Genomic DNA, 72,089 nt, shown 5'->3' with positions numbered 1-72,089 from the left:
TTAAGCCTTGTACGGTCGATGGAAAAAGGACTTTCTTTTATCTAGCATGACTAACGAAGGAAAGAGCGCATACGTAACACTTCCGATTCGATGATATCAGCGTCCTGTTCTGCCTCGCGACCTATCATTCAGATCGTGCGAATCTCAGGTATTAGACCGACTCATTCGCGCATCATATTAGCTGCAAACGTGTGTAACGAGAGTTGGAGAAAGGGCTCCCGCGTGCCTCTCTTTCTCCTGATCTACCAATGAACAGATCACAAGAGGAGGAGCACGGGATCGCGAATCAAAAGTGAAATCGTGCACGATCTCGGCACGCGGCTACGCAGAATTGTTCGTAACGGGATTATTCGCTTCGGGCGTATTGGAAACTACATATGAAAGTACGTAGCAGGTGTTCTTTTATTGCCAAATCAGCAAGACTAGACTTGTTGAAATAACAACGTACCCCGCAGAACGTAAATGCTATGCAATTTATCAGATAATATTATTATTGCAAGAGATAATATTATTGTGACTTTTACTGTACGATTTTTCCCGTTATTACAATGCCTCAATTTTCACACGTGTTTTACATTATATTTTAATTGCCGCTGTCGCAATTACAAAAATCGTCGGAAGAGTTAAAAATATACTGACCTTATAATTTTTATATCTACGCGAGATCGATCGTAATGAATTAAGATAATGTTTGAAGTATGAGAAGTACTCACCGTATGTAGGGAATATTGGCTGGGATGTGATACTTCGCTCCTGGATCGAAATCGTCCTCGGATCGCAGAACCGGTGGTTTCGTACCCGTGTATTGCTCCTTCAATCTGTGCCAATGACAATTATACTCCTCCTTATTGACGTAGCCGCGAAAGACGTCCCATCGCCACCTATCCATCGCGATGCTGAAGGGCAACAGCACCAGTTTATCCATCGCCAAGGCGAAGAGGTAGTTTATGTCCGCGGAGCGTTCATCAATGAACGTGTTCGCCAGGCCCAGAGTTTGTAGATGTTGCGGCGTCGTGACGCTCAAGGCAACGGCTTCGCCGACCGCCTCGTGAAATCCTGATGATTATAGTAATAAGTTTTGGCATAATGGTATGTAATAACTGGATAAAGAGTCGCGAAAATCATCACAGTCGTTTTCTTCGACAGTTGTTATTGGAAAATGTTTTGCTTGTAATAGATTTTATAATAGTAGTTATCAGTGAGTCAATATGGATTTATCTTTCTTTTACGTTGTGGTTAGATATTATATGTTTATGATTACGATAAGTTATTTTTATAGTCCAATAATGAAAGGTCTTTAATCTATTTCAAACACTATAACCACGAATAAATTCTCAATTTCAGATTTCGAGTTTCGTGGTGGACGTTTTAAAGGAGTTTGGCTGTTTGATAATCGAACGGTGAAAGTCGACGTCAGACTAAACAGATGGCTTGTCGTTGAGTTCCGTCTACAATTATCGCAAAGTTTCTCGAGGTTCTCTGCGAATAACCCGGTGACTTTTTGCGTTTGATGCGATTTAGCATTAACCAGGATGTAATTACGTTTAGCGCGGATTAGTCGAGCGTGGCAGATGATGCTGATTATTTCCCTTTTCTTGAATCACATTTCCCCATGCAAACCGCACACACGCCTTGAACGCATAATTAATAATAGTGTGATTTCGTAACTTGAAATTAACTTTAATTGGGCGTTACAAATACACGAAGGTGCGGAAGAATGCAGATGAAAATCTGCGATAAAAATTATTGGAGAATGCAGACAAAATTTGTTGCCGAAGTGATTCTGAAATAATTTTGAATTGTATAACGACACGGATTTCAACAGGAACGATAGATCGTCTTCGTGACGAAGACTGAGTCAAGGTATATTTGACCATAATGTAAAAAGACCAGGTCTAACTAATTTCAGGGATGTGCAGTTGTTCAAAATAATAACATTTGTGATTAACCAAAAATTGATCAGAAATATTATAAGTCGATATGAAGTTTCTGTTAGAAATTTGCCATTAATCAGAAATTTGTTTCAAATTATATTTAGTTGTTATTATACGCAATATTACACCTGGTCTTTTTACATGGATTTGACGTTCGCAGATTTTACGCGAAGTCAGTATCAAACGATCGACAAGGCCACCCCAACGCGAAGCTGTTCTCGTTGATTCAAAACAATTCCGTGTTCTAGTGTGAGGCGAACGACCGGGCCGTTGCTACGGTGAAAGCGCGATTATACCGTAATAAAAATATTTTAACGTGCGCCCGACGCCAATGTACGAGAGTAACATCCACTCGCCTATTCGCAAGTACCGTAGCACGCGGCGTACACCTCGAGCGTGTCGTACTCGCTCTCGCTTTCGCGCTATTAGCTGTAAGACGCATGTCGGCTGTGCCTTCCGGAAGTCGGCCGAGAGTCGGACCCGTCGCTCTTATGCAACGCGATGTCGTTTATCCGGCACGCATACCATCACCGGCGGTTTTATAGCCTTTTGTTTGCGTTTTTCTTCCCGGCATGACGCAATTTCCAATTAATGCACTTACGCATCACACAAAATATCAGCATCATTAAGAGCGGATGTTGATGTCCCGCAGTTTTTTAAAACTGTCCTTATACTTTTATAATAAGCATCATTTTGTATTCCTTTGTATATTGAGAAAGATAGAGACAAAGAAAAAATACTATATAATTTTATATTGATAATTAAAAATTTGTTTCGTATTTTGCGATTTGTTTTACTGTTTTATTCTTGACTTCTATCTTGCTCGATTTTTTGTTACTTTTTGAGTTTCGTGAAATTTATAATGATAATTATACAAAATTTGAAATTTATAAATTAATCCAGTAAATTTGATCTTCAATGAACAATCGCACGCAGATTGATCACGTTATAATTTTAAATTTTTTGTGTGTTTATTTAATATGCTAATTATAGAAAATATGTGTTTACTAATTGAATATATATATATAAATTGAAGATTTCAAACGTATTTACCTGGATTAGCGCCGTCACGAAATTTGCGAGGTAGACCACTGTACCTCAAGAAATACTGAATATGTGCCATTTCGTGATGCAAAGTTATCAAATCCTTCATCGTCACTTTTGTACACATTTTGATCCTATAGCATAAAAATAACAAATTAAAAACTCTTATTCTTATTTTATAATCTTAACAGCACGAGTTTAATAAGTAAAAATTTTTAATGTCTGCAAAATGCTTTTGCTGAGTAAAATTATAAATGTATTAACCTGTAATCTATGCGATTACAAAAGTCCCATGCGGACGCCTGACAGATTAATGAGCGGTCGCCAGGATCAGCGATTATGCTTCCGGCCCAGAATTCCGCCGGCATTGCGCTCAAATTCAAGGATAGATAGAATTCTTCGGCCACCCGAATCATGTCAATAGGTGTGTAGCCCTAATAATATACAATGTAATATTAGTTCTATGTAGTATTTATCAACTGATTATATTTTCTAAAACCACACAAGAAGAATGGTTGAAGTATCTAAAAATCGAGCTGGATACAAATCTGAAAATAATTTTGTTAAACAATCAAAATTATAAAGACGCTCAAGATGGTTCTTAGAATGTCGAAATTTTTTGCAACATTATTCATGATACTTAAGCGTCATAATTATTTTGATGGTCCAACAAAGTTGTTTTCAGTTCTAATCTACCTAAATATTTATACATTTGAACAAAATTTTCTTTTTTTCTCTAAATTATTATATAATATATATATATACAATATATATTAATTATAAAATAAAAAAGACAAAGGGAGAAAGCTTACTTGAGCCCGCATTTCCTGCGTGACGTCAGGGTATGTTTTACCGGGATACGGCAAAGTAACATCCAAAAGATTAGTCCAAGACTGTCCCCATATGTTACCTAATGAGTAAAAAGCAGTATAGTTACATAAAAACGAATAATTATATATATATAGAAAGAACAACTTTGCTAAAGTACCTAAAAATGAGCTAGATATAGATGTGAAAATAATTTTTTGTTGGCCCATCAAAATAATTATGACGCTTAAATATCATGAGCAAGTTGCAAAAAATGTTGACATTCTAAGAATCGCCTTGAACGTCTTATATAATTATTTTAATTATCCAACAAAAAATTATTTTTAGATCTAAATTTAGTTATTTATTTTTATATACTCTATTTTTATATTTTTTTATATACTTTTAGATACTTTAACAAAATCGTTCTTTCCGTGTAAGTAATTAATTGATAGTTAATATTTAACGATATATTCATGGAATAAAATATTTAAAAAATACTGAAATAAGTATATTTTATGACGTTTATTTTTACCGAGAACGTGAGACGGAAGAGGCGTGTGTGCGCCAATTTTTTCAGGACCGTAGAGATCTCTCAGCTTTCTGCGAATATAAGCATGCAATTCTTCGTAAAGCGGACGTATCGATTCCCAAGCTTCATCAATGTCTTGTTGGAAATTAGGAGATTCGTAAGGGAACATCCAATATTCGGCGGCATCAGTAAAGTCTATAAAAAGAAATAAGAGTGTAATATATTAATCTTCAACATCTGAAGTAACTTTTAATACAATTTAATTATTTCCATATCATATTCTATACGTATCTATTAATTAATCCGAATGAAATAATCTTGTCACTCCCTGTAGATTAAAAATGTGAAAGATTCCTGACGATAAAAATTAAGTTCAACACTAGGATCTTTTTGCAATCTTGCATGAAACGAAATTATACGCTGACCGACTTCATCAGCATTGAGGATTCCATTTGACATGTCATACTTCCGGCATAGAATTAAAATTAGACGTACTATTCATTCTTGCAGCATCATTGGTCAGCGCAGTAAGTTGATGATATAGATCCCTAATCGGCCTGCCACTTCGTCTTCTCCATTCGATCCAGACGTACTGCAGTTCGTCCCAGTCCCGACTTTTCGCCATGATTTGCGATATATCTGTAATAAAAAAAATGCGGTGAGGAAGTATATGTGTAACTTTTAGTATATGCGTCATGTATCGTTATGTATCCGTACAAGATATTTATCAAATATCTCACGAGTGACTTTTGTGCTAATCATGCAAATTTTTTAGGAAAACGATGGCATAATGTGGATCCTTTTTCCTCATTTTTAAAAAAGCAAACAAAATTTATTGAACAAAAATAAGTACTAAACTCCAAGAGACAGTAAACTTTTGTCAAAATTATTGGCATAAACCGTAAATTTCTTCATTGATTCGCGTAAATTGAATTCCTTCGCTTTCGGAGTTCGGGCGTAGCCAATTATCACTTTGTGGCACACGCTAGACACGAACGAGTAATTATGTTCTTAGTTATTAAACTATACTATAACTGCGTAGTGTCTTCGCTCAATTAATTAAATGTTTGCTTTCTATTTGTGCATGTTCTGTGATGCTTTGGATTGTGTTCGCTAAATAGGGGTGTAGGGAGATTTACATTAAACATAAGAATAACAGACAATTAGAGGCGCATACAGCGCGGCGCAGAGGTTCTCATAAATTAACGGAAAAGAAGAAGAAGGAGCTTCCTTTCCACTTGGGGGGTATATACGCACGCTCGCGTGACGTATCCTATTTTCTTCACACTTTCATGCGCATTTTGGACTTACGTAAATCCGTGGAATTTCGCCGCGACGAACCGTGAACGATGCCGACGCGACGGCATCGTACCGATCTGATCGTTATTCAGCGTAATTCGTGATGTATTACCTGGATATAAACGCAGTCCACACCGGAACGGATCGTTGTAAGCGCATATGGTCGCTGCGTTATAAACCGCAAGCATGTCGTTGATTAAGCGATTATACTGTAAAAAAAATAATGTCATTATTGCTAAAACTGTCACAATTTTATTACTACTATATTTACTGTATATACTCCCGTATATTATCTGTTAAACAATGATTTAAGTGCTATAATTGCTTGTACAAACAAAGCGTTTACCCTGTCTAATTGATCAGGTGGTAGCGCCGAAGGGCCCACCACGGACAAATAACGGAGTCGTCGCCTGATGATGGGGTCTCGAACAGAATTTATGTCGAGTCTCGAGATTAAAAGCCATGCTTGATATTGGAAATCAGCATACAAGCGTTGGGCATCCAACTGAAAGCGTAAAGCAAAATATTGAAAGCAATTCTCATATGAAACGAAACGAATGTTTTTTTTATTGCGCTGACGAAGAGATAGATAAATCGTCCTATTTATTTTCAAATCACAAAAATTTATAACAAAAACTTATTGTCTTGTATTGAATTTTAATTGTATTGATTGTGAAATTGCTTTAATTAATGTAACATGTGCAATTGTATTAATTAACGTAACATGTTAACTACATGACGTAAGAGAACTAATCTCTTGGCGACTGATTAGGAAACGCAGTTGCAGTCAAACACGAATAGGCGAACGTCGCGACGATTTTACCGTTAGAGATAAAACCGTCGTATCTATGCTTTTCCTGACAGTAACCTGCATTCAAAGAAAAGTGGTTAAGAAAGTGAAATTGTATTTTAGGACTTGTATATTTAAATGTAATCTTTATTTATTAAAGTTTAATTATGCAATTATCGCATAACGTATTATGCTTATAGATAACTTAAAATGTATAATAATATTTATGTACATTGAAATTCATAGCAACTCATACAGCGCAGACCTCCAAGAGATGTTCTAAAGATGTCCAGAGGACGACTACGTCTCTAGAACGGTCCCTGGACGTCCCTCAGATAAACTGTGCTGTGTAGAATACATTACGTATCATACATTTATCATTATATGAAAAACCGCATGACATATCCTGATAATACGCAAATGTAAATTCCAGTGGTATATTTCCACGTACAATGACAGCATATGAAATCAAATCGGAGCAATATTACGTATATATATATGTATATATGCAACATAACTTTTGTCATCTGATTACTATGAGATTATTACAGCTGTGTTCAGGCTGCCAAAGAATTAAAAAAAATATATGTGTATGTGTATAATTAACTACTTTACAATCATTTGTTACTAATACAAAAATCTATTGACTCATAAATCATTTCAATGATTAATCATTAATCTTTATAAAACGGAAAAGTCACTATAATGATGCTGAAACAGTGTCACGTTTTGAAGCAAAAAATACAATGAAATAATAAATTATAATAAATCTCATTCAAGGAAAAGCTGTAAAATTTAAAAAATAGACCTCGGCTTTTTAAAGATTAATATATAAATGAATTAAAAAGAAATCGAGTCAGGCTATAAAAATTTGAATATTTATTTAATTCTTCGATACTCTCAAGGACATCTAGGCTGATCGCATAAGATACTTAAATCTATTTAGATAAAAATTTCTAGAGAGGTATGGTAGAAGCGGTAGGATCACTGTATAAATGTAGAAGAGAATTACTTTGAAGGGAATAGAGGCGAAATTTGAATTATAGATACATATTCAAGTTTGTATAGGTCTAGACCAGTTTCTTTTTGATCGATTCATGTACAGCTCCCATGCGATAATGAGGCAAGGCGGTGGTTCGACGTACGTCGACGTTCTTCGCAAAAAAGGGAAACGGTGATCGTCTTAATTATCATTAACATCACGCGATGCGAGTCTCGCTAGGTTTCGCATTGAAAAGTACAAAACTCCTGTTTCCCGGCGATACGGGGCGGCTAACCGTATTGCACAATCGTTCAGGATGATTATCACGACAATGCCATCGCCTGGGAAGATTTCCCGCGGAGGCGTTCGGCCTTTCGCGGACAATGCGAGCACATCTCGTGTCAGGGAAAATTGTCAGCAGCGAGGTAACGTCGGTGCACAGGCGGTTTGTCAGCCGATTGACAAGTCAATGTGTGCGGATGCCACAAAGAGTCTCGCGGGAAGATACCGAGAGGAGGTCGAGGTCTCCTTGAAGACGTTTCGTACAGGGTGGATGAGAAATATACGATTGTACGTGACTCGTTTTCCACGGTTGTCACTGTACTTTGTTACAACGTTGTGGGTGAAAAAACCCAGCCTTTCTAAATTATTGCCTTCAGAATTGCACACTCTCTTCGGTAATTTCTTTAATCTCTTCATCTAATATTTTTTTAATTTCAACAGTTATTACCGCACTGATATGCGTAAAAGATTTTTTATTGTAATGTTTGAAAGATATGTTCGTATACTTTTGAGCTTTAATTTTTAATTTCACATGGATTATATGATAAAGTCAGTTTCTGTTATTTTTCAATTAAGTATTTTTCTTTTAAATTTTGATTAAATCTTATTCCTAAGTTATCATCTAGATTATAAACAAAATGAAATTTTTCCAATACTCGTGAATTTGCTACATCATCGACACGTTCCTACGAAAACATCGTATTTCATAAGATAGCCTAAATTGCAAGTAGAGGGACAGACCATGCGGGTTGTGCGTTTTAAAGTTTCGAAATTTGTCAGTCTGGTTAACGAGAAAGTTCTGAATCAGTTTAGTGGGTTAGATAAAGTATCATGATAAAATATTTTTAGATAAAATATTTGACAAAATTTGTTTAGTGTGTTTAGATAAAGTATAATGATAAAATTCTTATTTAGCAAAATTTTAAAAATTCTTCTTTAAAATAGAATTTTTATTTAATGATACTTTACCGCTTGTAGCTGCGTGTATTCATTGACATTGGTTTCGTATGCCCATTGAGCTATCACATTAGCGCTACATCTCTCTGCGCCGAGGAAATCTATTCTAGCTAGGATGTTCTGGTAATTTATTTCATTGGGTGGTAGTTGTCGGGCAGGATCTTCGTCTCTGTAAGGTGGTAGGTCCAATTGACCGGAAACTGCCGATAATAGACAGAGTACAAGCACTATCCATCTTACCTAAATAAAAAACATTCGTTATAATATAGTTTTATACAGATTTCCCACCTTTATTTTAAGCAAATACACACGCAAAAACGCTTGTGTGATTTACACATATTAAAAATGGTGACAGATTTAAATCGTAATCTTATTATTAATTTCCGATTAAGTAGTAAAGGAAGTATTAAATTACGAATATTTAAAATGCACACAATAAATATATCTTCTTCTTCAATGGATCTCTTTGACAATCATTTTAGAGAGAGTAGTTTTGTGATTAATTGATTTGTCTACTCAAGGATTGTCTTGAGGGGACGCTGGAGTGACCAAATTATCACATTACGGTCGTATAAAAATCTTCGAATTAACTGAACGGAATAAAAAATCCTTTTATAGGATTAAAGTAGACGCAAAATTAGAAGGTGATGCAGTGAACCTTTTTCGATTTTAGTACAACGTCCACTGCACCTTTTAATTTTACGTCTACTTTAATCCTATAAAAGGATTTTTTATTCCGTTCGGTCAATTCGAAGATTTTTATACGACTATAATGTGATAATTTGGTCACTCTAGCATTCCTTTAAGAGCAGAGGCAACTTTTTGTTTTAGATTCAATTTACATATGCTGGAAGGCGATGACCAGAGTAGTTTCTTTTTCTTTCGATAAAATATTTTTTTTCTAAAATAACATTTATCATTTCAAGTAAAATTTTCATAAAATTTAAATCTAACTTTACATTAATCAGTTTTTATTTATTACTTTATTTTAATTTATGTGTTGTTCAATACTTGGCATACTTTTGGCGTATCTCTGATATTTCGGTAAATGGAGTAAGGTCGATAAGGTTGATGAACTTGGCCGCATGCGTATGCCGATTGATTTATTTCGTCTCCATAAGAGTAGACTTAAATTTCACTTATATCTCTCATGTTTGGCCTTCGTCTAATCATTTGAAATATGGATTGGTCACATAATAATTTATGTGGTCATGTCCTTTATTTCTATTTGTTTTGTATTGCTATATGAATAGAAGGTGAACATTTTCGAGCTTTTTAGCAACATATCGATCAAGAAAATAAAGTGACATAGTTGTCAAAGAAATGAATGACCTGGACTGGGTAATGACCCTTCGGTAATAAATCACTATTGATTTTCGTACTTTTCTTACAACGTTATTTTCAACAACCATCACCGAACTATAATATAATGCAAAAATAAAACGTTAAATAATTTTTATATTGTTGAAAACAATATGTTATTTGCACTTATAAATTATTAATATCAAGAAAAAAAGATGATGTCGATATGATATTGATATAAAAATATTTCAAGATTTCATATCAAGTAAAATATATAGTAACGTGTACGCGAAGTAAAGATAGATTAGGGTTGAAAATAACAGAAAGAATGTAACATTGCAAGTATATCCAAAACAATTTTTTCAGGTGGACAATTTGATGGTTAAAAATTGATGGTTGTAAGTCAATTAGTGCGCGTATACTTCAAAATTATAGGCGGCCAGGTGAGAATATCAAAGAAGCCTAATCTAAAGCCAGATTGGATCACCTCTCAATTGTTTACAGCAAAGCTCTTAAATAATTTAAGTCGAATTTGGAGTATAGACCACAGCTTAAATGCACGATACAAACGTAGCCGTTTGTGTTACTTTCATCTTTTCCTTAACTTGCTCTCGCAAAAAAATAATTATAGTTAATTCATGAAGCGATGGGGCCTTCACGTAAGTTAAGTGCGATTACCGTGCCAGAAATTACCGCACGCAAATTATTATTATGGGACCTCTGACTCTCTTACAAATTAATATAGAAATTTCATTGTTTCTCTAAATCACGTCATGACATTATGAGCGGAGCATTTACGCGCAATTCATTTGTTGGTCTCACGGTCACGTGTTACGTCTTCGCGTTACGTACTTCCTCCCAGCATGAAAGGTATCTGCTTATGCACAGTAGTAGGTCACTGTGGTTGATTGAGATGCGATGACCTTGATTTGGTACAATTGTGCTTATTGAAAAATATCTTTTCTATTTTTAATGTGCAACTGTGTGAGATTTAGTATTTCACGGTATTCTGACTAAAGTAATTGCTTCTGCTAAAATAAGCGCATTTTAATAATATTCTTTATAAATCGACGATATATTGTAACAATCAATAATGAGATGTCACGTAGATTTATGGAAAATAATCTAAGTGTACTTGATCATACAAACGAGGTCATCGTTACATGTAATTGTTATACTGTAGTATCATGCATTATGATCTAACGAATGGAGATGATTCATAAAAGCCAAGAAACCTTGTCTCTATTTTCTAATTTGATTTTTCTTACACAAAACCCATATTAATTTGAAAATTATAGGATGTTACATAATATATGGAACTATTTGGGAGATAATTTTAACACTGAAACAATAAAAAAATTAATTCATTCGGATACAATATATAAACAATATCCCTCTTCTTCTTCCTGGAATTTCACATATTATTATTCGTTATATTAGGACACCGGTAATGTCTCGGTATTACATCTTGTATAACCGAAATAATCATTTCTAATCTATACTGTGATTACTGAAAATTATAGCATATTAAAATTATTTAAATAATATTTACTAGTTTGCATTTATCAGACAAATCCAAAAGAATTTTAAGCAGATTATTATGATTTGCATTTATAAAGAAATATCGAAATTTTGGATAAGAAGAATTATCGAGATAATCTGGTATTAATTATACAAACAGCTATTAGGCGAAAAAAAAGCTTTTTGTAAGCAAAAGAATGATTAAAGAATAAATTGTTTGTTTTTATATGACTAATACCTGAACATTTTGATATATCCGGGATATATTACCGTATGAAAAATGTTGACACACACAATTTTAACACTTTCAGATTCATGCTTATCCCCTCTCGATATTTAAATTTCTAATTTAATTTATTAAACACATACATTGGAGATATTCACGATGTTTAACACTAGAAGGAGTGCACTTATTATATATATATATATATATATATATATTTCGACAGATGCAGTGTCTTCTCTTAGTTAATCGTAGCTCTCACTTAATTTTTATTAGTTCTCAAATTTTGCAATGTTTCACTGAATAGAATTACGCGATGTATGAAGATCACGCAATTTGCGATATTCGTAAAAATAATGACGAACGATTTTCATCCTTCTAGCGTTAAAATCACTGCAGAAGATAGCCACACCATCAGCTACGACGAAGACTTACGAAGTTGTTGCTGACGCGGTCCAACATCCCGCCAGGTCCACCGAAGGCGAACTTCATGAAAATTGAAAATCCTTTCAATCCTCGATAATGGTCATTTACTATCAATTGATCGGGTACACGCAACAAAACTCTTCGTTGTCGTACGAAATTCCGTTCCACCAATCGAGCACGACTAACACGAGCGACAGTCTTGTTCTGCCGACGCTAAAAGCCTCGTGGACGACGCCAAGTGTACATTTATCCCTGCGAAACTGTTCGAACGCGACCACGAGGAGGTCATCCGTAGCGAAAAAGGTGGGGGATTCGCGCACACCTCGTTCGTGTCGTTGTCGCTGTTGTTTAGACGGATTGTCGTGGGAGTAGGTGGAAGTAGCCGAGGACGAGAATAAGAAGACGAATAGCTTTTCTTCTATCGCATTTAACCCTTTGAAGCGTGGTGGTAACTCACGTTACCACCTAAACTTCTTCAGTATTTGGTCGTTTATTTTCTAATTGACGCATCCTAGGTTTTTTATGTTTTCCTGGTGTCTTAGAAGTAGAAAACTATTAAAAAAATAGTTTAGTAGTCCTTATTATTTATTGTAACAGTTTTATAAATAAACAAAGATTAAAAGACCCTTTTTTTCAGAAAAATGTATGCTTCATAGGGTTAAGGGTCGAACTCCCTTTGAGAAAACCAACTTAAAAACTATACGGATATGGACCAGGGTTAAAAAAATTTATGAAAATAGATGGCGAAAACTTTTTGTTGTCTAAAAATTTCTTCGGTGACATGACAGCAAAAAACGATAGGAAATTTCGTGAAAAGCTTATATTTATTTATTAATTATAATTATTTATAGATTGAGAGGAATGGAGGAATTAAGGGTAAATAAATTAGCGGTAAACAGAAATATAGGATTACCAAGTAATGACGACAGACAGGATGATAGGTCGAGGGTCAATCGTGGATTGCGACAACTTGAGGCTCTCACGTTGACAAGAGTCATTCGCCGACTCCTCTCAATGAGGCCCATTGTCTATCGAAGCGCATGTTTGTTCCTTGCAACTCTGTAAACATTAAAAATTTATTTTTGAAATTACAAATAGAAAAGAATACCGGCAAAGCGTAGAAATCACTTGAAATAAAAATTATTCTTGGTGATAAGATTTAAATAAACGACACATTAAGAATAATAATTTAATTCACGGTAATGATGAGTAAGCGGAAGTTGCATTATGATTTATTCTCGAATACTTGCATCTGCGATGTCCATTTAATTCATACCGATGGGAGAAGAAATCGATGAATCTTTATAGCAGAAATGAAGACGTTACTCGATCGTTTATTACTAAGGTGATAAAAAAGTTCATGCTTTATCATTACTAGATAAGAATAGAAAGCCGTCCTCGCGTCTTGTCTTTCCAGTTTTTATCGATCAGTTTTATGGAGTGACACAATCTACACTAAAAAAAATTTATTATATCTTAATAATTATTTGTTTGAATATTTGTAAATAAACATTTACTTATAGTAAATAAGTATTTATTCAATGAAAAAAATAATAGTTAAGTCTATTTAATGGTTCTTTTATCAAATAAATATATGTTAATATTCAGTAAATGTTTACTTATAATACGGGGTCTATATACGATAGAAGTCATAGCCGTCGTAAGGTCTTAAGTCGTAGAAAATTAATCAATTATAGTCGATTGTTCTTTTCATATTGAACTGTAATTGTTTAATTTTCTACGATTTAAGACCCTATGACCGCTACGACTTCTATTGCAGACCACGCGTTATATACTATTTAAAAAAATATTTATTAAGATATAATAATCTTTTTTTCAATGTACGCTATATTCTTTGGTTTAAACGTTTAATTATTTCATAGCGACATATTGATTGGCGCGCGGCGTTCTTTCTTTATTTGTCCAACGGAACGAAATTGTGTCGAGTAGTAACCTCGTCAATCTTCATTTGTGAGGTGAGACTTGTGGGTAGATACCGTTTGGCAGATGTCACTTTATATACACCTCGACCAGAATAAACCCAGCAAACACAAAATTACATGTAATGTATCTGTTAGAAATTAGTGTTCTAATTTCCTACGCAACAATATAACACACGTGTTACATTACAGTTATATTGTTGAGTGGGAAATTACAACAGGTACGTTACATGTAATAAAAGTAATTAAAAAAGTGATTAATATATCATATAATATATCATATAATTAATATATCAATCAATTCTTTCGATTAAGGAGGTTCGCGCTACTTCCTAGTCAATAGATGGTTTATTCATAATAATATGTAAAACAATTAAAATAATGGATTAAAAAGATTACTAACAATATTTTATGCCATATACATAATTATTGTTAATTTTATATGTCACTAAACATTTTCAAAATGACAAAATAAAAATTGTAAGATGCTCATTTGATGTATACCCATCGTCCATTTGACATATAGATATTCTAGCTTTTTTCATTGAAGAATATAAATTTCTTGTAAACTGTACGGTCAATTTAAATGAAACTTTACGAGAGAACAAGCTGTTTATTTTATAATTATAACGATTTTTAAATTGCTGTCTTATACGCAAGTGTCTCAATTTAAAAAAGAATAATTACAGAATAAGGTTATACCTTCAACTTATAATATAAAATTCTATAAATTTAGAATTAAATATCTTCAAAATGATACGGTAAAAGTTAATGGATTTTTTTCTAGATATTATTGATATTATTAACTTTTGTATTACATGTATGTATATTATAGACTTGTCTTTTATATTTTATCAAACGTGAGAACCTCCTTAATCGATTCTCGAATCTGGACGCAAGCTTGTTAACGCGATAATTGTCTCTTGAAATAGATATATCTCGTCTGGTTCACCTAAAAGTCTCATAAATTATTTAATTACTCCATCAGGCTATTCGTGTAATTGTTATTTCTTTGAATATATCACGCATTGCACGTTTCAATTTCTTTTTCTCTCTCTTTTGTATATTTTGTACATTTACTCTCCAATTTCGAGTCGAAAACGCAAAATACAAGTCACATCAGTGTTTTAAACAACAGAAAGCTGTAATTTGCATTCTTCCTCAATAATATGTGGAATTTATGCACTCGAAGTATATTGCGCGCGTGTAGTATGATACTGAATTACTGATATTGCGCCACATTTTCGGTTTAGTTTAATTAACCCGACTTCATTACTTGAAATGTATCGTAGAGCGAAATTGCGCGAACGCGGCTTTCGAATTTTTAGGATTATTAACGGAACATATCACGAATGCGCAGATCGACGTTGAGTGTCGCGCGTGTCGCGACACGCTTTAATTAGCAAGTGGAGTTGTGATTTTATGTTTAAATATCTGTCAAGACTGCATAGTGCGTAAATTCGATGTTCGCGTACCTACATCGGCGAAAACTCTTTATCATTCAAGGTTTATTTATCGCGTTAGTTTGCGAGATGCCGCGGGTATCGAGCGAATATAGCTTTGTGCGCGATCGTGTCTTTTTCACGTTTTGTTTTTCTAGCATAATGAAGTCAAATGAAGTGCGCGCCTCGAGTGATTAACGATATTGTGCAAAGTATCGTCGTATTTCGGTTGATCGTAATCAGTTACGTTTTCGCGAGTGAATAACGAGAGATGAAGAAGGATAAGTGTGAAGAAGAGGCCCAGGAGGACTCAGGAATCAATCATAAGGTGAGTGAAAATGACGATAGAATAATTTTTGCAAAAGAGAGGTTAGGTTAAGTTATTTTCAATCGTTATCGTAATCCAATTTAATACTGATCAATGTTATCTACTGCAAATTATTATTATTTTGAGTATTAAAAACAATAATGCTTTTAATACTCAAAACAAGTAATTAATCACTGTCTTCTTTCAATTTCTATGAGGAAAGTCTGGCGGAGATTTTATTACTCGTTCTGCCAAGTGCTCTTCATTACAATTTATAAAAAAAGAATATGCCTTCAAAACATCGAAATTTTTCAATAAAAGTGATAGAATGATTTTTTGAGAGAGTAGGTTATGTCCAATTCTTACAAAAATTAAATTTAACACTGATCGATTTAACAGGTACTTTTAGATACAGGAATATTACTTATTTGGAGCATTAAAGGCAATGCTTTTAATATCAAAAACAAGTAATTAATTATTACCTTCTACTTTCGAAATAATATTCACGACTTTGAAGAAAATCTTGTAATTCAAAGTAATAATTTGAAATTGATATTTTCGAGATTTCTTTTATATATTTAAATTTTAATAATTTGAAGCTTATTTTTGAACCTATTATTATACAACAATTAAGAAATTAAAATTAGTAATATGAATCAATTATTTTAACTTTTACTAACTAAATTAAGAATCAATAAGTGATCAATAGTGATCACTTATTGATTCTTAATTTAGGTGAAAAAGAGATTGATATCTAGAAATGTAGTACATAAAGTGGATTCTAATCTTCTATAAACAATTCGCTTCGATAATTGTGACCGGTGTCGTCGCTCATTGAAACACGATGCTCATTCGTGTTTGTTCGCGCTCGCTTGCCAGCTTAATGATCGCAATTTTAAACTTAAACACAACTCTATACGATATTATTCGCCAACTTTGATCACTCGAGTGTAATTGCGACTTCCATATTTATTATACAAGGATCTTCGACTCTAATTTCTAAAATATGCTGTTGAAGTCTTACATGATAATTGCATGACACTGAACAGACATAAAAGTTGCAGAAATCACGAGTGTGATGCGTCTGCGCATACGATTCGTATAAATGAATCGCCGAAGGGCGTGTCAGATGAAACATCGATGAATGGGTTTCGTGAAGCATCGACATAAAAAAATGATTCCTATGCAATTTCCAGCATTATGAGATGATTCATGTCTCGCGTAATTACGCTCGGTCTCATCGAGACGGCACGACACGTATCTTTTCCCGATTCCAATCGACTTCTCTTTTTCTTGTGGCGCCATTGTTTAAAATCCGAGAGAATAAATTATGATGTAAAAAAAACCGTTCAAAATCGTTAACTCAATTTACTTCAAATTTATCAAGGAGTCTACACGGAAAAAATAATTTTGCTATTTAAAAATTTTGATAGATACAAATCTAAAAATAATTTCGTTGGACCGTCAAAATAAATAATTGTGTTGAAAAACTCAAACATGATGAGCAAACAAATTTGACATTCTTGCAATCCGCTCCATTCCGGATCATCTTGTCCGAATCACAGCTAATAAAAAAAAAGAAGAAAAGCATGTAAATTGCGGATAATACACGTATAATGTGCGCGCGCAACATTATATATACAAGTGTTACAACTCGTAAAGTTACACAGATATAAATCGGCCCGCGTGTATTGTACACGAGCGTTTCTCGCGAAGCGCGTTCGCGCGGTAGCTGATCTTGAACTACATGTTCCACTTAGCTTTCATGATCGACACTCTCTTTGACAGCCCAGGCGACCGCGCAGGGTTATTCGCAACGATCGCGATTAATACGATGGTAGCTCGCAGTAAAGCAGCGTAAACAACCGCGCCCAAGCAGACTAGGAGGATAGTCCCACGACGATCTGGAATGTACGTAGCTGCGAATGGTCTAGGCCATTTTATGAGACCTTGGAGCCGTTATGGCGAAGTTCTTACGTGCATACTTATATCTACATATTCCGTACTGTATGATGCCGGCTCGCATGTATACATAGTCCGATATACTTGTTTACATAATCCACTCTTACATCGTGGATATTGTATAATATAAGAAAATATGGCTCATATATTTATCTTAAGTTTTACTGCATCGAACGTTATTTGTAACTCGCTGTTTTTACTTCACATCGAACTACGAGCTAGAAAAAAAAGATTAGCATCTTTAACGGTTTACAGCTACCATTTGATCAAGTATGGCTACATTATTTTTAAAATTGTAGATAATTATCTCAAACTACTGTTATTATAGTTTATGATGCCAATTGTATCGGAAAACAGTCGAGATTTCTTCTTTAGTTAATTTCTCTTTATAATTATTTTTATCTGTGCATTTAGAGAAAAGTATTTGATTTAAAGTTAATAAATATTGTAAATCAGAGCGCAAAAGTTTTATTTAAAATTTATATTAGAGAAAATTTAAACTTTGGTTAATTTTTTTTTTTTGGTTAACGCCAAGTTTTTTAAATAATATATTTAAATATATAATAAATGATAATAAATAATAAATAATGAATAATAAATAATAATATCATTTAAATATAATACATGATGATATCACATAATGATATCACATGATTTTTTTACTACGTACAATGATTAAGCCAACGTGGAACAAAAAAGTTTTGCTTTATAAAATTAAATCAACATGTATACTCAGTTAAGACCCCAATGCTATTGGTGTCATGCTCGTACAGGTATCTCTTAGAAGCACCAGTTCCCTGCGTGCCTAGACTTGTTGGACAATGCTAATCTCATTGGCAGATAATGCGTGCACCGGTCTCACGTACCGACCGCATTTTTAGTTTCAAGTACGCATACACGAATGTGTTCATCATACGTTTATACGATGTGCTTCTCGCGATTTTTTTATCGCTTTCGGGCGAGTCTTAATCGACTTTGTCCACGTCGTAGAATAATATCTTTGGATGGACAAAAAAAGCGAGATGACGTGATACATTGATACTTTTGCGCAATTCGTCGTAGTCCAATGCTAGTATAAGTGGCACAAGCCGCAAGGAATTCAAAATTGCCGGAAATGCATTGTCGTTGCCGGTATTTTCGATCATTGTTATTCATAAGTATACAGTTATAGCCAATTCTCTGATTTCCTTTCCTCAGAGTGGGTAACGTCTTTGATGGTCCTGTAAATACGATGCTTTCTATTTCATTGTCACTATTTGACGTCATTCTTTCTGAGAGTTATTGTATCACTTTTCTATTTTAACATCATTCACATCTGTTATTTAATCATTTGACTTTTAAAAGATTCAAAAAGAAATATTCAGGTATTAATTATAACATGTGAGAAGAATATATGCAAAGTTATTAAAAATTATGAAAAATTAAATTTTAAAAAATTTATCTGTCGTTACCAACATACATGTTTTTAAAATATTCTATATAGTGTTCTTATATTTTTTTGCAGATTTTGTTACGTGTTTATTGAATATAATTTTACAAAATGTTTCTTAATTTCTAAGAATCCAATTTATAAAGTTTGATTACTTTGCTAAATGTAAAAAAAACGCATTCAGTTTAAAATAAGACATTGGCAGTATTATTATATATATTTGATTATATTCGTTAATATACATAATAACTTAATTAGAGTAAAATATATATATGTATAAAGATAAAAATTAAAAAGACAGGAAAAACTTTTCATCGTTTTTTCGCGATGAAGATTTTCCTATCGTTTCCTTCTTCGAATCCTTGAAATTAATAAGATGTGTACTTTTCTGAACTATGAATTTTCTATGCATGCATTATCACGCGATAACAATGCGATCATAATGAGTACCGATAATTATTTATCTCTTGACTTAGAGTCGAGGAAACGTGGGAAAGTGTCGAGATGAGTAACCGGTATTACGCTGTTAAGAATTATGCAAAGCAGAACGCGACAATGTGTGCGCGGATGCAAGAATTATTCGAACGGTCGATGAAATCTTTTACATAGACTTTAAAAGATCACGTATCTCTTTGGGAAAATGCAAAAAGATAACTCGATACTCATTCTAGACAATCTATAATTTGCATCAGATTTCACGATAGAATTTTATTTATAGTATCTTATTTATGTTTATATGTTTATTTATATTGATATATATATATATATTTATTTATATTTATATTATTTATTTTATTGTATAAAGTTTATATACATACATTCCAATTTTTAAATATATATATTTTTTGTATTATTTTTCAATGTTTTTTTTACTACACGGCGCACAAAGTTAGTAACCAGAATTCTATTCTGATTTCTGATAAATAGACAGATCTGCTCTAACTTAACTAGCGAGACTAACGAGCAAGCCAAGCGGAGAAACAAATCTCCGTGATGCGGTAAAATTGATTTCATGAACTCAATCGCAAACAACAGCAAAAAACAGGCCTGATTGCTGGTCGGTCTTCAAGGTTATCTGTCCACCGGCAAGGAAATAAAGCGGAAATACGTAATGCAGATAGCATATTACATAAAATGCCTTACGTTACTTAAATAAATCGGCGAAACGAGACGCGGATAATCGCGAACGCACGCGGCACGTGTTATACTAAACGCTGCCGACAAAGCGTTCGCGCGCTTAACTGCAGTTGAAGTAAGACCGTAAAAGGAGCAATTTTATGTGCGTGCCATTTTTATCCCGCCCCATTTAGAATACAAATGAAGGAGAGTATGATATTCTTTGGTGCAACTCTGGTTACGGTGGACTGCGAGTCTCTCGGTTTTGGTCTCACTTGCACTTTTAATTTCACGTGCGAGTGGTATCGGGGGCAATCTGTAACTCCGTGTAATTGCCGTGTAATTACGAGACATACGACGGTAAGCATAGATTAAAAAATACACTCGGTTTTTTCTTAATCAAAAAAAGAAGCTCGCAATTAGAAATCTCACCGTTTGTAAATAGCGTAGAAACGTGATTGCTGGAGCTATCATGTCTCTTCTTGCGTTTTTCTATTCTAATTCGATGAAATATATGCGCAATCACCTTCCCAATCGCGCACGAAACTTTTCGTGCGCCGCTGTTTAGTCAGCGATTAAGACGGTTTCCTCGCGGTATTACATAGTCATTAACGGAGATTGTGTTGCTTGTCGCTCGTCGTACTCACGACCCTGCGTACTCTCTGAATCACGTCGATTGAGTAAGAGCCAGCCTTCTTTTTTCCACACACGTACCGCGATATGTGTGTCGTGTGACTCGATGCGACGAACTGCGGGATCACGTATAAAATGTAAAAAAAATTTTATTTGACGAGAAAGACATGTCGATTACGTAACATCGTAGGATCATAGAAATTTGCATAGGGCAGTTCGCAACGTTCTTTATTGCGATCTTCTTTGTGAATTTTAATGCAACGCTTCTCATAAATTCCTTCATTTGACGTTAGCTTTAAATGCCAGCCGCAATACACAAAGTCTCTGACATAAATCTTGTCACGCGTTCGTGTTTTCCTACATTAATTTAATTTCCGCATATTCTTTAGCAACGCAGCAAGTGTAACTTCGTCTAGCACGTGCTATTTATTTTACATATAAATTACGTATATGTTTCTCAAGAATCTTTTTTTGAAGTACACGTGTCGTAGAAGGAAGTTATAAATAATTCTTTTTTGCTTGAATGTTTGAAGAAATCTGCTCATACATTAATATTAAACGATAGCAAATGTTTATCAACTTTTTCTGTAAAGAGTTAATGTTCGGAACAGTTTTATTGTGTAGATATTCTTGTATAAATTCAAGGTAGCAAGCGATAATTATGCTTGTGTCAGAGTGTTAAGTTATTCCGATAATAAAGATTGACGTAAAGTAAATTAAAATATATAGTATTTTAATTATTTAGTACTAAATATTAAAATATATAATATATTCAGGGGTGGCAAGTAACGCGTTATACTTGTAACGCCGTTACTTTGTTGATCGTTACCTTGTTATAATAACGATTTGGTAATGACATTGTGAATTTTTTATGATGGTAATGCTAACATCAGAGTTAGAAAAGTCAATCGTTACTTGTAATGAATTGAAAAAGTCATTCGTTACTGAAAAAAATAACTCCGAATTTGTAACACGTTACGCGTTACTCGTTAACTTATAACTTTTTCAGTGTAACGCGTAATAGTGACAAGTTATTTTTCAAAGTGACTTTTCTAACCTTAGTACAACCTTAGCGTTTAGTTAGTTAGTGTTACCGTCATAAAAAATTGCAACATCATCATCAAATTGTTTACTATAAAAAGTAACGACAAAGTAACTGAAAAGTGACGTTTACCAACCCTGAATATATTGAATTAAATTATAAAAATACAAAAGAGACTTATACATAATTCAATAATCTTTATGCTGAATTATATAAAAATGAATTTTTTATGTATATATAGAAATGTAATCCGATTAGCTAACAAAATGGGCAATTCCGGTTATTAAGTGAAACATGTAGACAATTAGGCGGCCTTATGGAGGTCAAGATCAGCATAAGACACAGAATTCGTATGTGTGATATGTCTGCTGGTCAAATTACCATTAATTATGGTAAGGAAGCTTAACTTCAGTGTCAGTCAATGCAAAGTGCGACGAACAGCCAAGCTTATTTATGACGACGAAAAATCGACTCATGTATTAGATATGCTTTTAAACTTAGGGAGATAATCAATTAATCGCGGTAATATTTAATATTATTTAGATTGAAATTAATAATGCAGTTATGATACAGTTTATTATTAAAATACATAAAGCATTTCCAAGAATAAAATCTTTGCGCGACATTGACCGAGTTTACGCTTTCTTTCTTTTAAAATGCGACTAATTCTTTTGTATGTAAAATGATGTCGTGAGATCGCAAAATTCCACTATGCGCGGTAATTAATTTTGTCTCTGAAAGACAGGAAGATGCTTGATGAATGTGATGGCATAAAATGCATTATTATGTACACAGATTATACTATCTCAATATATCGGTGAGATCGACAATTAATTGTACGCAAGTTTAATTATGTAACGTAAATCGATGGAATTAAGCGGCGCACGTCGAGATTTTCTTCAACGTCCCTCATGATTCTGAAAGAAACCGCAAAACATTTTATAACGCTCATTGTATAGTCAATGCGATGCAATGTCCGATCTTAAAAAAAGATTTTATTAGTTTATTATATATATTAAAAGATTTTATTAACTCCCTTTTAAATTAAATTTTTTCTCGATATCTGTTTGGTTTATATTGTTTATTTTATTTAAAAAGGAAAATACAAAAAAAATCGCTTTTTAAATATAAATATTAACTTTCATGAAAATTATTATCAAAAGAGTTATTAATATTTTTTTTACTAAAAGGAGCCTCCTTGCAGTAATTTTTATTCAATAAATATGTCTGTAAAAATTTACGCCTCAGAGAGTTCAGTAATGACTTTTGGGCGCGTCGTTGATATGATACACCGGAAGTGGCGATGATGATTACCGCAAGATAGATTCGTTTTGCGATCTCCCGTATGGGAGAAACTGCAGTCGCGATTTTGTGAATCATTGAAAACGTCATATTATAATAATTACCTGGTGCGCGATGATGCTGCAGGTAAATGAGGAATTATTTCCTGGAGATAAATGACGTAGTGAAAGATTGTTTCTAATCGACATTTCGTCATCTTCCAGATATATTTCAGTAATGTACAAATATAAAAAAATAAATATGTTCTAGCGCGAAAACTACATTTTATAATTGTTTATTAATTAACATTTTCATTGGATATTGTATTTTAATTCCCAGTTTCGATGTTTTCTTTAATTATAGTAACATTTTTACGATTAAGTTATATCTATTGAATTGTAAAGTAGTTGAATTTGTAAAAACTGTTTTCAATAGAAACATACACGGATTATCATGAAAAAAAAATTTCTGATAAAAAATAAAAAATTTATGAATTAAAATATTATATAAAATTTATCAAATATGTAACTATAGTGACTAAAGAATAAAAATTAAATTACCTACAGCGATGAATTTCAAAGTGTCGCCATCGACGAAGAAACTTGCAAGGTGCTAGAAAGAAAAACGATAGCGGCACTGTACTGATAACTTCTCAGCCTACCGTATGATGGTAAAGAATAACCATCAAACGATGCTAACAGACAAAAGCTACTACGAAGATAATATTATACAAATCATGTATAGTTATTTATTTTATTATGTCTAGATATGAAGAAATGATTTTATCGAAATATTACAAAATTAGAGGACCAAAATTGATTTTACTAAATATAGATCTTTTTAGCTTAGAAAAATAGAAGATATTATCATGTAAAAGGTAACTAGATGAGAATTTTACCTTCTTATCTTTGAACGAATCATTCGAGATTCCGTACTGTTCATTAAAAATTAACTAGTTTCTCGCAAGATGATTAAATTATTTTTTTTGTGAAATTATTTTTGTCAAAGCTTCATGACATGGTTGGCGTCTGTTTTTCTAGAATCCACTACTGTTGGGAACTTGGGAGTGATTCATCCTAAACAGATCGTCGAACCAATATGTGTGAATTATTTGTAACTTTGCTGAAGAAGACTCCAAAGAGAGTTGAAACGTTCGTAATTTATTACTTATTATTTATGAAGAATTCGTAATAAATTTACATCATTTATTATTATGAACTAATGTATATGAATTAATATTTGTGCGCACCCATTTTCGCGCTGACTCTCATTAGCCTCAATTTTACTGTTTTTTGTTATTTGAACAGAATATTATTTTCATTTCTGAATTTTTCATATCTCTCGGTAAGTTCAATTCCTGTACGTAAAAATCCTGATTTCTTATCCCATTTGCATTAAACTAAACTGTCGCATTCAATCCACTATAATCTATAATTATCAACATTTAATACGCAACGTGAGCTGTCAATATATCTTGCCGCAATAATCCAGTCAAATTGTTAGCGATCTAAAGGAATTTTGCTCTTACGCAAATTTTAGCGGATCGCGTTTGGCACGAATCGACTTACTCAATCGAACCGTTTCAATCAAAATACGTGCGTATAGCATATGAAAGAACGGAATCTTAATTAGTTAACTTGTGTCAGGGTTGGTAAAAAAACATGTTTTAAACACAGTTTAAAATATGCTTAATTGTTGTTTTTAATATATTTTAAACATATTTTTTTATATTTAATACTGTTTAAAGCATATTTGAAGCATTAAAAATATATTTAAGAAGAAACAATGTTTTATTCTTAAAAAAAAAACATTAGTCTTTGCCAACCCTGATTTGTGTATTAATTTTTCTTGGTCACACTGGGTCAAAATGAGCATTTTATGAAAAATTTAATTTAAAAAATAAAAAAAATCGTAAACATGTATTAAAATTTAGCATGAAAGACGATGTATATTTAACTTTCACGTTAAATTCTAATACATGTTTATGATTTTTTTTATTGTTAAAATTAAATTTTTTACAAAAACGCTACTGTTCCATTTTCTTAAAGGATGAACTTATATACTGTATTTTTTTAAATCATTGCAACTAATACTATTGATTTGGTTAAAGATGGTTCAGGTCATTTTAATCCAGAGTAACCATCGTGTGGCTTTTTAGAAATGTGACCATGAAGGGTTAAGTTGCTTTTGCGTTACATAACTATAAGCATGTACATACGTATATTATAATTTTATAGAAAAATTATAAAAGTATAATAAAAATTATTTCTTGATTTTCTTAAATTTATTGAAACAATAATATTATGATTCTCGTCAATTTTCTAATCTACTCTCAAGATCGCTTTTTTTGGTTTGTTCATATTATGCGTTATATGTACGCATGTAAATGTCATAATCTTTGACGGACGTGCCAGTTAATGGAATGCTAAGAATTTATACACAAGTGGACGTCTTTATTGGAGCGTAACGTCGTTGCCAGAACTGCTTTTCTAATTAAAATGTTTCGTAATATAATAAATTCTGTACGTGCGATAAGAGGAGTTAAAAAAATAGCAGCACCGCATTAGAAATAAATTGCAAATAGATGAAAATTAATAAGGCTTACCATTCAACACAAATATATATTCTTCTATATTATTTTCTTTAATTTGTCTTCTTTTTTTGTGCTTTTATCTTTGTTTTATGATTTAATATTTATTATATTATTATTATTTAATGTTGTCTTAATATTTTTCAGATATTTTTATACTTGATATAAAAACTATTTAGAAAAATTTCAATAAATTTGTTGCGATGTTAAATTTTCAGAATAACTGCAAATTACAGTTTTTGTGAACGTTATTTTATTTATTGCAACACAATACAATAAAATTAATTTCTAAATATTCTCCAGCATTTAAATTTTAAGATCATTAAAAATTAACTGATTTTCAGCATACAAAAATTATTTGATTTTAATCAGAAACTCAATTTAAATAATTTAATTTGAAAAAATTAAGTTGTTTTAATTTAAAATTACATATATAATATTTTATACGCATTAATAAGAGAGTATTGATGAGTTTGTCATTAGCGACTAAATATGATCTATAAAGTATAATTTTAAAATTAGAAAAGTGTGATTGAAATATCGTATTATGTAACATTGTAGCAGAAATATTGCAATTGTGGAGCGTTATATTACAGCTGTTTTCTTGGAGGAGTTTATTGCGATTAATCGGAATTTATCTAGTAACACCCGCTTAGACCCGCATTTACCGTAGAAAATAGCGGAAAATGAGAGCGCTCAACGCACACGAGAAGTGGCCTAATTTTGCCAGTCTGCTTGTAAGCCGTATAGACGTAGTTACGACACACAATCCCTCGTTTACGTGTTTCTTGCTGCAGGTACCGTTCGATTCCAGATCGGTCGCAGTAATTCTCTAACAATCGAATACTTCAAAAGATTGTGTAAACACGAGCACTGTTGGGAAATGCAGGACCTTTGATCTATATCAAGCTATTGTTAATTCTATCATATTTTTTATTCTCGCGATCGAAATAAAAATATTGCATTTCAAACTTTCTTGTCCTTCAAGTCATTTCTTCCGAGATGAATTAAATCTGCGATACGTAACTCGTCCTTGTTTAATATTTCTAAAGGTCTCGCTTTGAATGCGACATATAATTATTAAGAAGTTAATTATTAAGAAACATGAAATCTGCAATGTTAATCGAAGTAATTTCAAGTGTAATTGCAACGTAAGTGAATAATTTGTGTCTACATGATATTTCCTCCTTTCTATTTACAAGCTGCAGACTGACACTTATTCGATCAATTTGAATGATCGCGATCGTTAATTCTTCTAATACCGAGATATCGATCTCTGACTGCAAGCGGCACGTGTCTGTAGAATCATTTTTCAATAAGTTTCACGTGATCTTTACCGGAACTTGAGACGGTTTCTCGCCTCACGCTTTGTGTGAATAACGAAGCGGAAATTGGTTTGGAGTGACGGGAATAACGTCCTTGCTTCACTTCAAGCATAGTTTCATATGTAAAATTCTATGCGTAATAGGTCATAGATACTTAACGATTATACAATTTCAGCACGTGTTAAGTAACTGATATTTAAATTAAAAGCAAAATAAAAATAATATTGTTCAATTATTTATAACTAATAATAGAGGAGAATGTGGTATTATGACACCCCAGTTACATTTTACATAATAACTTTGTTAATAATCAATATTTAAGTTTAAAACTGGACAATTGCATTCGTTAAAATGTTGTTGAATCGATTCTGAACTCAAAGTTACGAAATATTTATTACTTAGGATACTATTAATAAAAATGTGGCGACATTGCATAATGACTCGAAGAAAAAAATGAGTGGTAAAGTGTAATCTTCCATAAAAAAAGCCTTAAAATATTAGTTTTGTTTAGAAAACAGTATTTGGTTACAAAATTAACAAAAAAGTAAAACATTTAAAAATGTATGCAAATGAATGTATATACATTCATATAACTTCGGCATATAAGCTGCTCAGTACTAAAAATAAATATACGTAGTATAAACTATAGATTAACAGTAGACCTACAATCGATTATCAAATAATTATTTTGATATGAAAACTTCAAAAAAGAGGTCTTGAGTAATCAATATCCATAGAGGGCCACGTTAACAAAATGCCATGGTATTGTTTAAATTTGCATAACTCAAAATATATGCAGTCAAATAAAATGTTAAAAAGCAAATAACACATTTAAAAATACATATATTCATGTGATAATACGCTCAAGTTTAAGAAAAATGAGGGGAAGTAGGTGTAATTAAATACTAAAATGTGTACCTCAAAAACGTTTCGAAATACTTGAAAGTAAAAATGCATTATAATAAGTGCTGGTAATATTGAGTGTTGGTAATATTAGCGTCATGGTGTAACGACGAGCTACTGAACTAATTCCATAAGTAATCATTAGGATTCGCTATATAATAGCGAAGATATTAAAGGAGGCCACAATGTATACATTGGCCATAATACCACCTTCTCTTCTATGAAATAATTTACATCTAATAAAATATAGTTTCTACAATCACTACATTTAATATGAAATAATTTACATCTTTTATAATTTATAATTTTTACATTTACATTTACAATCAAATACATTGTAGTTTCTACAATCAGTACATTTTTATCAAGAGCTTTAAATTTAATATTAACTCCAGAATGTCTTATTATATCTGAGAGGATTTTGTTATATTATTTGGTTATTACTTAAAGTGAATCTCATGATCTCAAGACGACACTTAGATTGAAATGCGATCGACCGTGAACCGGACACGCACTCGCAGTCCTTGATACGCCGGAATTGTCGTAGAGTGATTTATAGGAACGTTCACCCGCTAGCCGGAACTAATGGAAGAAAGAAATCTAATAGAAATACGATTTGATCTCATGAACTTTATTTCGTAATTAGTGATAAAATTTAACAAAATTTAACACTCCCGCAGGACGTAACACATTTTAAAACAGAACATCCATCTCAATTATTTTTAAACAAAATAATGTAATTGTAAATTTGTTATATAATATTTTTATTGTATAGAACCATATCTTTGTGTTTCTAAAATTACAATATTTATTTATAGAAAATTATATCGAATTGGAAACTGATCGCTATCGTAAAACCAGTATTACTTCAATGTGATACATTGCAATAATTATTTTGAGCAATTAGTTGACCTTTCGATACACCGTATAAAAAATTGATTTTGGCAAGCAGACTTTCGTAAACGGCCTTATATTTCAAGGATAACCGCGGTTTTTTAAAATTGCTCTACTTTCAGAAATTGAGCGATATCGCGGATAATTTATAAATTTTTGTTACCATTGCGACCGGAAATGGGCATTCTTTGTTTCCGTTCGAAAACGAAATTAGTTCATGGACGCCCAACGCGCGTGACGCGTCCAGTGAATTATCAGTTTGTTGTTTGTAAGACGGTGCTGCACGTTGAAGGCGGGTAATTAGCGCTACAAATGCACCTTTCATGAGGTTGAGTCGTTACCTTCGATGCACAAGCTCGTTAGTTCGCAAATATAATAGAGTAGTAAGCCTTAAAAAATTGAATGTGAAAAAAATAATCGATTATGATTCCTTAAGGCTTAAAGCTTACTACTATTCTATCGTGTTTGCAGGATTAGGCTTGCTCCTCGAACAGATCCTCTCATGCTTGTTGTGCCTGGGTCGTCGAGTAGCTTGCCGCTCGGTGTGATTGACTCGTAATCTGTAGATCCTGGTTCGATCCCACCTGCGTCCATGTTACTATGACCTAATGAAAGGGTCGGAAATCCATACAGGGGAATAGTAAGAAGAAGAAAAACAATAATCTTGTGTCTTAGGATAAAGTCTGAACAATATATTGTTCAGACTTTTTCCTAATTCCTGAAAATTATATGATATATATAAATAATTAAGTTAACTATTTTACTGAAGAGGATCCAAACCAAGGATCGAAACGTTTTACTTATTTAATTGTTATATACAATAAAATTTGATAGCAATAACATCCAGCATTGGCTCTCAAATGCTTGTTTTTTCTTAATTGATTTAATTCATTAGAGTCTAGAATTTCTATTGTCTTAAGGATTAAATTAAATTTTCACAAATGGCGCGGTTATATCTAGCGCCTCGGAATATTTTGAGTCATCGTTTCGTTAACTCGAAGTTTGCATTTTTGCAATTATATTAATGTAACCGTACAGTGTAATATAATTTTAATTTATATAATTATGCTTATATTATGCATACTTCTGATAATACGAATGGGCTTACACAAAATTGTGTAAAAATATCGGAAAGAAGGCAAAGTTAGATGTTTATCGTTCGTGGGACGATCAGCGTTGGTCTTGATAGCAAGGATATATTTTCTTTGATGAATATAGAGCAGTCTTGTACCCTTGATTTAAAGATTAATGAAGGCATGATTATATTATAAATGTAACGATAAAGTCGATTGATTAATTAATATTATAGTTTGACCATGTGTTTATTGTTCGTTTAAGTCTTTATGAATTGAATTTGCGTTGCAAAAATTGCAAAGTTTCATGGTTAGTAACGATAAAGTCTTCAAATTACAACGTTACACTTATATTTGTATCCCCATCATTGTAATTTAAATCGATTTTTAACAACGTGTAGATAGGTAATGATGATTTATTTCTAGTTAATCATAGAGTCAATAATAATTTAATGGCAATTGAAATCACACTTTGATTATTAAAGTAATGTAAGTAAAAAAAATTTTGAGGGGATAAATAATACGGTAAAATAATGCAAGCATGTATAAATTACTTTGATAATAACGAACCCTATAAGGCAAGAGATAATTCTTATGATAATTATTAACAATTAATCTTTTTTTTTAACAATGTTAAACTGCGATGATGTTTCTGCTTCCGTGTATTGTATCATAAAACATAGTCGAGCGTGATCAATCAATCTACAAGTAAGATCGTGTAGATGATATCTCTGATTTTCTGCATTCGTTCGCGTTGCATCAGATGCGTCAGGTTATTCATACATTCACGATTGAAAAGAATTAGCAATATAAAAAAAAATCATTGCTCATTATCCTGAAAACTATTTCAAGCACCAAAGCCATGAATGTTAATCGCAGCTTTGTTTGTCAGCCTCGTTATACGTCAAATAAATTAATGGACCGTTCAATGCCGTAGCATCCTCCACAGACATCTCACATAAACATCAGATTTTGCTTTTTTCTTATCGCTTTTTCCAACTATATTCTGTTTAATGACTAATGGCCTTGTTATACTTTCATAGGTATCATTACCGTTCCCGTAATTGATTATACAATTTTACGACAATGCTTCGTTCACGGTAATTGGCACGTCCTCGATCGATTTAATCAGGATTTTTTTTTCGGCCCAATTTAATTCGCTTCATCGACCGTCAGGAAGCAATCGAAATCGTGGATTCGAAAATATATCGCGAGAGAGAAGGTCGATTGAAACCGAAGTAAATAACCGTTATCTTTAATGTAATCGTTTATTATGTTTTAAGAATAATCCTTTTGCCCTCCCTTTTTTTCTAAAATATTTTTAATTATACACTGAAAAAAATGATGTTATATCAACAGCATTATTTTCAGTGTATAAGACATTGTCAGTTGTAAGATTATTTTTCTACAGTTCATACGTTCGCTGCAACATTAATTACAAATGCTAATAAAATCCATTATTGTTTGAATAATGGGGCAATCTTGCCATCTGTTTTCACAGAATTACGAAATCATAAGCAATACAGCTTAAAATAATAGCTCGTTGATTGCAATCAACGTTCGCAAAGATTAAAGAGACTTGCGAGTCAGAGTGTCGATGTACATACGTAATAATTCTTTTTTTATTATAGCAATTAAGGAATTGTCCGTAAAAAGATTATTGCGCATCTATACATCGAAATTTTGTTTTGCATTAATTTTATTTTTATGAATCTCGAATAAACGTAAGAGAGTCGCATGTATAAGCCACAAACATAAGTTTGAACTCATGAGTAAATTAATCGGTGCGATGGATTGGCGCTGTAAATTTTCCCGAAGTACCACATTGAAAGAAAAGATTAGCTGCTGCAGTAAATTAGATGGTAAAATATGTCATAGCATTTTTAATAGACTGCAGTAGCCAATTTTTGGTTGCTTTAGCCGCTATCCGCAATGTCAATACAGGATTTTGATAAGCTAACGCAACCAAAAATTGGCTGCTGCAATCAATTAAAAATGCTATGCCATATTCAGCCAATCTTTTCTTTCAGTGCAGAGATGCCACGATCGCGTTTGCAGAAAGAAGGGAAGGCGATGAGAAAGAGGAAACGCGCGGTAAGAAGTGCATGACGACACGCTCTAGTGCGAAATATCTCTCAGACAAGTGGCCTCGTTAATTAAACCGAATTTAGGAGACTGAGGTCACCGCGCAGCCAGTCGCAAGGTCTGAACCTTCCCTCAGCTCGCAACTGCTGACCGAACATTAGTCGGATATCGGAAGACATTCTGCTCCGTTTCTCCTTGCGCGTGATACCGCGGCTAATTGGAGGCACGCTAATTAACGGGTTAAGGTGAAGAATTCCATTTTTAACGAAGGTCAAGAAACCGCTGCTGCCGGTCACGCGACGGGAGCCACGTTGATGCTGCATGGCAAGCGCTTTCTCAACGCGAGGCACGGATTGCACGAACAGGGAGAATTGCTTGAAACGATCGCCGCAGCGCGACTATGATAAATGGGTCATATATAGTTTGCGTTTGTAACGGCAGTAATTAAATCGTAGTTCCATTTTGACATTGATTGCCTGGTAAAGTAAATCGTAAGCTGTCTTGCGTACGGTATACGTCGTTTCGTTCGAATCTATAATTATCATAAGTACGATCGCGTTCTTTTTTAAATGCTCTTAAACTTCTCAAGAAATAAAAATATCTTTTAAAAGGGGTATAGAATTTCAGCTAAGGTCTCCTGATATTTGTATTTAATATAATAGTAAAATAATGGAATTATACTCAGAATTATACGTTCCTCGCGTTATCGCTATTGTTATCAAAAGTATGTCAATATAAAAATGCTATTTTTTTCAAGGCAAGACATTTGCGGAGTTATGTAAAAAGATAAGATTAATTTTTCCTTTCTAATAATACGTTCGCGGATGCGCAGTCTATTATCGCAATTATTATACGCGCGGATGTCATACAGGAAATTTTTTTTACATCGGAAGTTACGAGGTAACTTGAGGGAATAGTATATTGCTGTATCTTCGTAAACCGTCAATTATATTGGAATTAAATACGGTATTACAGTAACGATTATGTGATCAATTGATATTGTAAATGCTAACAAGCAATTATACAAGCGCGACTGTCACTCTCTATTTCTTAGATCCGGTGAATAACTTAAGCGCCCAACAACCGTATCAGGCATAATTCAGTGGCTGCAAATTAATGATTGAATACATGACTAAAAGAATATCATGTTTTGATAACGATTTTGGAATTTAAAGACGCGTTTGTAATCGATCACTTTAAAGAGAGGGCGTTCTGTAGTTCGAGATAAGATATTTGCATACCGAGACAACGTTCTGCAACACCGGTTGACGTCATAATACCGCACTCACGGAATAGAGATCCGGATTCCGATCGAGAGCATGATGCGATAGGCATTGAGACGTAACGTCTGGAACATGCATTAAGCACTTGCATGCATTATTTTGCCATAGAAGATTACGCCGGATAATTTGCCGTCTCTGTGATTGAGCGGCGAGAGAAAAGTTCTTTGTCGCAAAAAAATAGTATTGTGACTCAGCTGAGATAAATCATAATTTGCATTTTTATTTTCTCCTTCGTTCTTATTCCACAATATAGATATCACTGAGCGAGTCTCTTCCTTCCTCTTCCTTTTTTCTCTTTTTTTTTCTCACGCGCATGCAGTCTCATGAGTGCTCGAATTCTTCTTTTCAAAGTTTTCGAACAATTCAATTATGTAAAGATCAGATTTACTTTAAAATTAAAAATATTAAAAAGTCTCGAACAGTCTTCCTTTAAATTCAAATATACAAAATTTAGGGCTTGCTATTATATATTTAAACGAAAACACGTTTACACATATAATTAGCATACCGTTTATTAGAAACGTTTGTCCGAATATACGTGTTTTATATAAGTAGGGCTCGCTATTATACGTTTAAACGAAAATACATTTACAAGTATATATAGCACATCCATCTAAGAAAAACTTCTTTTCGAACATTTTCACGTTTTTATAATAAACGTTTATCTCTTTATTATGAAGTCATCCTAGTGTGGTGGATTGAAAAATCGAAAATTTTTTTTGGGTATAAAAAGGATGTTTAAGTGTAAAAACTAGGGATGCACCGAATCATAAAATTACCGGATACCGGATATCGGATATCCGAGAAGGCAATTTCTTCGAGTGGGAAATGTATTCAAGAGCACTAAAATTCAAAAATTATTTCCTTTTAAATAATATTCAAAAGCTTTTAATTTAAGATTTTCATTATACGTATTCAAAATATGATCAGCACTACAAATATAATCTAAATTTCATAATAAAGTTACTTATATATTTTTTAATTTATGTTACATATATTTCTCATCATTAACATTATTGGATTACATAAGGAGTCATTCAGTTACTCAATTTCAACACATAGTAGTTCGTAAATTTATATATAGGAATACTTTCGTTGCTTTTCGAAGGCATTCTTCCTGCTTCCGCGTCATAACTAGATGAAAAATATCAAATGTCAAGTCGATCGTCTGGCGATCCGCAAGGAGCTGCGTTTGCCTTTCTCGCGAAGCTGCTCTCGAACAACTTCCTATTCGCGGTTTAGCGAAGATCACCTTGACCATCGCTCGCGTCCCTTGGAAGGGTAATGATTCGGGCGGGGGCGCACGAGGGGGGCACAGGGAGTCAGACGCGGATGGCCTCCAAAGTCGACATATATAAGTCCCAGGATCGGCCCCCACCGGGAGTCAAACGGTCCTCTACTGTCAAGACGGGCAGCAGCTGTGAGAGTCTCCGACATCTAGGATTCACCGTCACCAAGGGAAACCTACTCCGCTACTCTGGACATTCGCACGGTAGTAGGCGTTTCTTCCGGAGCCCCCTACCATCCGCGAGTCCGCGACTCCGAGAACGTACCCCCGCGTGGCAGGTGGTACACCACCGTTGCGCGGTACTCCTTGACTCGCCGCTTAACGAGAGTGCAACTGCAGTTGGCGGCCGACCTGTGCACGGCTCACGGGGAAACGCGGAGAACGCGCTCGTTCCAACTCGCCGCAGTTTCGGGGGAGATCCAGAGAAAGAGAGATGAGGATCGTAAGTACGATGTGCCTGTGATACCGTAACGCTTCGCGAAAGAGCAAACATCGCGCGCGAATTAACAGCGAAAAAAAAACCCCAAAGAGACCGGAAGAGTCAGTCCTCCCAAGGGTCTCGATTATTTCCGCAAGACGATACGTGCGGAGTCGCGAGTGGTCGAGAGTGTTCGTTCTAGACCAGTGAAATCGTGCCGTTAGATCTTGTGAGGTCTTCAACGTTTGTGAAGAACTCGACAGCGATGTGTGCGAAGATTTTCAAAAACGAGCACACGCGTCTTTACGAAGGAATAGAGAATTTAGGATTTTACTGACAATTTATTGACTTTTGTACAGTTTTATAAAATTTCGTTAACGTTACATATAATTTACACATATAGCTGGATCCGGTAGTCCATGAAATACATTTTGCGACCGATACGACGTTTTGCTCCAAATAAATAATTAATAAATTAAGAAATTTTTGAAACAACAATGTTAGGTTTACAAACATCTTATCACTAAGAAATCAGATTCAAGCTCCGTTTTAGATTCATCGCTCGCGTAGATAGTATCGCGTTGAGGACGAACAATAAATGAGAATCTTGTTTACATCAATTCGATGTAAAAGCAAAAATACATATCTCCAACTATTCCGACTTGACGTTCTTATTTCCCGAATCTTAGTCATAAAGTAAAGCATGCTTTCCTACGTTCATACAATTGGTTCGCTCCCTGCTGTTTGTCTAATAATTCCTTGCAATTAAAAATACAGAAGAAAAAGAATCGCCCTGATTCACGTTAATTGAACGGAGTTTAATCGTTATTAAGGTGCATTTGAAATAATTGTCCCAGATTTCGAACTTTCCTTAATCAACGCTTAAAGATTTTAACAGATAGGTAATTTCAATTAACTATAATGGATAGCGTTGAATAATTATTTAGAAACGAGAATCTTAAATGCAGTAATTCGGAAAAAGAAGACACTTCTACAATTCGATTTTTTCTGTGATAATTATCTTTTCTCGTACAATGTTCTCCTTTGACTTATGTGTCTTGATTACAAGCTACTAGATATGCAAATTAATGGAAGAGATCGATTAACTCTCTTCAGGGAAGAAAGATGCGCGCAGAGATAATGTTTGCAGCGAATGAAATCTGCAAACACTATGTAACAGTTCATTCACGAGATTCTAGCCCGTGGCGAGACAGGTCTGCGGCCTTGCCTCGGGCTGTTCAATCGTTTGTTGGTTGAACCGGCATGTCCGGTAAGCTTTAAATAGTTCACATGTTACGTAATACATAACAAGAGTAATGTCATTTCTGGGAAGATTTCCTTGAAAATTTCTAACGGTGATTTTCTAGCCTAATTTAGATATATACCTATTTTGAAATAAAATGCCAAACGGAATTGTTATTCGTAGTTCTCGCTCACTAGATTAATGTAGAATAAAAACGTTATAAACAGTTGATATATTAACTGAAATAATTCAAATTATTTTTGCCAAAATATTTTCATCTTGATTAATTTTAAAATTGTCTATGCTCGCAATTTAGATTTTATTGCTCTCGATTTTTGCATTCGTTAAAGTTTTTTATCGAAGTTGTTTTCTACAAATTTTACAACAAGATTTCTATAAATTACAACATTTTCTTCAAGATTTTTTGTACATGAGATTACATAAAAAATATATATCTATATATGTAATTTATACTACATTACATGGTATTTTAAATATATGGTATTTTAAAAAAAAAAAATATATTAAATTCCATTACCGAAAAGTGTAAGAGATACCGCTATCGTGTCAAATAATGCAATATTATGTAATATAACGCTATATCAAGCAAAATGTTTATTATTATTAGACAAGTGCCAGTTTTTACAGCACACAGCAAAAGTTAAAATACTTATTAAAGTATATATAGCACACATTTATATAATTTAGAAGATGTAAAAAAGGAATTAAAAAGTATAAGTTATGTAATTAAGCCGGCGGAATATAAACTGACCTAATTTATAAACTGTGCTGCGGCACTAACACTCGGGATGGAAATGATCATTGCTGATTAGCTTCGAGTCCAGTTGGCTCGAAATCATGCGCGACAACATGATAACGATATTTTCTCAATATTATTTTTCCAAATAATATCACGAGAAAGTGGTATTAATAATCTGGATTGGTTATGCAAACTATTAGTGAAAATGTCGTAACGTTACGGCGTGCAATTCCGGTGCACCATAGACTTTAATTTCGTAAGCGTTGGATTTATCCCATCGTTCACACTTCAAATCGTGGGACGTTAATAGTATATTAGCAAGCGATCATTTTAGTATCACTTTATATCTATCTATAAGATACATTTTTAATTGTCATAGTATAAAATATAGTATAGTTCCGAGAAGAATCAAATTTTTCATGCAAAAATCAAGAAATTATTCGCTATGAAAGATACAATATTTATATTAATATTTATTTATTTTCAGTTTTTCTTATTAATGTTTAATGTGATTTTAATTTATTTGGATGCCATCTTTGTCCGTTTCTTTATAAATTTTTTACATTTTTAACTTGAAATATATATATTGATAATTGAGTTTTAAAATTGAATAAAGTTCGCGCGAAATTAAATAAAGAATAAAATGTTTCACTTATGTGTGCTTTGTACATTATATTTAAAATTAAAATTAAACTGTAAATATGTGGTCTCCAATAGATAAACACATACGCCTATGTTGATTTAGGTTTATTACAGGCGTAGTTAGAACGGATTTAGAGCGCACGAATGGCATGCAGAAAGCTACAATTGTGTCACTCCCTTCGCGATTTCATAAGTGGTTACCAGATTTATATGTGTGTGTACATATGTGTGTCTATAGAATAAAAATCTTGGCGTAACGTGATCAAAGCATGTAATTTTCTGCTCCCTTTTATTAATTTTCTTTGAAAGAGACCGGCAAATCTTTCAAAAAGTGGAACAAACGATTCTGTTGCAAGAAATTTTAATCGATCTTTAATATAGTTAAGAAATCTGCTGAGAACATTACGCCGACACCCTACCGTATCTTCTGATAGCTTATGTTATTTCAAATGTTTTATAATTTGAACTTTACGAAGTTCATAGATAATTAATCTCTTTGTGTTATTTTTCTCTATTTTATTTCTACTTTAAATACAATTTTATTGTATATTTAATAACTGCAGATGTTACTGTAGTATTTGTTTCATTTTATAAAGTTCGTTACTTTTCTCTTTTCTTTATTTAGCAATAATTAGCAATAATTATTATTAATATTAATTTATATTATTGATAATTATTGAATGGGAAATTACATATACGTGATCATTTGTAAATAAAGACGCAAATACTGCAAGTTAAAATAATATTTAAAATATTATAAGTTGAAATAATATACACGGTTTCCCGAAATTCACGAATTAAAATACCACAGCAAAAAGGTCTTAAAAAGCAGATTAGAAACATATTTACCATTTTTTGTTTCAAATAGTAATTTTTGAAACGTAAAAGTTTAAAATTGGCCAATTATAGATTACAGTTAAACGGCTGCCTGTCCATGAATCGTATCTTGATAGTGTTCATAATCGCACGTGATGACTCACGGATAAACAGCTGTTTAACCGTTATCTGTAATTGGCTAGTTTTATATCTTTAAGTACCTCAGAAACTTTATTGCTCCGAACGTTAACTGACAAATACTTTTTTAAGAACTTATTTTTTTAGAACTTTTTTACTGTGGTATTTTGATTCGCGAATTTCAGGACATTCTGTACACGCAAGCTAGATTTATCAAGTTATCTATAGTAGCAACATTAAAAATTTTTTAATTTTTTGAACATTTTAAACTTATTAAAATTTATATAAAATTAACCAAATTTGTCAACGATTTTATAAATAATTTGTATTATTACTTTAAATTATAATTTTCTTTTAAAATCATCACATACATACATATCGCTTTCCTTTTATTTTTGGCAGAGAAATTGTAGTACAGTTTTGCGTCGTACTTCGGCAACTGTCCAACCGTGACAATCGAGTATATCCTTTTACAGTGTTTTCCACTTTCTTAAATTACCCCTTTTACAAAACGTCACTAAAAACCAATATGATTACAGGTAACACAATGTGCAATAGAAATATTCTCTTATCATATATTTTATATATTTCTGGTAAAATAGAACAAATTACTACTTATATGTACACACTGCTGTTTATATTTCTAATATTAGCATTAACATTGAATTCGATATTTAACTCTCCATTCGAGTTACCTTATTTAGTCATTGATTTAGTTCTTACTATATTTTTTCAATGACAATTTACTTTTAATTATTCTGTAAATGTAATTATTTATATTTTAACAAATTTAGACTAAAGATTTTTTTTTTTAGACGCTCGTGAAATTTTGTTGATCTAACGTACATTTGAAACGTTTCGCGTTTGAGTGTTTCACGCGAATAATACGTTATGAGTTACGTGCACGCTCGTTTTTCAACACCTTTGATCCTCTTTCTTGTAATAGTTGGCTTACCGCCAAGGGCGGGATCGTAATACTAGCATAGAAGCGAACGAGCTTGTCCTAGAATGAATTTAGTGCGTGTACTTTCACTTGCAGGTAGCCTTTTACACGATGTAGTGTGAAAATGATGCGCTCTTATAACTCTCGCTTACCGCGTGTAGTCTCAAGTGCAGTCAAAGGAACGAGTTCTAATTAAATTCCGTCGACTGTCCACTTAATTTGAAATAGAGTTGCTGGGATTTTCAAATTGCAGAAGGAGCTAAAATTTCGGGGAAACAATTTCACTGATTTTTATATAAAAATTGTTTTCGTAGAAATCAGAAAAATTTTCAGTATTTATTTCATAGAATTTCTTATTCAAGTTGTAGTTTATAAATCACCTCCTCTTCATCACAGAAGGCTACCATGAAATAGTTTTATTACCTGCAGCAAATCAGTTTTGCAAGAAAGTGCCTCCCAGCTCGCGAGAGAAGTGAGGAAAGTAACAGCTGTTCTCTCAGTGAAAGAGGCGTTACCACACGGGATGCATCCGTCGCCCGTGACGCGTAATTTTCCAACCGTTCCGAGAATTCCCGCATTCTTGTTAAACAATAGATCTTCATAGTTCCTCCAGGTTCTGCACTTTCTTCTTTCCTTATCTTTCGCATTAAGCCTCATAATCGTTGTGATTAAGTGTCTGCGAAATTTAAGTATAACCGTAAATTGTCTTCCGTATTGACCACAGTTTGTCTTGCTTTTGCGAGAGATAGGAAACTGCCGACTGTATTAAAAGGGAAATTTCATGCGGGCATGAAACAACGCACGTTGACCGACGTATTTATCGTCGGCGTAACGAATTTAATCGTAACGTTTTAACCAAGTAGTGGATACTAAACGGTCTGCATAATGTTGCAATCAGCATTACACTTGTCTGTAATACTCTCGGACAGCATGGTTTACGCATTAGACATTAACATGCGAATTGTGGTTAATCCCGGCGAATTGAATTTCGTTGGCATTGCCCGGATTTCTCACGAACGGTGTAATATTCGGTCAACTGATACTATTATTAACTTTCAGATTACTTCGAGATAAAGGAGGATAATTGTACATACTCGTGTTGCGATGAAAAATATTACATTAAAAATAATAATGGGATTGCGTGGAGCACGTGATTGCTTGGTCTTCATATCAAACGCAATTTCTCTTTGCTATCTGTTAAATTTAACGTTTCGAATCGAATTTTTTTACTTTACTTCCTCGAAGTACAGTGGCATTATCCGAATTTATTGCATCCGGAGAATTATGAGATATTATAATTTCCTGCTGTTAGCTTTCGGACCGTATTACGTTAAATCAGTGTAATCGTTCCGCATTCTACCTCATAAATAAAAATCGCGAGAGTTATAGCAGAAAAATAATGATATACGTCACCTTCGATGGTTCCATTTCGAAATAATATAGATGAGTTTTAAATTGCGACATTTCACTTTGCATATCGAGACACAAAGAATTAATAAACGAATCACCCTATTTTCCTAATACTTTCAGAAAATGATATTTCTCTTGTAGTATTCATCAAAACGTAAATTAGTGCCATTAAAGCTGACACCTTATAACAAGAAAAGCAATTTAAATAAAATGTTAATATCATAGCTTCTTACATTACATGTAAATACATTTCGTCTATGTGCCGAAGTTACAAATGCGGAAGATGTTTTTTACAATATATAAGAGAATTTATTAGAAATCTCCTTTCCCCCCAAGTTATTCAGTAAAAGTAATGATATTGCGAATTGTAATTGTTAAAAGTCATAAGTTACGTTACCAGGAAAAAACTTCAAGTTAATTAGGCTGCCTCTAATGAAAAAATCATGAATCATTGCTGCAGACGACGTTAATGTATACAACATAAAAAATGAATCTTACAATATTTTATTTTGAAATTTAATAAGACTTCTTTTATTATATATTGATTGCGCGCTGAATAAGTAAAATAATATACTTCATAATATAATTGTGTATTAATATTTGTGAGTTGATTTCAGTTATTGATACAATAATCATAAAAAATGAAGATTAAATAATGAAATAAATAGTATGAAGGTTCCAAAGTATAATTAAATAATGAGGAACAGATCTTCTTTAAGACTTTTATAATGATTAAAGACTCAATTATTTTACGATTAGCAAACACTTTAAATTGTTGCCCATCACCTTGATTCTTTATTGTGTACGTACATTCTTCGAACACTCGCAAGCTAATTGTGTAGATTAATATTAATGGTGTAAAAGTCCGCCCACAGGAACAGATTGCGATACGTTTCACTCGGCACCAAACGCGGAAGTATGTCTTTAATGTATGAACGGTGCTGACTATTCAACTCTCATATTCTCTATCTAGGCATTTGTGTAATACGATCATCGGCTTAAATATCTTCTCCTTTCCTTAGATTGTCGATAAGTATCGTTGCTATCGATTCAGAAGAAATAATTCTCGAGAGAAAACATCTGTTCCATTCACAAAATAAAACAAACAAAAAATTTGTTTATTTCAATGAATATACAGCCGCCTTATAGGCTTAAAAAAATATCAAGGAAAAATAAATACTTAATTACATTTGTTAATTATATTAGTTTTATTCTAATTACTCTAAATTAATTATTATAATTATTGTACATTATGAGCTTTATAAACTATTATAAACACATTAATTATTTTATGAAGTAATAAATGTGTGTAAAAGGTGCTAAATTAGAAAACGTACATGTACTTATATATCGATATTTTTAATACTTTTAATGAGTTCTTTGATTTTTTCTCAGTGAGTCAATAATAAAGGAAAAATTAACAGGCCTCTTTGCTGTAATATAGCAACTCGTTATGCCGTCGTCAACGCAATACACATATAAGTATATATAAATTAAATGCGGGCGATATAGATAGTTGATCTCATGCCTATTATACCGGTTTGGTATATTTTTTTCTCAAGTTTTTCTGCAAAGCGAGCACGATTATACGACTCAATAATTGACATGTCTTGAATAAATAAATTAATAGAATCATTAGCCCGATAGCTTGATAACGTCAGAATAACTTCAAATAGATTTATCGGTCATTGACTTATGAAAATAGGAGTAAACGATATAGATATTATATACAAGTGTCAACATAAATTATTTCGACTTTTATTATTTTTATAAATATCACAAGATCTCTTTAAAATATTAAACAACGCAATATCCAACAGAATATATCAATGCTTTTGACGGAGACTTTCTAATTTTCTTTTCGCAGCATGATAGATATGAGAAATTAATTTATCGTAAAGTTCTCGTGACGTATATCGCGCCAATATCTTTCACGTGAAAAGCTCCAAGTTTCTAATCCCATAAATATCGATGAAATGCGATGAGTTATTATATCGCGGATGATAAATATTCATCGTCGATCATTTCGTCGCGTCGCCGAGTTCGCGAAGACAAAACAGCGCAGCGGAATGAAATACCACCCGCGTAATGAAACCACGGCGTCCGCCCGCATTGTTGTTTGTCGTTTTTTTCTCTCTCGTGTGGGTAACAAACGCAACCTCCGAGCGAGGGAACGATCAACACTCGCGGTTGCATCGCGCCGTTCGATCGGCAATATCGCTTCGTGACCGTAAAACAAATCGCCATGCGAAATCGTGTCGCCGCAAAATACCGTCGCGCGCATTTTTTACCTTTTCCACAGACACATGTCGTTACGTCGATTTTTTTTCTCCCCCTCCCCTCGCGATCGACCACGCGTTCGCGGATGGAGATATCTGGCCAGCGTAATCTCGCGTCACGGTCTTACGCACAAGTGTGCCGCACTTTATGGGCGACCTCGTAGAAACGAAGGTGGCGATGCCACCGATGGCGAGCAGCGGCGAGAGCGATGGTTCTCTCTAAAATTACTTCCTTCGCTTCGCGCCTGATGTTTCTCGATATTCGCATTGTCATCAGAATTTCCGCTCGACTGACCATTGTGTCGTAATCGCGAGCCTGATCTTCCATTTCGAAGGTTTCTCCTCGTCATCTCATCGCCGCCGGGAGCTTTCAAGAGTTAGCAATGTTAGCATCTCGATAGAATGTTTTTCGCCTTCACCTTGCCTGGTGTGTGAGTGGAGATGGGACTGTCGCTTATACTAGTATATACAATGCGAACGCTGAATCGAGATTGCATATAATTTCGCATAAACGAGTTCTTTTCTACGTGTTTCGTGTTTAATTTTATTATTGCGTGACGATGATATACTGCGGGGACACGAAAAATTTTTGAGAAAGATATAATCACTAAAATTGAACTGTGCTTCAAAGAAACAATTAACGTGTTAATAACATGAATATATAATTCTGTGAATTATTTATATACATAATGTCCATTCTCTATCTATTCTACTCTCGTATAAAATTGAAAAGGAAATTAATTCGCGAGCTGGCCTTTAACACAGTTTGTAAATAAAGCTTTTTCATTATTGCTTTTAATTCTAAATGTCTAATTCTAATTACAGAAAACAAAAAATCAATAAATGCATTCAGTAAAAATTAATTTTAGAACGGAATACTATTGTATTTTGTTCTACAATTTTTGTATTTGATTGTTTTATATTTAACACTTCATTGGGCATTTTGAACGTAACAAAAAGATAAAGATTAAAGTGGGAAATCCAAAAGTCTTATAATTTATAATTTATTACGTTTATATAAAATTTCTTTTTTTTACAGAACACTTGTTTAAAATATTACCGCCTATTTCAAATCTATCTTGTATATTTTAATTACGCTTTATACATACATTGCGTTTGCTATGTGCTTTGTCAATTTGTATTTATTGATATGATTTCTGCGTGACTATTTCTAGGTCAACTGAGATCGATGGTTGTTTATTGGATAGCTAATTAACAAAGTGAATTATGCTGAAGGCACGCGAATGGCGATCGAGTCTGATAAGAATCAGAAACAAGAAAGTGTGTGTGTCTATAAAAAAAATCGTAAATGGTCCGCGCGTTTACCCTCTGGACGTTATTAATTAAAAGTGCTGTCAATCTGCCGCGTCTCGCGACCGAGCCTGCGCCATTAGCCTGTCTTCCCACACGTGTTCTCTGCGATACGATCGTTATTTCATATTTCGCCGAATAAATGTTCGTTTCATTGCATCATTGTATTGCGGCTTTCGGTCCATCAATTACGTTTCGTTTACGGCAATGTGTTATTGCATTACGATCGTAAGATAATAACCCGGCCGCTCGGAATTATATGTCGAAATGATCCACGGCGTACATCAACAAAAAAAAAGATTAAATTACTGTACGTCCCGTCGTTAATTTTCTAATATCGATCGTTGCACCGTAAAAAGACGCTATCGTAATCAAAGTTTCGGAATCCTGATGATCTGAGAGCCGCTGCAAAAATCGCCGATCTCGAGATTTCTGTCCGAACATCAAATCTGCGAAACGTATGTTGCCTTCGTATTTGCTTTCGCACGATTAAGGTAAATATACCAGCCGGACGTTTAAGCGTTAGGTTCTCATAAATAATACAATTTATAATATCAAAGGTTTTTAATATAAATATTTGTATTCATTTGAAAACTCAAGACTTCCTTAAGCAAGGAAAAATTATTTGAACCCACTTATAACAATTATTAATTAAAATATTTAAATAAATAATAGAATGCGTCAATGTATCAGTAGCCGGACAAGCCGGTCGGACATTGAAACGTAATTGTTCCAATTTTTTCGGTCGCGATTTAAGCGGAGCGACGAGCTATTGTTTCTTCCAACAGGAAAGGTTGCCTGGAAATTCGTCTGTCTTTTTGTCGTATCCGACGCGCTCGTTTATCGCGAGTTTACGTTTTTTTGCACCTTTCAAAACGTGCCGCAGTACGAAATGTGTGAAAGTTTTAACGCGAAAATATAAAAGACATTTAGAACAATCATGTTTATATTATGTAAAACGGATAATGGTTTAATATACAAGATAAACAAAGACACCTATTGTATAGGCCGCGGCCTAAATGCACGGTGTAAACGTAGCCATTGACTGGACATGTACCTATGTCCATTTATTTAACACTTTATTTATTTAAGTTAATATTAGTCTCAAATACGCTTTTTAAAACTAATAAAAAAATAATATTATAATTTAATTGTAATCTTTAAATGCAATTAAATTATAATACTGTAATAAAAAAAGCATTTGAGATTAATAATAATAAATTTTGAGTACATAGGTACATGTCCGGACACTGGGACGTTTACTTTAGCTTGTTCCGTTCCAATAAACTGTGCACGCGCAGTGTTCGATTTTAAAGTTAAACCATCGAGCCGCCAGCCGATTCGCCTTGACATTGCATACCGGCGAAAGAAAACCATGCGAAAAGAGACGGAAAGCGGCCGTGGCGGCGGCTCACCTTGCCTTTGATACGGAAATCTCGCAGACAAACGAACCGCAGCGAACGAACTCGGTATTGCCCCGATCGTGCCGACAATCGAGGTAACCTTTATCCGAGCGATTACCTCGAGAGGCAGCTAGCTTCGTAATTGTGATCGAGGAATAATGTCCTTCGACAATGATGATCTCTTCGACGCGTTTGATACCTGATCGTCGAGAGGTATCGGCCATAAATCGGCTGTAACGATTTCATCAAGAGTTTTACGTAAGGAAACGATATCGCGAGGAAGAAAGAAATTGGGACTTGACGATTGATCTCCCCTCCCCTTTTACTTCATCTCTTTTGCGTTTGCGTAAGGACCACATGAAATTCATGATGCGATAACGGATTTTCGAAGCGAACGCACGTTGGTTTACGTCATCCTAATCCAACGAGAGTCCTTGCAGCTCTCTTCGTTAATTTGATTGTGACAGTATTTGTCTGACGACATCATGGAGCGCGATAGATTAGTGATTGAACACGCGATGTAGTCATTAAGTTAGAATGGAAAATCGCAATGATGATAATAATGACCACTGGAAATAAAAGTATTCTCAATAAGAGGCAGATAAGGTAAACCAGTGTCTGGACATGTACCCATGTCTGGACACTCACACAAAATTTATTATTATTAATTTGATAAAGAATTTCCTTTTTCGTTAACCTTATTTAAGGTAAATGTACCAGCAGCCGGACGTTTAAGCGTAGGTTGTCATAAATAATACAATTTATATTATCAGAAAGGTTTTTAATATAAATATTTGTATTCATTTGAAAACTGAAGACTCCCTTAAGCAAGGAAAAATTATTTGACCCACTTATAACAATTATTAATTAAAATATTTAAATAAGTAATAGAAATGTACCAGTCAATGTACCAGTGGTCGAACAGCTGGTCAGATACTGGGATGTAATTGTCTCAGTGTTCGACCACAATTAGAAAATTAGTATGCTGACGGGAAATATTAATGTAAATAGATGTTTAACAACATGATGACAAAAGACAACTAATTCAAATTGGTCATAAAGGTAAAAAGCATGAGATTAATATTAATTTATATAAATAGTTTTGTGTAACTGTGTCCAGACATAGGTACTGTCCAGTCCCAGTGATTGGACATGTAGCATGTACCCATGTCCGGACATTTACATAACACTTTAATTATTTAAGTTAATAATGGTCTCAAATATGCTTTTTAAAACGTAATATTATAATTTAATTGTAATTTTTAAATGCAATAAAATTATAATACAGTAATAAAAAAAGCATTTGAGATTAATTTAGAAGGGATTATTTCATATATAGGAATGTCAGAATGTTTCGGCGCCTTATCATTTTCATATTTATATTATTAACATTTCAGATCGATTGTGGTTAATGTCCGAACGTTTTGGCGCACAGTCACATCTGAGATAATTAAATTTAAAAAATTAGGATTATGTATTATATTCATAACATCTAACTTTGACCGATATTATTGGCGTTCTTTATATTTATGTATAGCATTTACACGGTCGTACTTATCCTTGAAAAAGAAAAACTTTTTCATGATGGATTCAATTTTTATCAAAATCTGGTTTCTGGCTGGTTGCGAACGCGTGTCAGGCCGACGGAATGAAAATGTTAAGTAGCATATTTGCTTGTAAATATCTGACAGAGGTGCTATTTAGAGAAACGTGTAGGGTCATAAATTTCTGCGGCTTACGGTGGAAATGTATATTGGAAACGTGGTCGGCGATCGATCAACCGTAAAAATTGTCACGTACCTTCGTCACGGACGATATAACTTCACAGATCAGAGAGAGAGAGAGAGAGAGAGAGACAGAGAGAGAGAGAACGTACAAGTCGACAAATAGGCAAAGGGATATAATTCCAAGGTTTTACAGCGCGCAATTTTCAACGGGAGACACATGGTTATGCGTTCAACATTCTGCTTGCTCTTAAAGTCTATCTCGATAATTTAAAGCCTATACTTAGCGTTGTTATGTGGATAGTACCATTATTTAGCACCTGACAGTCTAGATCGGCGCGATATACCGATAATTATCGTAATAACGGTTATTTTTCGGACAGTTGCAACGGTCGAAATTACTCTCGCGATGATTCGATCGCTTGTTGCGCTACGAAGAGCAAGTTTCGTCAAACAGCTGTTACTTCGTGATAATCCGAGTGATTAAACGCCATGCAAAAGCACTCTTATTTTGTTATAATTAGTAACCGACGGTTTATATGTGGAACCAGCGAAAAATATCATTCTTGGAAAGAATGTGTATCTTTCGTACGTATCTATGTAAATCACTGCAGTACTGGACGTGTGAACGATCATTAGGAAAGATTCTCTCTCAATTAAGCGTGGTATCGCGTCGCGATTCACAAGAAACAGTTGTTGCATTATTTCGTAATGCAGTTTAAAAATGTAAGATTAAACATCTGAGTTAGGATTACTTTCCTTCTTAGGTTATTCTTCTTTTACACAACAATTTTCACATTACCTTACATAATGTAGGAATTAAAACGAGATACTCTTGTTTCGCTCTTGGGAATTTCCATTGAAATTGATTTCAACATTGAATTTTTCTATTGTTATTATAATTATCTCGTTTAGGAAATTCCTTTACTTTTGTGTAAAGAAAAGATCTTAAGGTTATTAAGAAACATATACTAGTTGCTATTTACATATTTATTAAAAACATAGAGAAACTCTTGAAATTCGATGCAAACTTTACTAACGTACTTTTGTGATAATTATAAATTAAAAAATTCTAATTGCAGATTGTTCTAGTCGTATTTGTCATGGCCGTCCTGGCGAGTGCCTCGGCGCAGGATTTCAGGCATTTTTTCGGATTGAGTCCTCTTGGCGTTCAGGTCTCAGTAATGAGGGATCCGAGATCGAATAGGGGTAAGTTATTTTCAATAACAACTAAGATTATGTCATACATTGTTAAATCTATAGTGCCAAATTTAACCTAATTTAAGTCGTCACTGCTTCTATTCAATGTATCGTTATTTTATACTAATGGTTATAATTGTCATTGACACTATATGACGGACATGACATTATAACGTCAATTTGATACTATATAGTGTCAATTTGACGCTACACTGAAAAAAATGTTTTGTTGAAAATGGACAAACCAGAAAATTCTGATAAGGTCCAGTTTCACAACTCACGATTAACTCTTAACCGAGATTCAATTTGTTTCTCATCTCTTTCCCATTTTAGAATTGGAAAGAGATGATGAATAAATTGAACCTCAATTGAGAGTTAACCGTGAATTGTGAAACTGGATCTTAATCAATCAGGATTCCGGTTATCTCGATTAGAATTTTAGTAGATTTAACCAGAAAACTTTCTTATAGTTTCAAATTTAACTATTGTCTTCGTATAAAATAACGATATATTTAGTAGGAGCAATAGCTACTTCGGTTAAATTTGATATTATATAATATATATTATATAATAGTTAAAAGAATGACGGATAACTTCTATGACTGAAACTTCAGTAGATAACAGAACATTGATGTATAATAATATTTATTTTTAATTATTATAGCCAAATATGCATCATATCATTGATATTTATTATAAAATAAAATCTTTTAAATAAAATTTTAAAATTGTAAATTAACCATTTGGTAAATTAATTGAACATGGATTTCTAGTATCGCTTATAAGATTTTCTGAAATAACTCTTGCACTTTTTATAACTACGTCTACTTCAATTTACATAATCCGAAGATGATTTGTCGGTATATTATTACTGTGCCCGAAGGCTTACTATAACAATTATGCTTTCCTTTTTTGTTCATATGCTATTATTAGATGTTTCGAAGTGCTCAGTGATTTACAGTATGCTTCGGAAGTGTTCGTTCTTGTATATCCTTCACGTTATCAGGAAGCTGAGAATCATGCAATTACGATAATAATTTGTTCTTATGTTTTCTTCAATTTGCATACCGCGAAGAAACGGCCTCGTTTCATCCGCAAATAATGGTAGGCATTCTAATATCGTTCACTAGAATTCCTCAATCGTTCGAAAGTTCTTCCTCAATGTGATAGATTCTTGGAAACAATGTCTTACTTACGATGTTATTGAAAGATGTAACAAGGTATAATCGCGACAATTATGGTTTCATTACTGTAAAAATCTTATAACGCGCGATATATATATATACAATATAAAGAAGCGTACAATTTTATAATAAACTAAACATTTTTAACAATTTTAATAATTTCTGTTCAGAAATTTAGTAGATAAGATATTAATGTGTAGTTCTACGAAAATATTTGAGGAAAATTAATAGCTGCAGCTTATTATCCGTATCGCAACTATTTATATAACGTTCTGTGCACAATTGACAATATAACAATCGTTTTTATGATGGTTTGTGTCCGTTCAGCCGTAAAGATCCTAGATATAAAAGGAATGCTCTTTGAAGTGCGCTGTCGTATAATCAAACGACTGATTGCGATCGAGAGGAACGAGTCTGAATCGAATCGTGTAATGTCTTGTTGATGCAGAATCTATCCTGTTCTTAGATAGTATAGAACTTTTACCGGAACAACTAACTAGGGATTTATCTGAACACGTGCGCGTAACGGAAGGAAAGGCAAACCATTTAATTTTATATGTAATGTAAACTTCGTAATTTAAATTACAGTAAAATTTCTGAATGCATTAACAGTGCATTTCTTTCAATTACTGCCGTAATATTTTTATAATATTTATGTATTTAAAAAAACAACCTGAGAATAAGATTTTGTTAATTCTGAAATCCATTCTAATATAATCGTTTTACAACTAACGTAAAAGAATGTAATAACTTAACTATTCCGGATTATGATATCATACTGACGCTGTTACTTCTAAGGTTGCTCGAATAGCTCAAACTACATTATTTAAATGGCTTGCGCAGGATACGTGATCCTTGCAACCTGTTCGAGCGTTAGTATGCGCATAATAAACGACTCTGGAATGAGTGTCAAGTTCAAATTCACATACAATAAATAATGCGTCATATATCGTGCATCTGACGGAATACTAAGCGAATAACCTGTGCAATATAAATCACATTTTAAAAACTATTTTAATTTTTATACAGAAAGTCTAAGAGAATATTTACATAAATATATTCCAAAAATATTTTTATTACACATTTTACGACATTCATACTTTTTATTTATTTCGTACATTAAATTATTGCATTTTTCTTGATACTGATATATTCCGAAATAAATCTTATTGCGATATTAAATGATTGATGCTTCTAATTTATTTTCTGCTCTCATACTTCTCATTGTATTAAGACTACCGCTTAGAAAGTGATTATCGGGATAACATGAAAAACTTACATCAGTTAAACAAATCGTTCGTTTTTTTTTTACTACCGAATATTCATAGCGATTACTCACAGAAAACATGCTCAAGTATTTTGTTACTACTTTAACGCAAATAATAGGAGAAGACTACTCAACGGAAACTGACGTTTATTACCCGAATGCTAGGATCGTCAAGAAAATTATCTTAATAAATCTAGATAGTATCTGCGCCCATATAATATCGTGTCAGTAGATCTATTAATAATACGGCATATGATCCACTTCCTCGTGTTAGAAAGGATTTCCACTACTCCTTCATAGATAAGTGCAACTTTCCTTTAATGCCACGTAACACACTATAGTGCCATTAACAGTTGCGGTTTGTTAAATAATATAATATGCACAGTAAATGAAAACAATTTGGAGACAATTTTCATTTAGAAATTTCTTATTTGAAACCACTTCTTAAATTTTAAATATTAATAAAATTATTATTTCTTCCGTTAGAATAATGATAATTCGAAAATATAATTAATAATATAAAAAATTATGTAATTAATATATATATATATTGCTGCATTAATCATTAGTGTGAGTGACAAATGGTTTAATCATAGATATGTATTTATCCAAGAATTTTATCGTTAAATTTACAAAAAATGAATAGAAATATAAAAAAATATTTATTTTCTATAACATTAAACTCTTTAGTCAAGTTTTTGTAAAGTTAATTGAAAGTCCTTCGCTGTTAACCATTACATTTAATGATTCTGTTTACTATATGCGATCAATCGCGCATCGTTGCTTCGCCAATGACCATGAAAGTCAAATGATCTTTGTAACTGTTGTAAACATCCAATCAACTCAATTCAATCTCGTCAAACGATGTCGATAACGATCCTATAGATCTTGTATACCTCTGCGTTAATATAGAATATATAGATCATTGAAGATTAATAGATTCACGAGAGAATATTTACAAGTATGCTATTCGACTACGGTATATTTGGCTATAAATTATTGAACGTTGGTATTACCGAAACATTTACTAAGGCTGGTATATATTCATAGTCAGATCTTATATTCAAGACAAGTACAGTCTTAAGAAGTCACGAACCGCAATCAGAGGGCTATATTAGCGTCTTAAAATATTACTAAAGACAGTCTTGAAATAAGAACGGACTATGAATACCGCCCTATAAGATCTTTTCGCGAAGATTATTTCAACGATATCAAACGTTTTTCTTCTTAAGTAATTCAAGATTGCCCTAAAAATTTTGACATACCTATTGACTAGCTGGAAATGGAAGAATAAAATGAAGTTTGTATTTTTGATATCGAGACGAACAATAGTGAGAACAAACGCAGCCTCTAAAATGGGATTACGATAATGCGTTTTAACATGCGTTTCTCCTTTCGTAGGTCCGGTATTATTCCCACCTGGGCCTGCTCCCAACAATGCTGACACCAGCGGCGTCGTCGTGGGCGCGAGCGGATACGGATTCGTGCCACCCAGCACAGGTAATTTGTTCGGCTTCTGAGAATCAAAAGAAATCCCGGTGCACCCCCGTCCTCCTCCCCAAAAAAAGAGAAAAAAAAATAGATGAAAGGGATCGGTGGTGGAACACGAGCCGGCGAGCCTTTACGTGACCAGTCTCTGCATGTAAAACAACCCAAAGAGTCGTCGAGGATAACGGAGTAGAAAATGGAAAGAGAGATAGAAGGATAGAAAGGGAGAGAATAATATATCTTATCACACGCAATACCTCGTTCCTTTGCACTCAACTTATGTATAAATACTATTTATTGTAGTCACTTATGAAATAACATAGTCTATGATACACATTTCCCCAATCTCCGAATTTTAATTGTATACCGAGGGTGCATGTTCATGTACGGCACTATGACGTATTTATTGTTTTGCGAGATGTTCGAAAAGTCACGCGTGACTCTACGATATGCATATTAATAGAGATATGCGTATCTATCGATACGCATGTTAACACTTTAAATCCAGCAATGGCATTATATGATAAAGAAATATGTTTTACGCGACTGTAATGTTAAGTATAAAGAGCATGTCAATTAATTATGCAAATTTCTCAAGTCTTTCAAAAAAATATTATACATATATTTATGATAATATTGCTGGTTTATTAGCATGCAAATGTAAAACGTTAATATTTATGTTAATGAAGCATAACTTAATGCGATATCGAATCTTGCAATATTGGCACTTCTATACGCAGTGTACTAAAATGATAAACGTGATCGCAAACTAAAGTTGAAGTTCGGACATTCTTATAATTGTTAAGTTACGTTATACATAAATACGCTGTAAATTAATAAAAAAAAAAAAGAATCCTCAGCATATAATCGTCGCAAATCTGACGTACGCATAAGCGTTGTAATTTTTGATCTCCTCTCTTGTTATATGTAAAAATTGGCTTATTAAAAAATGTGAGTCACTCGATCCTCCGACTGCGGTGTCGAATACACCGCTGCTCTGAGAATTGGCAGAAACCGCAAAAATTCTTTTCCCTATTACCTTCGTTTGTTACCTTTGTTTGTTGTTCTCGCGAAGGTCGATTTCGTCTTACCGGGCCGACGTTTGAGCCTTGAATCTCGGCGGGTACGTCGTTTTGTGAGCGTGTTAATGGTATTCTGTCGAGGACGACAATCAGCTTTTCTCATTACGTACATCCCGGAAAGTTGTACGTTGAGATGGCATTACGAATGGACGGCTGCGATTGCGAGCATGCTATAAGGCTTAAACTTTCAACGTCTCGCTCGTCTCGCTTGCTCTTCGTCGCGATTCTCTTCGAATTGGATCAATTCGAGGATCGAAAGCCGCGACAGCGAGACGCGTTACTAATATGTGGTACGCGGGTTCTTTAGCTAAGTATAACCGTGCACCGCCGCATGTCTGGTGACAGAAAATGCACTAGCAGATAGATATTTCCTGTACTGCGCAAGGTAAGTCCATATAGAAAAAAGTAATATATTTAATATCCGTAACGCGTTGTTGGTTTACCATAATTGGCCTCCGCAAAATGTTACAGTGAACGTTCAATAAATGTTTCCCTTTTTTCTCTATAATTATACGGCGTTGAGCATGAATCATTTTTTCAGATATAATAAAGACTTTCGCCAGATCGTTATCTTATTAACCTTGTCTGCGATATCCAACGATATCCAAGCCACTTATTACCGGTCACCCACGAAGCGAGAGTCAGAAAGCGAGATCGGGTCCCGCATCTGCAAATCGGGCCCAAACGAATCGTAGAACCGTGAAACGTGTTTCCTTGCGTAATCGGATTCTCTCGATTTCCGCGACGTAATATGCGAGGAACAACGTGTCTCTTCCGGTAATTTGAGCGTACACTCGGCTTTCATTTCACGCGCCGTCCTTCGCACCTGCGTTCGGCCGCACGGTAGACTCATCAAGTGGCATAACGAGACGTAATGAGAAAGAGAGAGAGAGAGAGAGAGAGAGAGAGAGAGAGAGAGAGAGAGAAAGAGAGAGCGAGAAAAGAGAAGATCACTAACCGAGGCGCGCGCGGAGATGGAATTTGTACTTCCTCCTTCCGCGAAACGTAGACATACACAACTGTATTACCGGTTTCCTCGCGCAGAGAATCTTCAGCCTTGGAACATAAGCGGAGGTCCGCGACGGTTTGGTGAAAGCGATTTCGACGAGGCTGCGTGGCCTCGTGGCGGTTTGTAAACTCGTTTTATGCGTAACCTTACTTAAGTTACTCCATTGCGCGTAACAGGTGTTACGAGGTCGTCAAGGCGACAAGGTTGCCTTTTTGGTCAGCGACGCCGACACCGGAAGAGAGACGGAGACGGAGAAGTGAAGATCAATGCTCTCTCGATCCTCGGCCTTTGACCAAAACCGATCGGTCAAGTTCAATCAATTTTTTTTTCCTTTCAATCATGCGAATTAATTCTCGTTTCCGTCTTACAAAAAAAGAAGCGTGAATTTGTTAAGTCAAATGATTTGCAAATTTCTGAGATACGATCCATTCGAAATTCTTTTTTAAATACGGCGAAAGTCGTCAAGGTATATGGCACGCATAAAAACGAAATACATCTTCCTTGGCGATGAGAGGAATTATGTAAGACATTCCTACAACGTCATTGAAGAATTCAGCGCCGAGAAATGTTTATTGGAGAGTGACAAAATGATTGGAAGAGTCGAATTTGGTGTTACGAGAGTAATCATAAAATTTCATTTCTCTTTGCGATTAACGACAGATGCCTCTTTTTAAAAACAGAACGATGGGGATCGCAGTTTTACTTCGTTACTAGAGCTGCCTCTTGAAAGATCAATGCTACCTAAAAATATCAAGTGTCATCAAGCTCGTAATAGACGGAAGGAGCAGGAACTTTTGTTTGCATAATTTGTGCAAAATTTAATATAAGAAATAAGAAAAAGCATAATTGCATAATGTATTAAGTGATGTCGATTCTAAAAAAAAATCAATTCATTTTTTCAGGTTCGATTCTTAACAATCGATTAATTGAATAAAAAAGAATCGATATTCCGAATAATCGATTCTTTCGATTCTTTTTTTTAGCAACTTGTAAATAAGATTAAAATGGATACAATATTAACAAAATTTATAAACCAGGTACAATAATTGAATTCACAAATTTCAGAGAACATAATTATTATTTATTAGTTTATGACTTAAGAACTCTTCATTTAATATCTAACACATTATATCTCTGAAAAATTGGATCGATTCCGAAAGAATCGAGAAATAAAAAACCGATTTAAAATCGATTTTTCAAGAGCAAAAAGAATCGATTTTCGATGCATCGATTTAAGAATCGACATCACTATAACTCATTTTGGTGCGATATTAGCTTGAAAGCAATAAAGCAGTGAAGCTTTGTTCGAAGCTGGCGTAATCGTTAGTAAATAATATATTATTATAGTTTGATGAAGATCGTTTGGATTGATTTAGAATAAAGATTCATAATCGCTTGTGAATATACCTACACTCTTTGTTTTCGATATTTGTTGTGCCAGTCCAATTGAGAAAATGCATGATTGAATAAAAAATGCAGTATTCCGCAATGCCGTGCGCACACTTTACATAACTCTATAAAAGATAGCGGGGTAGAGAAGAAAGGTATCGGTAACGGTATTAAAATACTCGCGACGCAAAAGAAGTGAATGGCGGGCGAATAAATTCTTTCTGTGAAGAAACACGCGCTGTGGATATCGGGGGAAAGCCTGTACATCTCATACTTTATAACATTTTGCACTTGTTAATGCGCGCAACTCGACACGAGAGAGAAAACGTAAGTCTCGGGCAACTGTGATTAACGTCGTGGTACGCTGGAGGACGAGGTACGTTAAGTCCGAAAGTAAGACCTCGAGGTTGTAGCTCAGGGAAGCGCAGATGCTTTATCGGGATAATTTTCAAGATTAATCAGCGGTTAGGTTAGCGCAGATAATAAATGCGAAGTACAATTTAATTCTCTGGAAAATAAAATCTCTCGATCGCCGAAGTACATTTTTACGTTAACTAGGTTGATAAAACCGAAGAAGCGAGATTGATGCAACTCACAACCGTGACTTCTATTTGACGGACAATACTTTCGCAATAGTTCCTATTTCGAAATCTCACGAGAGATAAAAATTCGCGATAAAAAGGCGATAAAAATTCGCGTGCGCAAATATCTTCATCTGCAATTTACCAATTAGGAACGATCGTATCTTATGCCGATAACTGGTTGTCGTGAGTTTTGCAGTTAAATACAGCAACACAAAGATGGTAGCATTCTAGGTCAAGCGGCCATTCGTTCCCCTTGATAGTCATTAAACCCGACGATCCGCATTTAATTACGCAACACGCAAAAACTGTTGACCCCTCCGTCCTTGGCGAAAATTTATCTGGGGTTGAAAGGAGGAGGGTGTGAAAAACAAATTTTCCCCGAAACTCGTAGTCGGTATTCCCTGTGGGAACGAACTTTAACGATATCTCCGTTAAATACTTTTTTCACGGGGCATTAATTTGCATGAGAAGACGTCCGTATAGAGAGAGATACCCGAAAGAAGTTTTTAATGACTCGATATAAAGTGTTCCAGTACATTTCACTAACTAACTGCAAGTTGTATCGATATGATTCTGCAAACAACGATATGCTGCTGTTTCAAAAATTAAGGAGGTTCTCCAGTCATTTGATATAATATAGGAACTTGATCAAATTTTGAGAATAACTTTGTTATAAAAATAGAGCCATTCCTGAATTTTAAAAAAATTTTTTGACCATCTGGAGATTAAAAGAAAGAGAGAAGAGAGAGAGAGTTCAACACAAAAAGTAATATTTTTTAAATTTGTACTCTAATAGAAATATATGAAAATTTTAGTATTACAAAATAATGATAAAAATCTCAATTTTTTTATATAAGTACTATATGAATTTAAAAATATTTATGTAAAGTTACATTGAGATGCAGACATTAATTGTTCAGTAAATAAACAAAATATTTATTTGTTATAAACTAATTGGTGAATTTCAATGAAACTTTGCATGTTTAGTACTTAATATATTTATATTAAAAAATTTAGATTTTTGTTATTATATAAAAAATTTTTGTTTATAACAATAAAACTAATAACAAATAAAAGAAATAATTTATAAAAATGTGTTGCTCAATGAAAACAGAATGTTATGAACACAACTTTCACATGTATGTAGTTTGTTTAAAGCGTAAATATTAATATATGTGTTTTATGACTGGAGAACTTCCTTAAATCGTACATTTGATATCTGAAGTAAAATTGATCTAACGCTCAAAGTCGATTTCTAAGGGTTAAAAACTTGTGGTAAAACATAAAGAATAAGTGAATTGACCAATTACAGTAGAGACTGTAAGGCCATAACATAGCAGTAGCAAACCCAATATGTTGATTTCCTTATTGCTTATGTCTTGCTACTTAAGTTTTTCTGTGTGCCTTGGCTCTTAACAACACGATCTTAAAGTACACGCTTTGATCCCAAGTCATTTTCAAGTTGGACTTGGTCGCTGTCACTGACAATTATTTTTGAACGCTGCTGTTCATCATTAGAGCGTTCTCGCTTTTAAATTGATTATAATCAGAACACGAAGGCGGAATCCTTTTAGGAGCCCTAATGGCTTCCATTCGGATCCCCCATTCGTTTCGCGGTCGACTTTATTATCGATGCTGCGTACGATCTTGCCAAAGCACACGTGTGCTACGCGCAAAACCAAGGGAGACATGACAGAGCACTAGGGGACCGGAAAAGCGAGCACTTACTAATCAAAGGGTGAAAGATGTAGGGGATGAGGTCAGTTCTGTTCGCCTCCGACGGGTGGAACAAGGTGACGAGGGTTCTGTAATTAGCAGCTTTGAAGTGGTATCACCCTCGCTACTCATTAGCGACGTTCAGGTGCTCCGAGTGTTAGCACTCCGAGGGATACTTTTGACAGTAGAATCACAGATGGAAATTACACGGACCGTTGAATGGATCTCGTGCTGATGAATCCGAGGATCCTCAGAAATCGTCGTCGAATCGTGGCGTCAGAAGGATGAGAAGGATGGGGGAAATATGGAAGAGAGAAAGAAAAAAGATTAAAATTTGGTTGAACGAGGGAAATCGGGAAAGCGGTTTTTATCGCGATTCTCGATGATGACGAAGAATCTGCCACAATCCACTGGCGTAAACGTCCCGGAAGTGAAGGCGATGGAAGTACAGGAATTAATTTTTTTCGTCTACCCGCGCTTCCGCAAGCGCAACAAAGATGGACGAACCAGAATAACTGTTACTATAAATTTACAGCGCATAATTTAAAACTCTTTAATGTTAGGTATTAAATATGTGTCCGCATTATAAATCCCATTATAAATTTATAAAGAGAAAATCAAGTTTTTTAACTCTCCACCGGTAATTGGAATCTTTAAAAGCATCGATATTTTTAATTTTGATAGGTAAATTTAAATATGTAAAAAATAAATAAAATACAATCCGACTTTTATGATGATAAACTCGTTGTTAAAGCTTTGATAAGAATATATTAGAATTTTTTCAGATTTTTATATAATCCGGAACAATGAATAATTTGCTTCGTTTCTCGAAAACCCTTACTGTTGATGAGAATTAAAAGTTCATGTTGGCGGAGGATTAAACGATCGTCGAAATGTCTTGCAACCCTTCTGTATGTCAGTTCAGAACGTTCAGATCTTAAGAATAAGTTTTTCGTTTGTTGCAGATTATTACACCTACTTCTACTACTAGACATTCAATAATCGTGGGACTGCAACATGAAGACGACAACACGAAGAAAATGGTAGTCAAGGTTTCGGACGTCACGGCTCGTAGATTCCAACTGGACATTATGGTAGACTAATAGATCGACGTTACATGGTGGTGCGTGTCCATTGAAGGAAGGACGAGCCTTAAAGTAGTTCTTTTCTTCTTTTTTCTATTTAACAATAGCCTCTCCTCCGTGATTGGTGGCGTGGGAGTACGCCTACTTCCCGTGAACTTTGCTAGATTGCGTAAAGTTCGCAGGGTAAAGGAGAGCTATTAGTGCAGTGTACAAATAGAGAAATTACGTGCGATTATGATAATACGATTTTTTTCTAAAAGCATCAAGTTTCTTCTTGAGGCGTAGCATAGTGCACGAAATATTTTAAGACGAAAGTTCAATAGCTTAGTAAATTAAACCCATGTTTCCTTATCTCTTTCGATTAAGGATCACTCGAGACGCACCCTTAAGAACGTCAATCAGACCGATATAGTTAGCAGCTAAATATCAGCTATATCGACATCGATATTACGCCACTTACTGTCTTAGTTTCGATATTTAGTGCGGTAATCCCGTATACGAGCAACGAACGTCCGCATAATGAAGTCTACGAAAGTACAAGTCGTATTTTATGGTGCATTAGTACGGGTATTCGCGCCTCCGCGTGGCGGTAACGTTGAGGCGTGTATAATTAGTAACAGCCAGAAAGGACCGTGCACTCCTGACAGTGCGATCCTAGAACAAAAGCGAGCGGGACTGAATAGCGAATCCGCTCCGCGCCTTACAGTCGAGAGATATCCGCTTATGAAACAAGACCTGGTAAATAGAGGTGGGTCCGGCGCGCGCACCGCTGGATCCGCTGAAAATGATTAAAAGGCGGTGGTACATTTCGTGCCGACTGGTAAGTTATTTATCGCGACCGCAATGGCAATTTAATTAAGTGTACACTCTGAATCCGTAGCAGTGAAATTTCACTGCATTGAAATTTCATTATAGGCGTTAAGTGGCAATTGAGCCAATGCTACTGAATTTTACTGCAAGTGAAGATTAAAATAGACAGAAGAAGGTTAGAATAGACAGAATAATGTCATTCCAATGCATAATCAATCAATTGATGCGTCTTGTCCATAACGACTATAGCGAATGGCATAGCGCACCTAGCAGTGCTAAATTCACTCCTTGCAGTAACATTCAATGCATCTTGCATTGCATTATCAATTAAAGCTTAAACCACTTCGGTTGATCGAGTGAAAAGTTCACTCCTTTCCTAAGAGTAGAGAGATTAACTCCAAAGCAGTGAAAATTCATACTTAAAACAGTGACTTTGCTACTCAATTTTGCTAGCAATGAAATTTTCATTACCACAGATTTAGAATGTATAGGTAGCCATTTTCCGGCAAACAACTCTTTACGATCTGCCAGTTTCGTGTTCAATAAGGCTCCGCGTCGTGTAGCTACTCGATGCATGGCTTAATATAAGTAATATATTTATATGTAAATATGATAGAGAGAGAGTAAGAAAGCGTGGTATGTGAGGCCACGAATCAACAGCGGGGTACCGTCGCTTTCGTTTCCGTGCAATTCGGTCATGGTTCTTTAAGCGCGAAAGATACGTTCTACGTTGGTACATTTAAATGCCCGGCTTATCGGCCAATCTGTTCCGCACGCGTCCGGTTTTAATCGCACACAGTGACAAAAAATACACGCCTGATATGAGTCCGCAGCTTCATTGATCCGTGGCCGAAAAACACCCACATTCCGGTTGATTAGCTCGCTATTTCATAATTTTCGCATTATAAAGTCGCTCTTAGATTTTTTAAATAAGTTTTTATATAAAAAATGTGTAAATATTACTTAATCTATGGAAGTGAAATAAAATTATTATCTATAAATTTGTGTTTTTATTTTATCTCAAATTTGCTATGAAAATTTTACACGTATTTAGCTTTAATTTGTCAATAGGTAAATTAATTGATTAAAGAAATGACAAACAATACCTAGAGGAGATCGGGGATAGTTAATAGTTTTTTTAGGAATTTTTTTTACGTAACTAATAAATGGAATATAAACCGTAAAGTCATTTTGCAATAATTACATGCTTATGCTACACAAAAATTATTTTTATAATTTAATAATTTAATATTACTCGCGAAAAAAAATTAATATTATATTATATTAAGCCTATATTAAATTATATTAAATCCATATAAATTTTTTTTTCGCGGGTATCGTTTGTTGTTTTGCAACAATTTTAAATGTTAGAACACGTATCAAGTATCCCCGGTCTCCCCTAGGAAATATTTTGAAGATAGACCATGCAACGATTGCATGAATATTAAAAGCTTTCCTTTTAAATGGTTTGAGAAAAAATCAGTTTTATTCTGTAGAAGACGCGCGTCCCAATAAAACACGACACACGCACATATAGGATCATAAAAAATAATGTTTATGTACTAAAATTATAATAAATTATTATATTCGTATTTAAAGGTGAGTATATACTTGTGTGTTTGTTTTCTATTACATAATTGATATTGATTATAGCAAATTATTATCGTAGTAGATTAATTACTTTACGAGACAAGATTAACTCAATATAGAGCGTAAATCGAAGTCGCACCGAGAACACTCACCTTTCATTGCTCAAGGAGACCTCGTCCCGGAATGAAATTTACCAATATGACGCTCGCACGACAACGATAATTATCATTGGGCGCCATTATTCGTTCGTGTATTAGTAATTACGAAAGTTTCCTGCAACCGTTTGAGCGTACACGGAATTCAAACACATACACGCGTTCGATTCTACGTAAGACTCTCACCCGATCTTTGCGGACGGAGAAACTGTGTCTTGTGTGTCTAATGTGTAATGTGTAACGAAAGTACATTTACGTCCAGTCGCGCATTAATGAGAAGAGTGTGAAAATTAACAGCTCAAAGCAGAATGGATATCGTGGAAGTAAGCGGAACATTATTTGCGATGAAAGTCAAAACAATTTGTCAATCAAACGATTATACAGTTGTCTGAAAATAATGTAATAAACGGTTATATATATTTCTAATCTTATGCTTCATATCTCGAAACTGTAACCGGTTTTAAAATTCTTTGAGATATGAGAATGACTCTTTATCAGAGTCTTAATAGTTCCTATTTAGAGCTACATCCGTGTGCACAATCCACAGCTGCATGCAAAACCAGTTTCGTTTTAATCATACATGAAAGCCATGCAATTTATACAAAGCATATCGATCGTATTATTTACACTAATAATAATTGGTGATAATTGATGAATACTCGGGTGATTACCAAAGATCCAGTTAACCCGAGAATTCTCAGTGTTTTATTTCTTAGTTTGCACAGTACGTTTATCCAATAATCACAATATAAATATGTCTCGAATAGAGTGGATAGACGAACGTATATTTTCACGCACGATTCGTTAATCGTTACCAAGTGAAAATATTTCGAAATAAATAAACCGGGATATCCGCGTGGGATAAAATCGAACAAACCTCATGAGAATATGACCGATTTTATTTCTGCACCTACGTGCAAGAAATGCATGTTTAGCGGAAATTAAAGAAATTGCGGCGCCACGATCCCTCTCGTAAAACCGGTAGGATTTTCTATCTAAGGAAAGTGGTGCAAGATTTATTACGATATTACGGCATCGCGGCATGCTGATTGCATGAGATTCGTGATGTATCATATATCCGCGCGAAGATAAGGATCTGTTAGAGTCCGCTGAGAACGCTTGCTTATTCATTCTAGAGCTAACTGGACGGTTAACTCTTAACCGAGGTTCAACTTGTTTCTCATCTCTTTCCAATTCTTGAATTGGAAAGAGACAATGAATAAATTGAACCCCGGTTAAGAGTTAACCGTGAGTTGTGGAACTGGGCCTTAGAGATTCGAAAGCGGAGAACGTTAATACATAGCTCGACTTGTCATGGAATAGAATCATCTGCGACTTCAAATGAAGTAAAATGAATTCAATGAATGAAGAAGTATTTTATGGAAACTTAACGATACCATTATTATCTCTTTCTAAGAAATTACTATTTAGGGTACAGCGAGGTAATTTGAATAATTTGAATCATTTTAAACAATTTCTCGAAAAATAATAATTTTATCGTTACTTTGAATATGTAGCAGAAAATTCAAATGTTTAAAGAATATTTACCTAAAGTATAAATAATTAATCTTTAAATCTTGAGGCGCAATGTCATTATCCGATTTCCCCCTACAATTTTAATGAAGCTCAATTTTGAGGGGCAATTTGGATATCTTAAAAGATAATTTGAATAACATTGAAAATGAACATTAAAATTACAACAAAAACCAAATTTTGTATTAAAATATTTGAATTCATCCATAATTTGGCCTTGTTTACATACTTTCTACGTAGATATCATAAAAGTTTAAAAAAATCAGAATATGTTCTTATAAACTGCAGTAACAACCGAAATTCTCTACCTACCTTGCTTAATATAAAACTTTCCACAAACTCTGCCAGATACACAGATATCTTTTCAAACCTACATGAATATGTAGACTACAGTATCTTCTTTGCTACTAACTCCAAATATAAAAAAATAGCGTCTCAAATTTTTTTGAAATTCTTGCAAACGCTTACTATTATTCAAATTTCCCCGCTGTATACCCTAGTGATTTACATTTTTATAAACCAATATATTAAATCAAAATAAGTAAAAGATATCCATTTTATTATCTTAGATATCAATTTTTCTTTATATGCTTGATATCTAAAATAATTATCATTCTAATACGTATTTACATAAAGGAAAGTGGCGTGCCTTAAATTATGTAAGTCAAACATTCTCATAGCATCGCCACGTTATCCTCGGCAGAAAATTAATGTACTTACGCTTTACTGCACATGTAGCGTTATAGTATTTGCATGGCGCGATAATGCAGCGTGTAATCAGTATTTATGAAATCGCGGCTCCACAAGCGCTTTGCACAAAGATCTTTGCGCGTTCTGCGTTTAAAGATGTAGACCGTTAATTTAATGGGGAGCGAGGATGGGCCAAGTTGTGGGGAAAGTTTTCTTTAAGGCGAAGATGGCGAGACGCCGATTTCTGTCTCGTTCGTCGTGAAGACGATGTACTTGTCGATCCGTACAAATCGATGCCACTTTCCGCTTCCGTGACGAGGAAACGTCGTTCGCTCGCTCGCGCGCCACTTTTGCCTCTCCTCTGAGTATCGGGCACTTCCAGTCTGCCGAACAAATGTTCAATCGATTATCGGGCGAACGTCGTCGTTGCAGCCTCGCCTGCATCGCCATTTATCGAGTAGCTGTCGGGTTCACGTCGCGGCGAATTTCTAAAGGCCCAAGATCCGCGTTTCACTCCTTCCAGGCGTTATTATTATATATTCTACCGCGCAGTGACTACGCGCAATGGCCGCACGTCAATCCTCAAGGCTTCATTTTCAATTAAGGAACGCTCCGACGATTGATATTTACAATCAGCCTGCCACAAATACCGGTCTTTTAAAGTATAACGATAAGACAGCGACTTGTTCACTATTGAAGCTCGACTTGTCATGTCATATTTTTGTTATACATAAGAAGCTCTGTAATAAGGATCCAATATAATTTGTTAATGAGAAAGCAAATTTATTGAAAAATGTGACAAATTTTATTGTTTGCCACACACATATTTAATTTAATTTAATTTAAATAATTATTTTTTATTTTATTAATTTTTTTTTTATATATTGTAACAATTTTTCTATATCAAATTGACAAACAATATAATAATTAAATTGTATGTAAATTCACACGATGCATTGTTGTACTTTAAAAATATAAAATTTAAAACATTCTGGCGCATAGAATATTGCGCTACTTCCTGAGTATAATTATCATTTATAGATCATATTTTTCTTGAATCTCGTATTATTTTCTCATTAGTATTTACAAAAATTCTTAGTGTAATCGGGATAATTATTCTTTGCATATCGTCGGATCTTCGTTGCAAACGACATTCGTGTCATCTAATTAAATCATAAGTCAAATGAACAAAAAAATGTTTCCGTGGATAATTTAATTAGCATTGATTAAAACAAACATCATTTCTTTTTGCACATATTTTGCAGATTGTCTGTACTGGGAAAAAAAATTGTATGACTAAACGCATTTAGTTGGTAGTAATTATTTAGTTCAAGTATTTATATATTTAGGTTAACAAAATCTTATAATTTAAAACATGTTTTTTGTTGAATTAACAAATATTTGCTTGACAGTCCATAACCGCTGCATTCAGTTGACTCAACTATTCTTTTTTTGAAACAGCAACTTTTCTCTCAGTGTGTGGAGATTAGTGGATTGTTTGCCGCTCGTGTTTGTACTGACTTCTTGATGTTGGCACTGCATGACTGCAGCAGTTTCCCTTTTTTTCTATCGATATACTGACATAGCTCGCAATAAATATATGCTACCACTCAATTTTCGTAACACGCAAAAGGCAGATACCGGCTAAGTGCGATTTTTCACGACTAGTCCTTTGCTGCGCATTGTGCAACGCCGAAATAACGCACTAGAACTATAATGACTCTTATTAGTTTTGTTTTTACGTCTTTTCGTATATTCGTATGGCGGGGCACATTAGCGTATATAACATTTGAAAATGAATGGGTAACAAGAATCAACAATTTTAAGCGAACAGAATATGTTTCTATAATCACGGTCGTATTCATATTGTCAACTAGAGAAAAAAAAAAGTCAGAATTTTACATATTGCAAATTTAAGTGTATAAAAAGTGATTGAATTCTATTATAACAACAAGCATTTAAAATGTAACGTCGAATATTTATTTATGCATAAGTGCAAGAGTATATCGCATAAATAGAAGAGCGGTTTCGTGTAGCGTGTCCCGCAATCTTCCCACGTAACGTGACTAATACGGCCAATGATAATTTACGTTCTTTAGGTCTCCGAAGTATTTCTAAATACATATATGTACGTACCAGAGCGTTCATTATAGCATGAGCTGTCGCATGCGAAAGAGATGGGCGCGTTATTTATTGATGCTTATTATGAAGTTAAGAGCTGTAAATGTATCGTAATGAATACTTTGTGAGCCTTAAAGAGATGTTTCAGACATGTTGCAATGAATATAAAAAGTTAATATTATAGTTAATATTAACAACATTATCAATATTATAACGTCGTTTTTAATTGGGAATATAAAAAATAAGCATGATCAATGATTGATCGTGACGAACTAATCACTTGTCAAAATGACCAATACCGTGTCATGAAATTTGAATAAAGTTTACATATTGACTTGAAATATCTATAAATAAAATCAGTAAAAACAGGTCAATATCAGATTATAATACAAAAACTAGTTTGTTATGAACTTAAATTTAGAACTTAAATGTATACTGCAGGTTTTCAAAATACCTTGCAAGGAACGTTTCAACTTACTTACAAGAGAAATTTCACAACTGTCCGGAACCAATTTGATTTTCCATGAAATATGTTGCTAAACACGAAAATCTAAGAGACACGTATTTTTTTATACGTGCCCTAACTAGTGTTTAAGGGGTGAAGCACCCCTTTGAAAAAATAATTGTTAAACAAAAAAATTAAAAAATTTTTTTTCTTCACAACATTGAAGTACTCTTGAAACCGTACAACTTTTGGTTAAAATTTTTTTCTATCTTTTATACTTCCGACGATATTCGCCTCAAAAGAAAGATATCGTTTTTTTTCAAAGGGGTGTTTCACCCCTTAAACATGAGTTAGGGCATGTATAAAAAAATACATGTCTTAGATTTTCGTGTTTAACAACATATTTCATGGAAAGAACCAAATTGGTACAGTTGTGAAACTTCCCTTGTTAGTCTTCCTCAGTCACGCAATCAATTAAATAATATAAAATGTTCTTACAATAAAATCACGTAATAATATTGAAATATCTATCAACGCAAATTTACAAATATGATAGAAGGGCGTGAGTAAATTAAAAAAAAATAATATCGACAATAAACATTGTCTTCGTTGATTTACGAAACAAATTGAATCAAAATTATTTTTGTGAATTACAAAGTGCATACTATATAGTTATCACATATGGATTCAAGAAGTGCTCGTAAGTTGCATCAGATTTTTCATGCTCTATCGATTACATTCTTGCACGGACGTGTACGCAAGAAGTTGCGTGTGCGTCCGCTGTATTTGCACTTGACATAGATTTCAAGCGACTTTATTGGATAATACATTTCTCAGCAACACATAACAATGCGCATCGTTTACATAACATTAGCCACTCACGTCTATCTGTCCATCTGAAAAATATTAAAGCGGTCTCGTGACTGAACATATATTAGATAATCTTTCCTATTATTTTCTACATACATATCGTTGCAACAATCGTCGACAGACAATGGCGACAATCACGATCGATAATTCGTAAAATCACCGTTGCAAACGACAATGTAAGTTAAGAAATATTACCTCGACAATTTAAACATCGAATCACGCGATTGCCGTTCGGGATAATCCGCGTGATATTACAGTGATAATCATTAGAATGATGTTTGTATTTCGTAAGATTCTGATATAAAAAACTGCGATTAAGAAAAAATGATAGCTCGGCAAAATAAGACGGAAAAGGCTGTGAACACAAAATTGATGTAGCACTGTCTTTCTCGCATGTCAATGTATAATAGGATATTATTCCGCATTATTATGGAAATTGCAACAATGAGTTGATCAGGTAACAAAGTGCTTGTCTCATAAGAGGACGACATGAAATGACGTAAAGCACGTGCAGCAGAAGTAATGAAGGAAACTTATGAGAACGATGAACTCGTCTGTAATTGCTCATGCTTAAAACGATATAAATTCGGAAGTCGTCGGGAGAAAGGGGAACGTTAAATTTATTTCAGAAGTTTTTTAATAAGCACGAAGCTTAAAATGAAGAATACGCTTTTATATTCTTACTTGTTTTCGTTATATACAAACTCAGATACCTGAATATAGCGACGATATGAATTTTTTTCATTTACATATCTGACCTAATAAAATTAAGTATGTTCTATATAGTTATAAAAGATTAATGCCCGTATTCATAGTTAGACTTTGTACTTGAGGCTTCCTTAAATTTATCTTTAAATGCTCAGTAGCCAATGAAATAATTCGTAGAGCATTTGAAGATAAATTTAAGGAAACCTTAAATATAAGGCCTGACTATGAATACGGCCTATATAAGATAAATAAATTTAAATTTTTAACGAGATACTTTTATTTTCGAAAATAATAGATAAATTTGGCCACGTTCTTATAATGACTACATATATTGCAACAAAGTTAAATTAAAACTGCAATGTTATACGCCTCTTGAATCTTATAAGTATCTTGAATAAAATAATTTTCGTTAAAAGATATTCCGTATAGTTATAGATATACTTTGAATTTATTTACATTTTTTATCGTCGAAGAAATTGAAGATCAAACGAAATTATTCGCAAATTTTGATGATCAACTTTTGAAATCAATTTCTCTAGAAGAAAAAAATTTAATATGTCTGATTAGTTCATTTCATGTCTACTTGCAAGACATATGTATACGTTTTTACCGTTGTGTTGAACTAAATAACCGTGCTGGGCGCTATTCAGAAAGAGAAAATAGCGCGCTATGAAGCATCGTCACGCGATGTAAAGAGGAAACATCAACTGCGTGCAACTCACCGGTAGTTAGCATTAGAGCAATCAATCTTCCAGAGAGACTGTGAGACTTATTATATGCCTGACTTTGTAATAGTGGACTTAGGAACAAAATTACAGGCTGCTCTATTAAGAACTTAACATGTGCATCTTTTTTTACTTGCATTAAAAAAATACTCTTCTTTTTTTTTCGATCGAACATTGCGGTTTTTATTTAACATTTTAACGAATGCGTTATCTTGCGACATTAGTGAGATAGGCTTACGATAAAGGATTAGATAATGACATCGTTATACTTCAACTATTGATCACTGATTGCGGTGTCCATTGCTCTATTTTGTTATATAATAGAATTAATCAATCCAGGAACATGCCGCGAACCATATAACTACCGGAGCGTGTAACATGCCGGAGCAAATATCGTTTCGCGTCCACTTCGGTGTGAAGCTGTAGCCGCTATTCCTGCTACGTTAGAAATCAATGATGCAAATGGCAGATGACGATTTTAATTTATGATAGAAAATCGATGATGAAGATGATGGTGTAATAAAAATGTGAATGATAATTATCTCCAATGTGACTGATAAAAAACGAGGTAAGAATGTATCCTTGGGCTGTTTGAAACTCGACCAACTTGGACCTGACTGGAGGCTAAATGTTGTAGAAAAGTAGCAATGATATCAGCCAATTATCGTAAAGGCTGTTATGATTGAATATTTAAAGGAATATCAACGAGAATGCAAAAATGCACTGTTTAAAATCCTATGTAAAACAAGACGTATTCATGTTATGCGAAGAAACACGATTACAAATATTGAGAAATCGATTTTCCGAACATACACAAATTCTGTAAATACTTTTTATGTTAAAGTTGAAGGAAACATTCGTGCAATGGAAAATATTTTCGAGTACATAATAAAAATATAGTACATAAGAAAATATTTTGAATACATATCTTAACAATTTGTATATATGTTCTAATGCATACTCTAAATTTCTTGCAGCGAAATTTCACTCCAAGAAGATGACAATACAATATAACCCTTTACTTCTTGAAAAAGAGTGAAAATTGTCACTCATTTTCAAGAAGTGAAATATTTTCACTTTTCTTCAAGGGTAGTTATATTTTCACTCTTTTGGAGTGAGATTTCACTGCAAGAAATTTAGAGTGCAGGACAGGAGAAATTTATGTAATATAATTAGCAGGATTTTCACACGCCCGTTTTTCACAAGAGATAAATTTGCAATATCTCTCACGCGATTATCCCACGTTTTTACATGTCACGAGACGAAAAGTCGATCGAGTGTGACGACAAGAGTCGCATAGATCCGATCCGAGACGAAGCCACGAGCGGTATTTTGCAAGCGCGCTGCCGGCACATCACGAGTGAAAAATACGTCAATGTCGAAACTACACGGTACTCGGAGAACTTACCAAGACATTGGACACTGATCTCAGAATGTCGATAGTTCTCTCTCGCGACGTTCTCACAGGTGGTAGACTGCCAGCTTTCAAACTACACGTCTATTGAGACTGTCGGAAAGGATTACGAGTAATAAATGTCCAAAGGGTAAACAATACGTCCAACTATGATTTAAAACTAATAAAACAACCTTTAATACGTTAAGAAACAATATTTTATGCAGCATAGATCTGTTATAAATCAGTCTACTTTAAAAAAGAATAAAAAGGTATCATTGATAATAAAATACATTAAAATATAGCTATTTTGTGCTTGTGGAAATTTTTTTAAACTGAGTCAAATTCAAATTAATTAAATAGTCGAACAAATTAAATTTTAAATTTAAATTTAAGTCGTGATTTAAATGAAATCTGATTTACTGTAGCTTAGACAAGAACCTACGCGTCAGAAGTGAAAGTACGCCATGTAGCGTTTACCATCAAGGAATATTGATCCGTGAGAACGCCAGCAAGGTTTCCATCCGTTCACCAACAGGTGACACTTGCTGTATGAACTGAGTTTCTCAGAAAACAAACTCATGATTTTCAGAAAAATAAAAAATAGAGAAAATTGATGAAGCTAATCATGTGTTCTGGTATTGTAACCGAGATAAAAGGTGGAGGTTGTGTGTGATCAGTTTGGTTTCTGAGAGGCTAAATTATTAGTCAGACCATACAACCCCGCAGGCATGGCTGATCCGCATAGTCATTTGGACTTAGGGAACCCACGGATCCGAGCTCAACACACTACAGACACATACATTTATACATATTATACATATACACACGCAAACGATTTTATAAGCCATAGTTCTATGAATATTTGAGGAAAAGTGGGGAAGCAAGATACAACCTTTATCCCCAAGAAGAATCAGAATAAGAATAAAACTCATCATATCTGATGTAGATTGAGCAGAATGGCGAAAAAAGATGATATTTTTTATTTGCATCTCTTTAAAGATGAAAAAATATGGCTATACAATTTTGCAAACGTTCCATTTGTTATGTTTAATAAATTTATAATTTATAATAATTTTGAATTAAATAATAGATTTAAACCAATTACATATAAATTGAAATCTGGAATAAAAACAGCAATTTACAGCAACCATATATAAATAATATATATTATAAATATTATATATAATATATATTATATATAAATATATATTATAAATATATATATAATAAATATTATAAAGAAATTATTTTCTTCTCGTATTA

General features: G+C 33.8%; 2 protein-coding genes across 2 annotated transcripts in view; one reads left to right on the top strand and one right to left on the bottom strand.

Moving 5' to 3' along the window:
- Nucleotides 1–12,323, bottom strand: part of Ance-3 (angiotensin-converting enzyme Ance-3) — a 57,925-nt gene extending 45,602 nt beyond the window's left edge. The window contains exons 1-10 of the mRNA XM_018452671.1: nt 12,109–12,323; nt 8,640–8,867; nt 5,963–6,121; nt 5,729–5,825; nt 4,813–4,956; nt 4,321–4,512; nt 3,791–3,888; nt 3,243–3,412; nt 2,988–3,112; nt 714–1,056 (exon numbers count right to left, since the gene is read on the bottom strand). Of these exons, the coding sequence (XP_018308173.1) occupies nt 714–1,056; nt 2,988–3,112; nt 3,243–3,412; nt 3,791–3,888; nt 4,321–4,512; nt 4,813–4,956; nt 5,729–5,825; nt 5,963–6,121; nt 8,640–8,867; nt 12,109–12,165 (1,613 nt within the window). The 5' untranslated portion in view covers nt 12,166–12,323. The remainder of the gene's footprint in view (nt 1–713; nt 1,057–2,987; nt 3,113–3,242; nt 3,413–3,790; nt 3,889–4,320; nt 4,513–4,812; nt 4,957–5,728; nt 5,826–5,962; nt 6,122–8,639; nt 8,868–12,108) is intronic.
- Nucleotides 12,324–34,799: 22,476 nt separating this feature from the next.
- Wat (worker-enriched antennal transcript) lies at nt 34,800–60,798 on the top strand. Its single transcript, XM_018452833.1, has 4 exons — nt 34,800–35,134; nt 48,862–48,988; nt 52,832–52,930; nt 59,664–60,798. The coding sequence occupies exons 1-4, from the start codon at nt 35,126–35,128 to the stop codon at nt 59,687–59,689; spliced, it is 261 nt and encodes an 86-aa protein (XP_018308335.1). The 5' UTR covers nt 34,800–35,125; the 3' UTR covers nt 59,690–60,798.
- The last annotated feature ends 11,291 nt before the right edge of the window (nt 60,799–72,089 follow it).

The sequence above is a fragment of the Mycetomoellerius zeteki genome, unplaced genomic scaffold (assembly GCF_001594055.1).
Source record: "Mycetomoellerius zeteki isolate Tzet28-1 unplaced genomic scaffold, Tzet1.0 scaffold35, whole genome shotgun sequence".
NCBI classification, from domain to species: domain Eukaryota; kingdom Metazoa; phylum Arthropoda; class Insecta; order Hymenoptera; family Formicidae; genus Mycetomoellerius; species Mycetomoellerius zeteki.
This window is presented reverse-complemented; position numbering and strand designations above follow the sequence as displayed.

Coding starts and splice junctions, on each gene's coding strand:
- Wat (XM_018452833.1), top strand. Junction 48,989..52,831: donor GGATCCGAGATCGAATAGGG/GTAAGTTATTTT, acceptor CTCCTTTCGTAG/GTCCGGTATTATTCCCACCT. Junction 52,931..59,663: donor ATTCGTGCCACCCAGCACAG/GTAATTTGTTCG, acceptor CGTTTGTTGCAG/ATTATTACACCTACTTCTAC.